Below are 72,089 nucleotides of genomic sequence, written 5' to 3'. Positions count from 1 at the left end.
TGCTATGCGGCAGAAGAAGGTATTTCTGCACAACCTCCTGTTGAGCATAGGGCAAATTTAACAGTCCGGCACTGAGATCAGGGACGGAAGTATAAGCATAGGGGCAGTAAATTACTGCGCACTTTTACACATTTCCCACATTTGTAAGAAAGCTTTTGGTATTCAGTGTTAGATTATCCATCCATCCATCCATCCATCCATGCATCCGAGGTTCGGGTCGCGGGGGCAGCAGCCTCAGTAGGGAAGCCAGACTTCCCTCTCCCCAGCCACTTCCTCTAGCTCTTCCGAGGGGATCCCGAAGCGTTCCCAGGCAAGCTGAGAGACGTAGTCTCTCCAGCAAATCCTGGGTTGTCCCCGGGGTCTCCTCCCGGTGGGACATGCCCGGAATACCTCACCAGGGAGGCGTCCGGGAGGCATCCGAATCAGATGCCCCAGCCACCTCATCTGGCTCCTCTCGATGTGGAGGAGCAGCGACTCTACTCTGAGATCCTCCCGGATGACCGAGCTTCTCACCCTATCTCTAAGGGAGAGCCCGGACACCCTGCGGAGGAAACTCATTTCGGCCGCTTATATCCAGGATCTTGTTCTTTCAGTCACGGTCCACAGCTCGTGACCATAGGTGAGGGTAGGAACGTAGATCGACCAATAAATCGAGAGCTTCGCCTTTCGGCTTAGCTCCTTCTTCACCACAACAGACCGATACAAAGTCCACATCACTGCAGACGCTACACCGATCCGCCTGTCAATCTCCCGTTCCATTCTTCCCTCACTCGTGAACAAGACCCCAAGATATTTGAACTCCTCCACTTTGGGCAGGATCTCATCCCCGACCTGGAGAGGGCACTCCACCCTTTTCCAACCAAGGACCATGGTCTCAGATTTGGAGGTGCTGATTCTCATCCCAGCCGCTTCATACTCGGCTGCGAACTGCTGCAGTGAGAGTTGAAGATCACGGCCTGATGAAGCCAACAGAACCACATCATCTGCAAAAAACAGAGTTGCAATACTGAGGCCACCAAACCGGACCCCAAAAACATGCATTAATTGGAGACTCAAAATTGCCCGTGGGTGTGACTGTGAGTGCGAATGGTTGTTTGTTTGTGTGTGCCCTGTGTTTGGCTGGCAACCAGTTCGGGGTGTGCCCCGCCTCCTGCCCGATGGTGGCTGGGATGGGCTCCAGCACGCCCGCGACCCTAGTGAGGAGAAGCGGCTCAGAAAATGGATGGATGGATGGATAGACACTAATTGTTGAAGCTTTGGAGGTGGAATTCGTTCCCATTCTTGCTTGATGTACAGCTTCAGCTGTTCAACAGTCAGAGGTCTCCTTTGTCGTATTTTACGCTTCATAATGCACCATACATTTTCAATGGGAGACAGGTCTGGACTGCAGGCAGGCCAGTCTAGTACCCGCACTCTTTTACTACAAACCCACACTGTTGTAACACATGCAGAATGTGGTTTGGCATTGTCTTGCTGAAATAAGCAGGGTTGTCCATGAAAAAGACGTTGCTTGGATGGCAGCTGTTGTTTTTCCAAAACCTGTATGTACCTTTCAGCATTAATGGTGCCTTCACAGATGTGTAAGTTACCCATGCCATTGGCACTAACAGCCCCATACGATCACAGTTGCTGGCTTTTGAACTTTGTGTCCATCACAGTCCGGATGGTTCTTTTCCTCTTTGGCCCACAGGACACGACGTCCACAATTTCCCAAAAACTTTTTGAAATGTGGACTCGTCGGACCACAAAACACTTTTCCACTTTGCATCAGTCCATCTTAGATGAGCTCGGGCCCAGAGAAGCCGGCGGCGTTTCTGGGTGTTTTTGATAAACGGCTTTTGCTTTGCTTAGTAGAGTTTCAAGTTGCACTTACGTATGTAGCGCCGAAATGTATTTACTGACATTGGTTTTCTGAAGTGATCCTGAGCCCATGTGATGATATCCTTTACACATTGATGTCAGTTTTTGATGCAGTGCCGCCTGAGGGATCGAAGGTCAGGGTTCACTATAATAGTTCACCATTGTTAATATTAAAATGCAAATACGATAAAACAACCCCGTGTATTGTAAAGATGGACTATTATTGCTTTGTTTTATTTACGGTGTCTATTTGTTCTTTGTTCTTATGTTCCTCTTCTTATGGGAAAGAGTCACAAAAAGCCAAAGAAAAAGCAAAACACATACCCAGAGTCAGTCCTTTGATGCTTTGATGGTGAGCTCACACAGTAGGCTGACGTCTCACATGACATTGTTTATATACCCTATATGGCTGTGATTTATTGTCGAAATGTTAATACAGTAACCATTTTGTATTTTATTGTTAAATCGTAATTATAAGCCACGCTTGGACTACTGTATGTATTTGAGTAGAGCATCTCGTACAAAACAACTTATAAAATTAGCAGCTATGAAAACTGCCAGTGATGGAGGTTTCTTCTTGTTTTCCCCTGCCAGTCATTAAATCTGCAATATTAAACAAGGCAGTGAGCCTGTAAAATGTGGGCCTGGGGTTCACCACATGATTTATTTATCCTCTGACGCGTCTGTCCTCCATGCTCTTACACACCACGCACCTAACGGCATAGATGTTACGGTCTATGAAAACACCTCTCTCTCTCTCTCTCTCTCTCTCTCTCTCTATCTATCTCTCTCTCTCTCTCTCTCTCTTTCTCTGTCTCTCTCTATTTCTCTGTCTTTGACTCTGTCCCATGTACAGTGAGTATGGAAAGTTTTCAGACCCCCTTAAATTTTTCTCTCTGTTATATTGCAGCCATTTGTTAAAATCATTTAAGTTAATCTTTTTCCTCATTAATATACACACAGCACCCCATATAGAAACGTAATTGAAATTTTTGCTGATTTATTAAAAAAGAAAAACTGAAATATTACACAGCCGTAAGTATTCAGACCCTATGCTGTGACACTCATATTTAACTCGGGGGGCTGTCCATTTCTTCTGATCATCCTTGAGATGGTTCTACACCTTCATTTGAGTCCAGCTGTGTTTGATTATACTGATTGAACTTGAATAGGAAAGCCACAAACCTGTCTATATAAGACCTTACAGCTCACAGTGCATGTCAGAGCAAATGAGAATCATGAGGTCAAAGGAACTGCCTGAAGAGCTCAGAGTCAGAATTGTGGCAAGGCACAGATCTGGCCAAAGTTACAAAAAAAAATTCTGCTGCACATAAGTTTCCTAAGAGCAAAGTGGCCTCCATAATCCTGAAATGGAAGACGTTTGGGACGATCATAATCCTTACTAGAGCTGGCCGTCCGGCCAAACTGAGCAATTGGGGAAGAATAGCCTTGGTGAGAGAGGTAAAGAAGAACCCAAAGATCACTTTGGCTGAGCTCCAGAGATGCAGTCGGGAGATGGGAGAAAGTTCTAGAAAGTCAACCATCACTGCAGCCCTCCACCATTCGAGGCTTTATGGCAGAGTGGCCCAACTCTGTGGAAGCCTCTCCTCAGTGCAAGACACATGAAAGCCCGCATGGATTTTATTTAAAAAAAAAAAAAAAAAGCTGAAGGACTCCAAGATGGTGAGAAATAAGATTCTCTGGTCTGATGAGACCAAGATAGAAATAGTTGGCCTTAATTCTAAGTGGCATGTGTGGAGAAAACCAGTCACTGCTCATCACCTGTGCAATACAGTGCCAACAGTGAAGCATGGTGGTGGCAGCATCATGCTGTGGGGGTGTTTTTCAGCTGCAAGGACAGGATGACTGGTTGCAATTGAAGAAAAGATGAATGCGGCCAAGTACAGGGATATCCTGGGCGAAAACCTTCTCCAGAGTGCTCAGAACCTCAGACTGGGCCGAAGGTTCACCTTCCAAAAAGACAATGACCCTAAGCACACAGCTAAAATAACGAAGGAGTGGCTTCAGGACAACGTCATGATTGTTCTTGAATGACTCAGCCAGAACCTTGACTTAAACCCAACTGAGCATCCCTGAAAATGGCTGCCCACCAACGTTCATCATCCAACCTGACAGAACTGGAGAGGAGCTGCAAGGAGGAATGGGAGATGATCCCCAAATCCAGGTGTGAAAAACTTGTTAAATCATTCCCAAAAAGACTCATGGCTGTATTTGCTCAAAAGGGTGCTTCTACTAAATACTGAGCAAAGGGTCTGAATACTTATGGCTGGGTGATATTTCAGTTTTTCTTTTTTTAATAAATCTGCAAAAGTTTAAACAATGAAGTTTTTTTCTATCAATATAAGGTGCTGTGTGTACATTATTGTAGAAAAAAAATAACTTCAAGGATTTTAGCAAATGGCTGAAATATAAAAAAGAGTGACAAATTTAAGGGGGTCTGAATACTTTCCGTACCCATTGTATATGCACTGCCATGGCCCTCCTGAGCAAGGTCACTTCACGCAACGCTAATGACACCAATCAAATATATGGGGCAACATGAAACAAGAACCTCCCACATCTGATGCCTCCAAGCTTTTCACTGGCTTATTGAGGTCACCTGATTGGAACGACAATAGAACAAAACATGCAGCATGATAATGAAATCTACAGGTGGAATTAATTTCTTTAATATTATGATTGCAAGTTGTAATTTTTAACCTGTATGTATTCATCCATCCATCCATTTTCCATACTGCTTATTCTCATTTGGGTTGCGGGCGTGCTGAAGCCTATCCCAGCTGACTCTGGGCGAGAGGCAGAGTACACCCTGAACTGGTCGCCAGCCAATCGCAGGGCACATATAAACAAACAACCATTCACGCACACATGCAAACTTATGGGCAATTTAGAGTCTTCAATCAACATACCATGCATGTTTTTAGGATGTGGGAGTTCCCGGAGAAAAGCCACATAGGCACGGGGAGAACATGCAAACTCCACACAGGCGGGGGCGGGATTTGAACCCCGGTCCTCAGAACTGTGAGGTAGACGTGCTAACATATTTTCCAAATTTACTTTTGGGGTACTGAAGTAATTCCCTGTCTCACATCTCAATATGTTCCTCTGTCAATGAAGAGATGCTTATTTGTTTTTGTCCGCTTGGATTGGATAACCATATACAAGAGTACCTGCACGGTGAAGTGATCACAGAGTGGAGTCTTGCTACAGTGTGAGGCTTATTGGAGCAGCTGCCACTGCAGCACAGCTTAGTGGGAGATTGCTAAATTGACATCCCGGCGATGGCCATGGAGGGGCTGTACAGTATATTCCAAACACTGGTGCCGGAGTTCTCATCATCTTCTTTTTTTGCTTTTCTCTGTCACTTTGCTGTCATGGCAACCATCTTAGATTAGCAGATCACAAAAACAATTCACTGCAATCACACTTGCTGAATCATGTTCAATGTTATTCTTCTCATGTCATGTAATAAATTAATAATCCTTTTTTGTGTCATAATTTTTTTAAATCAATTAGAATTTTTTTGTAATCATTTTAAGTAATCACTTCATTTACATTTTAGAATGCACTGGTTCACCCAAAAATATCAAGGCATCTCCATACTCTTTTTCAAATTAAAAAGACTCAACCAAAGCTCATTATTGTACGCACTTTAAGCACAGAGACAAGAATACTAGCCTTCTGGCTAATTCTGGCTTTTTTAACCATGTGTACTTCATGTGTTTTATGAAATTGCATTGCATATCCCCTTTCAAAAATAAACTGATAAACTGAATACGGTGGATTGATTTGTTGTTTTTTCAAGAAGACGGGTCAAGTTTATATGTATTTTTGGGGGTTAGTGACAGTGCTTTGGATTCCAACATGTTTGCATAATTTTGACAAAAAAAGTTGTGACATTTTTCATAGATTTGATGAAACTTGATTGCTTTGTGATAGTACTTATATAGTATAATTCATCCATCCATCCATCCATCCATTTTCTGAGCTGCTTCTCCTCACTAGGGTCGCGGGCGTGCTGGACCCTATTCCAGCTATCATCGGGCAGGAGGCGGGGTACACCCTGAACTGGCTGAGTATCATTCATAACTGGATAATTTGTTCACTTATAGCCATATGATTTTCTCAGAATTGGTGGATCAGTGGATCTTTGTGTGTGCAGAGACTGCCTTTGCCACAATCAAAAGTGACGATTCTATCGTATATTTCCATCTTCTTTTGGAGGTCTGTTTATCCCTTTTCATTCAGGGACTTTATTTAAAGTGACTGGACAGCATGAAGCAATGCATTCATCATTCCATCAGTCTTAGTGCATATTCATTTTGGGGGACGAAAGCAATAAAAGAGGAAGTGGAAGAAAACTGATTTACATTCAGGAGGAGTGAAAGGCAAGGTCAAGGAGATAAACATGACGGTTTAGTGATTGTGTCATGGAAGCAGGAGATGTATTGAAGGAAGTGTAGATTGTGATTGTCTTAGCTGACTGATTGCAGTAGGGTCTGTCACTAAGTCAGAGCTAGCACGCTCAAAAGAGAAAAAGTACTCACATGAAAAAAAAATACATGAAGATGAGCAAGAATGTGGGAAATGGGATGCCAAACTGGGAAAAACACTGCATGTGTGAGATTGACATCAATAAAGATGGAATGAGATGTAGTGAAACATGCAAAGATAGAAGAAGCAGCTCGTGGTGTGTAGAAAGACTGAGTGATTGAGAAGATGAGGAGGAAGTGTGGAAAATCAATGATGATGAGATGGATTCTGCTGGGCAAGAGATTGATGACTATGCTTCAGAGAGAAAACAAGAGACGCGCAATAGGGCAAGGGAGATAGCATAAATGGGGGTGGAATAGGAGAAAAGTCCAAATGAAAAGAAGCTTCAAGCCCCCACAAGACAAATAATTTTCCCTGATGAAATGACGAGCTGCTTTTACATCAGGACCGTCACCTTCCAAAAGCATGCTATCACATTCTTAGCACATTTCACATATCCAGTATCGCTAATAGGATCTTCATGAAGTGTTTTGTTGCTAATCACCAAATGTAGTTTTCTTTTGCGCGTCCTACAACTTCTGATCCTGTATCATGATGGTAATGAAGAAAGATTGGCTTATGTTTGGGTTTGCAGTGCACTGGCTCCAAAAGGCTTGAAACAATTTGGTCAAATCGTTAGTTTTTACTGTAGACTGAAAACATTTTGATTTAACATCAAAAGATGAATATTGGACGAGATCAAAATTTCAGCTTTTATTTGTACTTGTTTCCAATTATTTACATCTCAATCTGATACACAACTTTGAATAAAGCACCTTTTGTTTGATGCCAATTATTATTGGAACCTGTGACTAATAGTTTTCATTACCCAGGTGTGTCCTACTACTTGCTGAATGTGTACGCTCAGTTTCAGATTTGCATTGAATACTATATTTATACTAGTTAAAGGCTTAGACCAGGGGTGTCAAACTCATTTTTGTCTCGGGCCGCATTGTAGTTATGATTTCCCTCAGATGGCCAAATCATATTATTACCATTACACAACAAATTGAGGGATAATAGTTTGTTCAAATATTTTTTAAATTACTGTCGAAGAAGGGTTTGGTAACAGAAATATGCAATATCTCAACATTATTATTTATTATTATCACAATTTGGAATTTGGGTACAGATTTTAGCTAAAAACACAGAAGTTGAAGAGCAGTATTTGCTTTCGCAGGCCACATAAAATGATGTGGCGAGCCACATCTGACCCCCGAGCCTTGAGTTTGACACTTATGGCTGAGACTGTCATGTTATGTCTGTTGTTTTGTTCCTTGTTGTCAGCGTGCTCAGAGTTGTTTTTCTTGTTTCCTTTAGGGGGCGCGGTGGAGTGTGTGGAGTGAGCGGAGTGAGCAAGGAGGTGCGCACCTGGGAGCGATTGCCAATCAGCTCTCAGTCTTAGGCGCTGCAGGCACACCAGGAAGGTGCTGGATCAATCCTCTTGTTATTCTGTTTATAGCCATTGGCAACCTGTCTTCCTCCAACATTATTTTGTAGGATTTGCTCCTTGTTTTTGGTCCCTGTTCCTATGGGTTTTTGCCACCTCCTAGTGACCCTCTTTGCGCCCTCCTCAATTCACTGTTAGCTGTGTGTTTTAGTTGTTTGCTTTTTCCTTGCACCATAGTTTTTCAGTTAGTTTGTTCCTACCCGTTTGGTAGTGCCTTTTGTTCCCCAGTTTTTGCTCTTTTGTATTTAAACAGTTTCATTTGTTATTTTTACTTTTTTTGAAGACTACTGAATTATATGTATACTCTGTTGCTGCTTTGGGGTCCAACCTTTCACAAATTGTAACATAGCCAACATGATTGTTGTTCATTTTTAAATCTTTACATGGTATTGCACTTCCCTACATTACAGACTCGCTCCTGTCATACACTCCAGCTCATCCACTTTGGTCAATAGACCAAATGTTATCCTGAAGGTGCAGTACAGGCTCAGATGTGAATGTGCCTTATCAATTGTTGCTCTGAAACTGTGGAACAAACTACTGCTATACATCAGGCAGGCCCTACAGTTGATGTTTTTTAATTTTATTTTATTTTATTTTGGAGGCACGGTGGCCGACTGGTTAGAGCGTCTACCTCACAGTTCTGAGGACCGGGGTTCAAACCCGGCCCCGCCTGTGTGGAGTTTGCATGTTCTCCCCGGGTTTTCTCCAGGCACTCCAGTTTCCTCCCACATCCGAAAAACATGCGTGGTAGGTTAATTAACAACTCTAAATTGCCCGTAGGTGTGAATGTGAGTGTGAATGGTTGTTTGTTTGTATGTGCACTGCAATTGGCTGGCAACCAGTTCAGGGTGTATCGCGCCTCCTGCCTGATGATAGCTGGGATAGGCTCCAGCACGCCTGCGACCCTAGTGAGGAGAAGCGGCTCAGAAAATGGATGGATGGATTATTTTATTTTATTTATCTAGTTTAAAGACAACTTCTATTCTCTGGCTTTCAACATAGCATGAGATGTAGATTTTTATCATTATGCCTGTCCTTGTTTATTTTTTCTTAATTGTTTTGGTTGTTTCTGTTCATTTGTAATGCAAAAGAGCTTTGAGAAATTATCTGCTCATGATCTCAAGCATATAAGCTCATCTGTTAAACTGGAGAGGTAATATTATGGCTTAGGTTTGCACGGCTTCTTCTTGGGCACAAATCACACTGCCAAAAGCAGTTCATCGGGGCCATAAATGGAAACGACTACCCAGACTTAGACTTAATATAGAGCATTATATGATGCAATGTTTTGATTTTAAGAGTTGGTAAAATTAGCACAGCAGCGTTGGTCTAACTAATGAAGCGGCATCTCATTAAGGCATCTGAAGTTCATATGTTCGATCCAGTCTGAGTTTGAGGTGTAGAGGGCCTATAGTGAGCATGTGAGAGGGAACCCTCTTGGAGCAGAGGTTGGAGGTATAGATCATACCAGAAGACCAAGTGGATATTGATAATTTGCCATGTTAGACGTTTACTTTGTCTGACTCGACTCGCCAAACTGCTCGAGTGAGCTTGACTGTCATCTACGTCTGACGGGGATAAGAGGCATATGAATAGCATTTTCAAACAGACAGTGGAGCTGAGGAAAATACTACTTTGTCATGGAGTGCTTCCATTTCTTTACACCACAGAGCTCGTGATCAGAGGCAGCATAGCTTAACTGACATCAGGGTCGTGGCTGCATTGGAAGTACAGTAATCCCTCATTTCTTGAAGGGGTTATGTTCTTGACCACCCCCACAACAGAAAAAAATCTGCAAAGTAGTGACCAAATATTCTCATGTTTTACAGTACTCTAGTATCTGTGACTGAATGTGTCTGGCTCCAAAAGACGGGGCATGTTGAGTGATGTGGGACTCAGTGAATAACAGAGTTGGCTGGCTGTTAACTGGCTAAATTGTTAATTGTTTTTGGAAATTGTGGACGTCGTGTCCTCCAGGCCAGAGGAAAAGAACCATCCGGACTGTTATGGACGCAAAGTTAAAAAGCCAGCATCTGTGATGGTATGGGGCTGTGTTAGTGCCAATGGCATGGGTAACTTACAAATGTGTGAAGGCACCCTTAATGCTGAAAGGTACATACAGGTTTTGGAGAAACATATGCTGCCATCCAAGCAATGTCTTTTTCATGGACGCCCCTGCTTATTTTAGCAAGACAATGCCAAACCACATTCTGCACGTGTTACAACAGCGTGGCTTCGTAGTAAAAGAGTGTGGGTACTAGACTGGCCTGCCTGCAGTCCAGACTTGCATTATGAAGGGTAAAAATTCCACCGACAAAGCTTCAACAATTAGTGTCCTCAGTTCCCAAACGTTTATTGAATGTTGTTAAAAGAAAAGGTGATGTAACACAGTGGTAAACATGACCCTGTCCCAGCTATTTTGGAACGTGTTGCAGCCATAAAATTCTAAGTTAATGATTATTTGCTAAAAACAATAAAGTTTACCAGTTTGAACATTAAAGATCTTGTCTTTGTAGTGTATTAAATTAAAATATAGGTTGAACATGATTTGCAAATCATTGTATTCTGATTTTATTTATGTTTAATACAACATCCCAACTTCATTGGAATTGGGGTTGGGCATCGAGAATCGAGAACCGATTGGAACTGGGACTAACGTTCCGGTTCTCCCGGAATCGTTAAAATTAAAACATTGCAGTTACCAATTTCGATGCCTACAATCCGCCCACCCCGAAGAAGAAGTGGCGTAAACCAACGAAGAAGCACCGTAAACCAACGAAGAAGAGCATGCACGTAGACGTGCTTGTGCCCAATGGCGACGGCGGCGAACAAAAGTGTGTCTTTACTTTGTTAAAATGAATGACCAGTCGCCTCAGTGCAACACACCGCGCGGAGCTTCGGTGAAGTCAACTCTCAGTCAATTGGGTGAGTGAAACAATAAAATACGTCTATGCCAACATTGAGACAGCTAACAAGGTAAATGGTTAGTTGCACTTTTGCACTGATGGTTTTTAGCGTTTATTTTAGTCTTCAAACCAACGGAAGCACCGATGATAGAAGAAAAAAACGCTTAACATTGGGCTAAAACTTCACCGTAGCAACTTTACATCACAATGAATTGGGAAAAAAAATCACATAAACATCTCACAGTATCACAAACACTAACCTTGTGCCTCATAGGGGGTAGGGAAAGGAATCAGCGTTTTATAGCATTTGGTTTCATCCATTTAAAAAAAAAAAATAAAAAAATCACCGGTGCCGCGCGAAGTTACTTTTTGTGCCAGAATGCTGAATACCCTTAAAAATAAAAGGCTACAACCTTAAAACAGGAAGTCAAGTTAAAACTTGCACATATAAATGATTTGATGTGATGAAACAGTCCCAAATAACTTTTTTAACAATGCTATATTTAACTTTTAGCTGAAACATTAATCAATGAATATTAAGTCAATTGGGTTAGTTCCACACACATTGCCTTTAGTTCATAGGTTTGATATTGATTCTGGTTATAAAGAAACCTGAGCCAAATTTTCATTTTAGTCTATGCTGCGGGCTGCTAAGAAAATGGATTTAAACCATGCAAACTTTTTTTACACACACCTGTAAAAGAATCAGAATTGAGAATCGTTTGGAACTGGAATCGAAATAAGGAATCGGAACCGGAATCGCTCAAATTCAAATGATGCCCAACCCTATTTATAGATCTACTGTGATCTGTAATTTGCAACCATATATGAAAACACTGATTCATAATTTTGAATTTATGTTATGACATTTGACATCCCTCATGATTTGAAACAATAATCAATAAGTGTGAATATTTTTCCAAATGTAGTTGTAATTATGTGCACCAAAAAAAAAAAAACATTAATAAATAATAATAATAATAATGACGTCGTTATTTATAGCTCATAAGGACAATGATATACTGTACTAGTTCGGCCAACTTGAGATCAAATTGGGGTGAATGTGGCCAGCGAACTAAAATAAGTTTGACACCCCTGCTTTACAAAATGATGCCAGTTTTTAATGCACCTCAGGGATTGAAGGTCACGGGTGCTCAACGTTGGTTTTCAGCCTTGCCACTTACGTGCAGCGATTTCTGAAGATTCTCTGAATCTTTGTTCTTAAACTGTTGTATTATTTGCTCACGCAGGTGTTCACAAAGTGGTGAACCTCTCCCCTTCCTTGCTTACGAACAACTGAGCCTTTCAGGGTTGCTGCTTTTACACCCAATGATGACAGTCACCGGTTTCCAGTTAACCTGTTGACCTCTGCATTGTTCCAAACAAGTGTTTTTTTGGAGAATTCCTCAACTTTCCCAGTCTTTTGTTGCCCCTAGCTTTTTTTAAATGTGTTGCAGGCATCAAATTTACAATGAGAGAATATTTGCAACAACAACAACAAACAATAACGTTCATCAGTTTGAACATTAAATATCTTGTCTTTGTAGTGTATTCACTTGAATATAGGTTGAAAAGGATTTGCAAATTGTATTATGTTTTGATCTATGTTTGACAAAATGTCCCAACTTTATTTGAATTTGAGTTTGTATAAAAATAAATAAACCTATCCTTATAAAGATTAATATATGAGATTTAAGTATTGATGCTTAGCTTCTTCCCCTTACATAATTTGGGATTTGGTTTGTACTGACTAGTCTGTTTTGTCATCCAATTTTAGATCCTGTCGAAGACAAGCCCCATGCAGTTCTGTGAAAGACGATGGGACACAGTAAGGTGTTGACCATGAGAAGAAATATCTGTCGATTCACTTTTGAATCACAACACTAGGTAGTAAAGAAGTCCATTATTTAGGATTGATGTCCCATATGCCGGAGGCGGCCTCAAGCTGTATCGCCCAATCTAAGACGCCCCATATAAGCCTGGAAGCCTAGAGCCTAGAGTTTCCGATGCTGGTTAAGCCCACTTAGTAAACAGCGATGCCTTCTAAGGTCTCCTGTTTGTACTTGCTGACAGTGGTTTGCTGGGCCAGTGCTCTATGGTATCTGAGTGTGTCCCGCCCATCCACCTCTTATGTGGGTCAGCTGAGTATCCCGATTCGCAAGGCACCCAAGCTCAACAAAAACACCACCTTTGGCAACTACCGCTCTCGGTCTTTGAATCCGCATGACTTTGGGTACCTCATCAATGACGCCAAGAAATGTGAGGCGGAGACCCCTTTTCTTGTCATTCTAATAAGCACCACTCACAAGGAATTTGATGCACGGCAGGCCATAAGAGAGACGTGGGGTGATGAAAGTACATTTCCTGATGTGCGCGTGGTCACGCTCTTCTTGTTGGGTCGCAGCACGGATGCTGTCCTAAACCACATGGTGGAGCAGGAGAGCCAAATCTTTCATGACATTGTAGTTGAGGATTTTATTGACTCTTACCACAACCTGACGCTGAAGACGCTGATGGGGATGCGCTGGGTGGCCACCTATTGCTCTAAAGCCCAATATGTTCTCAAGACAGACAGTGATATATTTGTCAATATGGAGAACCTCATCTACAACCTCCTGAAGCCCACCACCAAGCCCAGGAGGAGATATTTCACCGGTTATGTCATCAATGGTGGGCCAATCAGAGACATGCGAAGCAAGTGGTACATGCCGAGAGACTTGTACCCAGACAGCAAGTACCCACCATTTTGCTCTGGCACTGGCTATGTGTTCTCGGCAGATGTAGCCGAGCTTATCTACCAAACCTCACTGCACACCAGGCTTCTACATCTTGAGGATGTGTATGTGGGTGTGTGTTTGCGTAAGCTGGGGATCCACCCATTCCAAAACAGTGGGTTCAACCACTGGAAAATGGCGTACAGCCTCTGCCGCTACCGCCGAGTTGTCACTGTCCACCAGATCTCCCCCGAGGAGATGCACCGCATATGGAACGACATGACCAGCAAGAAACACCTTAAATGTTAGCAGGACTCCTCCAGCCTCACTCTGTGAGTCAGGGAGCTATTGATTGACCTTCTATCACCTGCGTTTCCAACATTGGCAAACACTGTACAGCACAAAGCATTGCGCTGAAAGGAGAGAATTGACCGACTAGTCACTGCTTTGGCCAAATGCGGATTGCTTTGCCAGGAGTTTATTTAGTACAAACTCAAGCATGCCCGTTTTTGTCCACCATCTTTTGAAGTGTTTTCAAGTGCATCCAGCCTTCCGCACTCGCTTGTACGGCAGAAGGTAATGAGCATCATGCCTTCTTTTTAATCACCAAAATTATTAACTGTTATCAATGACCAGGATTGGCTCAATACCAATACAGGTCTTTGAAATCATTGCATTTGCCATTTAGGTTGATCTCAAGTTGTACTGAATGTTCCTTTATCTTCTGTTGTATTTAAGCCAAGTTTCCACCAAGTTCCATCAGTTCGTGGCAGGTTATGTTTCTCTGTCAACCAATTAATGAAAGGCAGAAGAACCTCTTGTGTAACCATATCACTGAAGTTGGTGTCTTGACAAATAGGTGCCAAAAAGTAATACTATACAGATTAGTTATTTTTGTACTTATCACAACTTTTATGACAGACTTGAACCAAAAAAACACTGCTTGGTGGAAACAGGGCAGCAGCAGGCCTTGTTGTGGGTACCACAATGACTTAACGGTGAAATTACTAAATGACTCGTCTAGGGAAAAATGATGAATAAACAACCCATTTGCCTATGTACGGTATGCTGTAAAATATTTAAGCATATTTTCTTACAATGGATCCCACTATGTTTTTATTGTGCATCAAGGACAAGAGAATCTGCTGCTTGCATTAGTAGTGAATATTATTTATTTTAATGTGTACTGTGCAGCTATTTGTCTCAGGCAGTGCAGAGGACTGTTTATGTTCGATTACTTGAATGTGAATGAAAGTAAATGGAAGTGTGTACTGAGAAAACCTTACCTACTGTTTGGGGTGTTTAGATTAAATAAAGCATTTTTATAAGATTTTCTATTTGCTTTTGTTGGATTTAATACTAAAGATATGTATTCTGATCTTCAGAATGATGCAAGGCCTAATATAATGGCAGGGTATAACACCTAATTTCCCCACACAGTAACAGGGTTGATAAAGCTGTAGTGACCGTGCCTTTTTAGTAAATCTCATGTAGGTTTTTATGAGATGGAAAACTGTCCTTGTTTTCCTTACACTGCAAGAGAAACACAATTTTTCTAGGCTGTCTTGTGGAAGCTTGTTTGTGCAATATTACGTTGGCATTCCTTCATCATAAAACTTTCTTGTCTAATGTGTAATGGGTTTGTATGCACTTAAAAAACAGTCTATTTCCAATGAGTAGTAATGATTCTATTTAGTTTATGGTCCATTTTTTTGGGTGGGTGGTGGGGGGGGGGGTGACTTGTTGGCTCAGGCCTCAGAATCCCATCAATTAATTTTATTTTTGCCAGTGTTTGTTTCTGCTTATTTTTGCATTCCTCTGATGAGTTGTATTGTTGTTGTATTCGAAGTAATAGAGAGGTGCTCAAATCACAGAGTATTCAGAGGTTTACTCTAACCTAAAATGAAAAGCAAGTGAATATTCATGGATTTCTGTAAAAAGCACCTCATAATGAGCAAAGCAGTGTGACTGACAACTGGGAACGCTCCCCTTCCTTGGATTTCAATCACAGCGTGCTTAAGGCATAGGCTAGACCTTGTTTCACATTGTACCCTAATTAGACTCTGCAAAGACTGCAGGCCATTTTTAATTCTGCATAATCTTTCTTCATCTCCTGAAAAGCACAATTTTAGAGTCCAGATTTTGATTTTCTTTTAGTCACATTCTTCCACCAAATCTTTGGTGACTTTTTGTTTTATGGCACAAAAAGAATATACTGCCACAAAAAAAAAAAAAAAGACACTAAAACTGAACATTTGGAAGCGCTTGGAATTGACAGCTACTGCTGTCACACAATCTTCTGCCTGGAAAAGCAGTCTAATATTATAGCCGAAAGTGATGGGAGATTTCAGTCCTAGATATGAGAGCCCCTATATCAGTTTTTTTTCTTCTTGTTTGAAAATACAGCACGATGCACATGAGATCCTATTCATGATCATCTCCAGCCGAAGGAGCCTTTTTATCCATGCATGGTACACATGGAGTACTGGCCACCATTTTTGGCACCCTTTAATTTTTTTAACAACGCCATGGTTGTGCATGTGCTTTTACAAGCTTTAAAAAACAAGGAAGGAGGCTTCCACCAGCCTACCTCAGAGTAGCTGCATGAATATTCATGGTAGTGACACAACAAAAGTCAGAATGGAGCCATCGCTGGAGGGAGCGATGGCAGAATGAATGGGTGAAAGTTTATCCAACACAGTGTGAAAAATGACAAGAGCCGAGCTAGGTAGCCAGCAGGCTTGGTAGTCAGCAGGCTCGCTAAAAAGGTAGCAGCTTGGTCCAACTAAGGCAGTGAGGATTTATGGCGCCATCAGTCACAAAACAGAATCGGGCTTCTACAACCCCAATTCCAATGAAGTTGGGACGTTGTGTTAAACGTAAATAAAAACGGAATACAATCAAATGCAAATCATGTTCAACCAATATTTAATTGAATACACGACAAAGACTCTCCTGGGAGTGGAGGGGGGGTGGGGTGGCAGGACGTGTGGGGTCGGTGGGTGGGTGGGGTGGGGTTGGGGTGGTTGGCTGGGTGGCTGGTTTTCGGGGCGTCTCGGTGGGCCTGGCGGACCGCCCTGGGTCCCTTGGTGTGGGACGTGTCCCGGCCGCCGGGCTGCTCTCGGGTGGACCCCTGGGCCTATCCCGCCCCTCGATTGATTGTGTGGGGTCCTCAGCCGCCGCGGTGCGGCCACAGCAATTACAGGACACTTCTGTCAGTCTTTGTGCATGGAAACCAGTATCAATTTACTTGAATGTATCCGCAGGCACACAACCCTAGGACTCTTTCACTGGGTGTGGGGCGACGCACTTACTGCAACAAATAACTCATGAATATGCAAATCGCTTGTGTATCCCCTCACTTATACTCTCGTCCTGTAGACTTTTATAATTTACATAATTATAATTTATCAATTATAATACCACAGCGGAAGCTTAAAAACTCCACTGTGACACAGTAAAACTGTTCCGGCATAAAAGGGATACAGATTTTCCATTCTGCTTGACTTAAGAGCTGAACAGGACAAAAAAAAAAAAAAGAACATTAAATATCTTGTCTTTGTAGTGTATTTAATTAAAGATAGGTTGAACATGATTTGCAAATCAATGTATTCTGTTTTTATTTATGTTTAACACAACGTCCCAACTTCATTGGAATTGGGGTTGTACCTTTGGCCATGTTACAGCGAGGGATCTGGGTTAAAGGAAGCCATTTTAACCTAAAATAAAAACCTTTCTGGAAGGAGACACGACAAATAAAACACATCAGCCAAAACATACCAGTTCATTAGATAATTTTCAAATATTTGTTTGACTATTATTTCGGAATAGTTCAAAGTTAAAAAATGATGCCGTGCTGATTCGCTGGTCATTCATTACTGTCTTTATGAACAGTGAATTAGGATTTAGAGGGCAAGTCTGAGCACTAATAGAAACGCTAACAAACCAAGGAACTACAGTAGTACTTACATTTAACAAGAACACATTTGATCAAACGGTAAGTATACGATCAACTATAGGAACTTGTGGAGAAGTAAATTAGCCATTGACGAAGTGCGAGTACAAAAAAAAAAACAACTGGTCCGGCGCCTTCCTGCAACTACAGCTGATACTCAACTACTTTAATGGAGAGGAGGTGCAGTACCGGGGACTCCACCCATCAATACACACCTTGGAAACAAACACAAACCACAGTGGTAAATTAATGCACAACATAATGCTGTAGAAACCACAGTTCCTAAATTGCTTTGCATGAAACAGGTGAAGTGGAGCAAGCAGCTCATTTTACTTTCATCTTTCCCATGACTGTGTTTCTCAGCCAAGTTTAATTGTTGTACCTTCTGCACTTTCCTCCTCTCAGCTTCTATTCATACCACTGGGCCGAAGAAATCTTCAACCAATGCATCTGAGAAAACATCAGCCGATGCTTCAGAGAGGCCGTCTGGCACCACGCTGTCAACAGAAAAAACCTTGAATTTTAGAAACTATTTCAGGAAGAACTTGCTGTAATGCATGTTTTTTTTTTTTTTTGACAGAATGTTCCTTTTTTGTTGTACTTGTTTGACATTTTTGCAAACATATGATCAAGAGCTGCTTTGTGAGAATAGCATGCAGGGAATACTCAATCACTTGTACCTGGCACAATACAGTAGGTGGAATCTTCTGGAACTGGCACTGCATCTGGACACAAAAGTATCCAGATGCATTTTAAGTGCTTATTACTTATCACCAGCAGCATGTTGGCTGTAGCACCAAATTCTATTGAATAGTTACATAGATGACTGGAAGCACCTGACTGCTGAAGTCCTATCTTTTGGATCAGATTGGGGTCGACAAGTACATCTGACTCAAAGGCAGCACAAAGTTGCATTCTTTTCTCTTTTTTTTTCGTACCTGGATTTTAACCTGCCTCCCACATAGAGCATGTTGTAATGGAATGGCTGTTCATCAAGCCTGGATCAGCTTTGTGGAATTCAGCTACAAGTGAAAATAATTCCTACCAGGGTCAAACCTTTACCATCATAGAGCCTGTTAACTGTGCAGACAGTGTTTTAATAAATAACTCAGTCACACAACTGTAAAACTATGCTAACCCCTGTTACAGTCTTGACTTATCATTGATAACAATTGACAAAGCATACTATATGGTGATGTTGGAATGTTACTGCTTACTGCTTCCATCAGTATTACTGCTGATATACTCTATATGTGGGCCTGTAACTTTGTCTTTATACAGTAGACTGTATGTTAAATATACATTAGCGGTGGGACTTTAATGCATTAATCATGATTAATTAATTTAAAAAATGATTTAAAAACAAATTAATTAGTTTAAAAAATTGCTAGGACAGATGGGAGGCTGATTTAATTGAAAAAGAACTACCCAGTGCAAGCCTTGATAACCATGGGTTTGTGCAAATTAGAAAGGAGTTTTCATATCACCGAAGCTCTTCAGCCCCTCTGACATGTAATCCAACTTTTCAACTGCCACGCAGAAAACATTTAAAGGGAATACTGTTCTAAAAACTGTCCTAAAATGGCACTTAAACTTTAGCTCGGTTTCATTTTGGGCACAGATATTTTCTATTATTTTCATTACTGTTTTGTACTGAAATGCAATTAAATGCATTTTTCGAGAGCTAACAATATTCCTGTCTGTGTCATTTATTTGTCCACGAAAATCTGTTAAAATTAAACCATGTTGCTTTTTAGAACAAAAATAATTACAAGATTAATTAATTATTTAGCCATGTGGTTTCATCACTTCAACCTCTAAATGACAACATTTCATGAAACATGATATTTAAACGTGGAATGCACTTCTTGAGCACTGAACTGATTTAGACAGTTTATATACAACCCCAATTCCAATGAAGTTGGGACGTTGTGTTAAACATAAAAACAGAATACAATGATTTGCAAATCATGTTCAACCTATATTTAATTGAATACACTACAAAGACAAGATATTTAATGTTCAAACTGATAAACTTGATTGTTTTTAGCAATAATCATGAACTTAGAATTTTATGGCTGCAACACGTTCCAAAAAGCTGGGACAGGTGGCAAAAAAGACTGAGAAAGTTGAGGAATGATCATCAAACACCTGTTTGGAACATCCCACAGGTCAACAGGCTAATTGGGAACAGGTGGGCGCCATGATTGGGTATAAAAGGAGCTTCCCTGAATTGCTCAGTCATTCACAAGCAATGATGGGGCGAGGTTCACCTCTTTGTGAACAAGTGTGTGAGAAAATAGTCGACAATGTTCCTCAACGTACAATTGCAAGGAATTTAGGGTCCATAATATCATCAAAAGGTTCAGAGAATCTGGAGAAATCACTGCATGTAAGCAGCAAGGCCGAAAACCAACATTGAATGCCTATGACCCTCGATCCCTCAGGTGGCACTGCATCAAAAACCGACATCAATGTGTAAAGGATATCATCACATGAGCTCAGGAACACTTCAGAAAACCAATGTCAGTAAATACAGTTCGGCGCTACATCCGTAAGTGCAACTTGAAACTCTACTATGCAACGCAAAAGCCATTTATCAACAACACCCAGAAACGCCGCCGGCTTCTCTGGGCCAGAGCTCATCTAAGATGGACTGATGCAAAGTGGAAAAGTGTTCTGTGGTCCGACGAGTCCACATTTCAAATTGTTTTTGGAAATTGTGGACGTTGTGTCCTCCGGGCCAAAGAGGAAAAGACCCATCCGGAGTGTTATACACGCAAAGTTCAAAAGCCAGCATCTGTGATGGTAAGTGGATGTGTTAGTGCCAATAGCATGGGTCACTTACACATCTGTGAAGGCACCATTAATGCTGAAAGGTACATACAGGTTTTGGAGAAACATATGCTGCCATCCAAGCAATGTCTTTTTCACGGACGTCCCTGCTTATTTCAGCAAGACAATGCCAAACCACATTCGGCACGTGTTACAACAGTGTCGCTTCATAGTAAAAGAGTGCGGGTACTAGACTGGCCTGCCTGCAGTCCAGACTTGTCTCCCATTGAAAATGTGTGGCGCATTATTAGTTTCAAGTTGCACTTACGGATGTAGCGCCGAACTGTATTTACTTACATTGGTTTTCTGAAGTGTTAGATTACATGTCAGAGGGGCTGAAGCGCTTCGGTGATATGAAAACTCCTTTCTAATTTGCACAAACCCATGGTTATCAAGGCTTGCACTGGGTAGTTCTTTTTCAATTAAATCTGCCTCCCATCTGTCCTAGCAATTTTTAAAACTAATTAATTTGTTTTTAAATCATTTTTTAAATTAATTAATCATGATTAATGCATTAAAGTCCCACCGCTAATGTATATTTAACATACAGTCTACTGTATAAAGACAAAGTTACAGGCCCACATATAGAGTATGTCAGCAGTAATACTGATGGAAGCAGTAAGCAGTAACATTCCAACATCACCATGTACAACCTGGAGCTGAACACGCTCAAGACTGTAGAGATGATCGTGGACTTCAGGAGGCATCCTTCGCCACAGCTGCCCCTCACGTTGTCCAGCCGCCTTGTGTCAACCGTCGAGACCTTCAAGTTCCTGGGAATTACAATCTCTCAGGACCTGAAGTGGGCGACTAACATCAACTCCGCCCTCAAAAAGGCCCAGCAGAGGATGTACTTCCTGCGGCTTCTGAGAAAGCACGGCCTGCCAGCGGAGCTGCTGAGACAGTTCTACACAGCGGTCATCGAATCAGTCCTGTGTTCTTCCATCGCAGTCTGGTTTGGTGCTGCTACAAAAAAGGACAAACTCCGACTGCAACAGACAATCAAAACTGCTGAAAGGATTGTCGGTACCCCCCTACCCACCCTTGAGGACTTGCACGCTGCCAGAACTAAGACAAGGGCGTGCAAAATCCTCTCGGACCCTCCGCACCCCGGTCACCAGCTCTTCCAGCTCCTTCCCTCAGGTAGGCACTACCGATCAATGCAAACTAGAACTAGTAGACACTCCAACAGCTTCTTCCCTCTTGCAATCAACTTCTTAAACAGCTAACCTATAATTCCATTACAACAAGGTGGCAATTTTTTGACTTGAGTTCGTTGTCACATTTCTGTGGGGCCAATTATGTATTACTCGTGCACTCGCTGTAGTTGTCTCGCCATGCTGCACTATTTGCATATACTGGCCACTCATGCCAGAGTAGCATCTGCTCCATTTGCACACTGATTGAGGAGTATCCGTAACATTTGCACAACCATTGTCCCAGATTATCGCACTACTCGTCACTTTAAACTGCATACACTCCTTGAAGTCTCAGCGCCCCTTGCACAATGGTCATTGCACCGGACTATTGCGATATTAGTCATTCGAACTGCTCTAAGTGCTAGAGGACTCTGCATCTTTTTGCACAATTGTTTTTTGTCAGTGTCTTTATGTCTCCAAAGTGTTCTGTAAATTGACTGTCTGTTGTACTAGTGCGGCTCCAACTACTGGAGACAAATTCCTTGTGTGTTTTGGACAATTGTTATCAATGATAAGTCAAGACTGTAACAGGGGTTAGCATAGTTTTACAGTTGTGTGACTGAATTATTTATTAAAACACTGTCTACACTGTTAACGGGCTTTATGATGGTAAAGGTTTGACCCTGGTAGGAATTATTTTCATTTGTAGCTGAATTCCACAAAGCTGATCCAGGCTTGATGAACAGCCATTCCATTACAACATGCCCTATGTGGCAGCAGGTTAAAATCCAGCTACGAAAAAAAAGAGAAAAGAATGCAACATTATCCTTAAACTGTTCGACTATTTTCTCACGCACTTGTTCACAAAGAGGTGAACCTCGCTCCATCTTTGTTTGTGAATGACTGAGCACTTCAGGGAGGCTCCTTTTATACCCAATCATGGCACCCACCTATTCCCAATTAGCCTGTTCACCTGTGGGATGTTCCAAACAGGTGTTTGATGATCATTCCTCAACTTTCTCTCTTTTTTGCCACCTGTCCCAGCTTTTTGGAACGTGTTGCAGCCATAAAATTCAAAGTTAATGAATATTTGAGAAAAACAATAAAGTTTATCAGTTTGAACATTAAATATCTTGTCTTTGTAGTGTATTCAATTAAATATAGGTTGAACGTGATTTGCAAATCATTGTATTCTGTTTTTATTTATGTTTAACAAACGTCCAAACTTCATTGGAATTGGGGTTGTATACATATATATATATCCATCCATTTTCTTTACAGCTCATCCTCATTAGGGTCGCGGGCTGCTGGAGCCAATCCCAGCTATCTTCGGACGGGAGGCAGGGTACACCTTGAACCAGTCGCCAGCCAATCGCAGGGCACATATAAACAAACAACCATTCGCACTCACATTCACACCTATGGGCAATTTAGAGTCTTCAATCAGCCTACCATGCATGTTTTGGGGATGTGGGAGGAAACCGGAGTGCCCAGAGAAAACCCTATATATATATATATATATATCCATCCATCCATCCATTTTCTGAGCCGCTTCTCCTCACTAGGGTCGCGGGCGTGCTGGAGCCTATCCCAGCTGTCATCGGGCAGGGGGCGGGGTACACCCTGAACTGGTTGCCAGCCAATCGCAGGACACATAGAAACAAACAACCATTCGCACTCACAGTCATCCCTACGGGCAATTTAGAGTCTCCAATTAATGCATGTTTTTGGGATGTGGGAGGAAACCAGAGTGCCCGGAGAAAACCCACGCAGGCACGGGGAAAACATGCAAACTCCACACAGGCGGGGACGGGGATTGAACCCCACACCTCAGAACTGTGAGGCTGACGCTCTAACCAGTCGGCCACCGTGCCGCCATATATATATATATATATATATATATATATATATATATATATATATATATATATATATATATATAATATATATATATATATATATATATATATATATATATATATATATATATATATATATATATATATATATATATATATATATATATATATATATTAATTACTGTATCACGTTTTGACTGCGTTAAAATGCATTTTTAATGTGTTATTTTGTACAGACAGGGTTAAATAGTTAACGATACTAAAAATTACACCACTTTAAATTGGTGTCATTTTTTTAATCGTTAAATTACTGCTGATTTTGGTGGCAATCTGGCACCCTTTGGTTAGAGTGATGTAGCCTATTAATACCACTTGCAAGCCAGACATCGTATGAATGGTAGATGGTCCACACGTTCCGTTAGCAGGAAAACGTGCTTGATTTCGTCTTTGTCCCATACTGGAATCGATTAGGCAAACAAGTGGAAATTTGGCAAATGATTCCAAGGAATCGTTAACTTTAGAACCAGTTCTGGACAGGAACCGGTTATTTTGTATTCCCATCCCTACTACTCACATTCATGTTACCAAGTGGATTGAGTTTGTTGTGTTATGTTAATTTGTTATGACACTCATCTTATAAAATCCTGTTATCTCTAGACTGAGTGTTTGCCTGTGTCGATCACTATGAGCCACATAGACTGCATACATATAGTACACAGATTGATTGCATGCATTAGACTTCAAATGGCGCATTCGAGAGGGAAAATTCATACTGATTAAATTAATTGCTGTTTATTTAATGATTCATTTTGAACACATTTCTTTGTATTTATTTTTTTATGAGATTTTCTTATGGTCAGGGAGAATCACACCTTAAAGCTTCCCTCCATCAGTATCTTTTACACAGTGCTTTGTACGATAATTGGCAGTCACATTTAATGGAGGATGTGACAGCACAGACCTGATGGAAGATAATCACGGGACACCATAAGTGCTGCCAAGAGAGTCATTCTTGGCTTCTTTATGGTCGTAATAACCCTAAACTTGTCAGTCACCGCAACGTAAGTCAAAAACGTTGAAACAAACCTTTTTTTTTGACAAGATAACTCACACACATACACTCTTGCAAACAGCACAGGTGATCTCACATATCAGGTTGCAAAACGGTTCACTGATATACGAGTCAAGCCAAATTCTTCCTCCTGGACTAATACTTAACCAACCACACACACACACTCACATGCACATGCACACACGCATGCACAATCATGATAAAACACCCTCTCTCCACTGGTGATCTCACCTTAGGGGTTTCTAACAACAGAGTCAGCTGAGATGAGGAAAGAATCACTGAATCTACTTTCCCATGTGAACCTTGCCTCTTCTCATTATGCTCTTTGAGCTTTTTGGTGTGAAGATTGCAACTAAGCAAAGTTCTCCCAGAAAAGACTTTAATCAAACATAGCTTTCATTTCACAGTTGCTGTGCATCATGGGTGGTGTGATGGATGTCAAAGCTAGTGGGAAAGCTGTTCAATAAGAGGCCATTTGCTGCAGTCTCATCCTAAATTCATTTTTATTTTTAAACCTGAATTTTTATGGTTGTTTTGTTGTAACTGTCAATTACTGCTATAAGACTACTGATTGACGATCCTTTGACAATCATGTCTCTGATTGTGGGAGGAAACCGGAGTGCCTGGAGAAAATCCACGCAGGCACGGGGAGAACATGCAAACTCCACACAGGCGGGGCCGGGGATTGAACCCTGGTCCTCAGAACTGTGAGGCTGACGCTCTAACCAGTCGGTCACCGTGCCGCCCTATATAATATAATATAATATAATATAATATAATATAATATAATATAATATAATATAATATAATATAATATAATATAATATAATATAATATAATATAATATAATATAATATAATATAATATAATATAATACGGCACGGTGGCTGACTGGTTAGAGCGTCAGCCTCACAGTTCTGAGGTGCGGGGTTCAATCCCCGTCGCCTCCTGTGTGGAGTTTGCATGTTCTCCCCGTGCCTGCGTGGGTTTTCTCCGGGCACTCCGGTTTCCTCCCACATCCCAAAAACATGCATTAATTGGAGACTCTAAATTGCCCGTAGGCATGACTGTGAGTGCGAATGGTTGTTTGTTTCTATGTGCCCTGCGATTGGCTGGCAACCAGTTCAGGGTGTACCCCGCCTCCTGCCCGATGACAGCTGGGATAGGCTCCAGCACGCCCGCGACCCTAGTGAGGAGAAGCGGCTCAGAAAATGGATGGATGGATAATATAATATAATATAATATAATATAATATAATATAATATAATATAATATAATATAATACAATATAATATAAGATAGCGTCACTGATGGTGTAGTGGTACACTCGCCTGACTTTGGTGCAGGCAGCGTGGGTTCAGTTCCCACTCAGTGACGTTGTGAATGTGAGTGTGAATGGTTGTCCGTGTCTATATGTGCCCTGCGACTGACTGGCGACCAGTTCAAGGTGTAGTCCGCCTTTCGCCCGAAGTCAGCTGGGATAGGCTCCAGTGTCCTGCGACCCTAACCAGGATAAGCGGTGTTGAAAATGGATGGATGGATAATATAATATAATATAATATTCCACGAGACATATATATATATATATATATATATATATATATAGAGAGAGAGAGAGAGAGAGAGAGAGAGAGAGGGAGAGAGAGAGACACAGAAAGAGAGAGAGAGCAAGAGTGTTTCCAGAGTTACCTTGAAAAAGTAACTTAGTTACTTTACTGATTACTTGATTTTTTGTTACGCTCAGCAGCTGCCAAGTGGCCGGAATATCACGTATCCACAAGACAAAAAATAAAAGCATTGACTAAACTGTAGCCATTACTTGGTAATGTACAATGCAGCCCTATGGGGGGCACAAGTCAGTGCAAACTGTAGGCCGGTCCCAAGCCCGGATAAATGCAGAGGGTTACGTCAGGAAGGGCATCCGGCTTAAAACCTTGCCAAACAAATATGAGCGTTCATCCAAATAATTCCATACCGGATCGGTCATGGCCCGGGTTAACAACGTCCGCCACCGGTGCCGTCAACCTGCAGGGCGCCGTTGGAAATTCAGCTACTGTGGGTCAAAGTCAAAGAAGAAGAGGTGGAAAGCGGGTTCTTCGGCAAAAAGAGAAGAGGAAAGCACAGAGCCTAGAACTGAATATGGGGACTTTGAATGTTGGGACTATGACAGGAAAATCTCGGGAGTTGGTTGACATGATGATTAGGAGAAAGGTTGATATATTGTGTGTCTAGGAGACCAGGTGGAAAGGCAGTAAGGCTAGAAGTTTAGGGGCAGGGTTTAAATTATTTTACCATGGTGGAGATGGGAAGAGAAATGGAGTCGGGGTTATTTTAAAAGAAGAGTTGGCTAAGAATGTCTTGGAGGTGAAAAGAGTATCAGATCGAGTGATGAGGCTGAAATTTGAAATTGAGGGTGTTATGTGTAATGTGATTAGTGGCTATGCTCCACAGGTAAGATGCGACCTAGAGGTGAAAGAGAAATTCTGGAAGGAGCTAGACAAAGAAGTTCTGAGCATCCCAGACAGAGAGAGAGTCGTAATTGGTGCAGATTGTAATGGACATGTTGGTGAAGGTAATAGGGGTGATGAAGAAGTGATGGGTAAGTACGGCATCCAGGAAAGGAACTTGGAGGAACAGATGGTGGTAGACTTTGCAACAAGGATGCAAATAGCTCTAGTGAACACCTTTTTCCAGAAGAGGCACGAACATAGGGTGACCTACAAGAGCGGAGGTAGAAGCACGCAGGTGGATTACATCTTGTGGAGACGATGTAATCTGAAGGAGGTTACCAATTGTAAGGTAGTGGTAGGGGAGAGTGTGGCTAGACAGCATAGGATGTTGGTGTGTAAGATGACTCTGGTGGTGGGGAGGAAAATTAGGAAGAAAAAGGCAGAGCAGAGAACCATGTGATGGAAGCTGAGACAGGATGAGTGTTGTGCAGCTTTTCGGGAAGAGGTGAGACAGGCTCTCGGTGGACGGGAGGAGCTTCCAGAAGACTGGAACACTTCAGCCAAGGTGATCAGAGAGGCAGGCAGGAGAGTACTTGGTGTATCTTCTGGCAGGAAAGGAGAGAAGGAGTCTTGGTGGTGGAACCTCACAGTACAGGAAATCATACAAGGAAAAAGGTTAGCTAAGAAGAAGTGGGACACTGAGAGGACCGAGGAGAGGCGAAAGGAATACATTGAGATGTGACACAGGGCAAAGGTAGAGGTGGCAAAGGCCAAACGAGAGGCATATGATGACATGTATGGCAAGTTGGACACTAAAGAAGGAGAAAAGGATCTATACAGGCTGGCCAGACAGAGGGATAGAGATGGGAAGGATGTGCAGCAGATTAGTGTGACTAAGGATAGAGATGGAAATATGTTGACTGGTGCCAGCTTTGTGCTAGCTAGATGGAAAGAATACTTCGAGGAGTTGATGAATGAGGAAAATGAGAGAGAAGGGAGAGTAGAAGAGGCAAGTGTGGTGGACCAGGAAGTGGCAATGATTAGTAAGGGGGAAGTTAGAAAGGCATTAAAGAGGATGAAAAATGGAAAGGCAGTTGGTCCTGATGACATTCCTGTGGAGGTATGGAAGCATCTAGGAGAGGTGGCTGTGGAGTTTTTGACCAGCTTGTTCAATAGAATTGTAGTGCGTGAGAAGACGCCTGAGGAATGGAGGAAAAGTGTACTGGTGCCCATTTTTAAGAACAAAGGTGATGTGCAGAGCTGTGGCAACTATAGAGGAATAAAGTTGATGAGCCACACAATGAAGTTATGGGAAAGAGTAGTGGAGGCTAGACTCAGGACAGAAGTGAGTATTCGCGAGCAACAGTATGGTTTCATGCCTAGAAAGAGTACCACAGATGCATTATTTGCCTTGAGGATGTTGATGGAAAAGTACAGAGAAGGTCAGAAGGAGCTACGTTGTGTCTTTGTAGATCTAGAGAAAGCCTATGACAGATCTAGAGAAAGCCTATGACAGAGTACACAGAGAGGAACTGTGGTACTGCATGCGGAAGTCTGGAGTGGCAGAGAAGTATAATGTCATTAACATGAACCATCCATCCATTTTCCTCCGCTTATCCGAGGTCGGGTCGCGGGGGCAGCAGCCTCAGCAGAGAAGCCCAGACTTTCCTCTCCCCAGCCACTTCCTCCAGCTCTTCCGGTGCCCAGAACACCTCACCAGGGAGGCGTCCGGGAGGCATCCGAATCAGATGCCGCAGCCACCTCATCTGGCTCTTCTCAATGCGGAGGAGCAAGGGCTCTACTCTGAGATCCTTCCAGATGACCGAGCTTCTCACCCTATCACTAAGTGAGAGCCCGGCCACCCTTCGGAGGAAACTAATTTCGGCCAGTTGTATCCGGGATCTTGTTGTTTTGGTCATGACGCACAGCTCGTGACCATAGGTGAGGGTAGGAAGGTAGATCGACCGGTAAATCGAGAGCTTCGCCTTTCGGGTTAGCTCCTTCTTCACCACAGCGGACCGATACAAAGTCCGCATCAGTGCAGATGCTGCACCAGTCTGCCTGTCGATCTCCTGTTCCATTCTTCCCTCACTCGTGAACGAGACCCCAAGGTATTTGAACTCCTCCACTTTGGGCAGGATCTCATACCCGACACAGAGAGGGCACTCCACCCTTTTGCGACTGAGGACCATGTTCTCAGATTTGGAGGTGCTGATTCTCATCCCAGCTACTTCATACTCGGTTGTGAATCGCTCCATTGAGAGTTGGAGATCACGGCTTGATGAAGCCAACAGAAAAAAAAGCAGAGATGCAATACTGAGGCCACCAGACTGGTCCCCCTCTACGCCTCGGCTATGCCTAGAAATTCTGTCCATAAAAGTTATGAACAGAATCGGTGACAAAGGGTAGCCTTGGTGGAGTCCAACCCTCACCGGAAACAAGTCCAACTTACTGCTGGGAATGCGGACCAAACTCTGACACTGGTCGTACAGGGACCAAACAGCCCGTATCAGGGGGTTCGGTACCCCATACTTCCGAAGCACCCCCCAGGGACACGGTCGAACGCCTTATCCAAGTCCATAAAACACATGTAGACTGGTTGGGCGAACCCCCATGCACCCTCGAGGACCCTGCCGAGGGTGTAGAGCTGGTCCACTGTTCCACGGCCAGGACGAAAACCACACTGCTCCTCCTGAATCTGAGATTCGACTTGGACCACCCTCTCCAGTACCCCTGAATAGGTGCCAGGAAGGCTGAGGAGTGTGAGCCCCCTGTAGATGGAACACACCCTACGGTACCCCTTTTTAAAAAGGGGGACCACACAATGTCCAGACGATGTTACAGAGGCGTGTCAACCAGGACAGCCCCACAAGATCGAGACCCTTTTGGAACTCATCCACCCCCGGGACCTTGCCACCGAGGAGCTTTTTAACCACCTCGGTGATCCCAACCCAAGAGACCCCAGACCCTGCTTCCTCATGGGAAGGCGTGTCAGTGGAATTGCGGAGGTCCTCGAAGTATTCTTCCCACCAACTCACAACGTCCCGAGTCGAGGTCAGCAGCGCCCCATCCCCACTATACACAGTGTTGATGGTGCACTGCTTCCCCCTCCTGAGATGCCGAATGATGGACCAGAATTTTCTCGAAGCCGTTCAGAAATCGTTCGATGTGGCCTCGCCGAACTCCTCCCACGTCCGAGTTATTGCCTCAGCGACTACCAAAGCTGCATTCCGTTTGGCCAGCTGGTACCCATCAGCTGCCTCTGGCGACGAGTTGAAGTCCCACAACGCCTTAAGAGCAGTCAGGCGTAATTAGGATGACAAGGGGCAGCTGCTAGACTCCAACACGTCAACCCTGCAAAGCACTCATGACACACACACGCACAGGCTGGACTCAGGGTGCTGAAACAGCAGCCCTGACAGTCCTGGCCCGCAGACTCTGCAGTCTCCTCCCTGATGGCATCAGACTGAAGAGGCTGTGTGATGGATGGGTGGCACCCCCCACTTTGCGGGTGAGGCAGGTGCTGTAAATGTCCTTCAGGGAGGGAAGAGTGGTTCCGATGATCTTCTCAGCTGCCCTCACTATGCGATGGAGAGTCTTGCGGCAGGATGCTGTGCAGGCTTCGTACCACACAGTGATGCAGTTGGTCAAGATGCTCTCTATGGTCCCTCTGTAGAACGAGCACATGATGGGGGTTGGGGCTCTGGCTCTTCTCAGCTGGCGCTGGAAGTAGAGATGCTGATGAGCTTTCTTGGCCAGTGATGAGGTGTTGCTGGTCCAGGAGAGGTTCTCAGTGATGTGCACTTCCAGGAACTTGGTGCTGCGCACTTTTGCCACCGCAGCACCGTTGATGTTCAGGGGAGCATGCTGGGAGTGCCCTCTCCTGAAGTCCACAATAATCTCCTTTCCCCCCCCCCCCCCCCCCCCACATTTAGGGAGAGTTTGTTGTCCGTGCGCGGCACGGTGGCCGACAGTTCTGAGGAGCGGGTTTCAATCCCCGGCCCCGCCTGTGTGGAGTTTGCATGTTCTCCCCGTGCCTGCGTGGGTTTTCTCCGGGCACTCCGGTTTCCTCCCACATTCCCAAAACATGCATGAATTGGAGACTCTAAATTGCCCGTAGGTGTGAAAGTGAGTGCGAATGGTTGTTTGTTTGTATGTGCCCTGCGATTGGCTGGCAACCAGTTCAGGGTGTACCCCGCCTCCTGCCCGATGATAGCTGGAATAGGCTCCAGCACGCCCGCGACCCTAGTGAGGAGAAGCGGCTCAGAAAATGAATGAATGAATGTTGTCCGTGCACCACCCGGCCAGGCAGCTCACTTCACTCCTTTAGTCGAAGTTGTCTCCGTTGCTGATGAGACCCTCCACAGATGTGTCGTCTGCAAACTTAATGAAGAGGTTGGAGCTCTACGCAGTCATAGGTCAGCAGGGTGAAGAGGAGGGGACCCCGTGTCCAAAGTGATGGTGCTGTATGTGTTGCTGCCGACCCATACTGCTTGCGGTCTCCCTGTCAGAAAGTCCAGCAGCCAGTTGCACATTGAAGTGTTGAGCCACAACTGGTCCAGTTTGTAGATCAGTAGTTGAGGGATGATGGTATTGAATGCTGAGCTGAAGTCTATGAACAGAAGTCTGAGATATGAGTCCTTAGAGTCCAGTGGCCTCATGTACAAAGACTTGCGTGGATTTCCTCCTAAAACATAGCGTACGCTCAAATCCAGAAAACTTTGTACGCACAAAAATATTCAGATGTATGAAACTCTGCGTACTCATGAATCCAAGCACATTTCCTTCGTACATTCCAATCAACGTGGAAATGAGTGCACATGTTGGAGTAGCCGACTCCTCCCTGTCCACGCCCACATTTGAATATGCAAATCATATTTAAATGAACCCTGCACCTGAAATTCCGATCTCTGCATGATCAGAAAAAAAGGAAAATGACCAAGGTAATGAAGAAAAATATTTTTTCTGAATGTGAAGTTGCTCGATGAAGTGGAGGCACGCAAGAAAATCCTCATTGGCACGCTGTCCTACGACGTGAACAACACGCGAAAGAGGAGTGAATGGGACAGCACGCGTGCGGTTGTCAATGCTGTGGAGACAGAATAGCCCGCACACGCTGAACTAAAAAAGAAGTGGTCAGACATTAAGGTGGATGTGAAGCAGAGGACAGCTGCCCACCGCCAAAGTGTGGCCAAAAAAAAGGCTGAAGAACCGATGCGGAGGGCCTCACCCATTCGAGGAGAGAATCGCTGCAATCATGGGTGACGGTGTTCTCTCAGGGGACACATGGCTCACCATGATCACCCCACAAGGTTAATATCATGTATTTTTATAACTCATAACAAATGTGTTCATACAGTAACCTACACTGAGCCCTGTGAGATAAAGGTTCATGCGTAAATTTTGTATGCGTGGTATTTGTAATAAATATTTTGAATTCAAATAGAAGCACATCAGCATATCAAAGAAGATATCAAAAACTTTGACTGCTTTTTGATTACTCAATTTATTATTTTAATACACAGGAGAGGACACGCACACTGACAAAAAAAATAATGTTTTCTTTTTTAGGAGAAGAGGGGTAAATTATGTCAATTTAAACACATTTTAATCATGTGCAACCGATGCACATGTTCAAATGAAGTAAATTCAAAGGACTCTTTTTTTCAGTGCATGTGCTGGAGTCACGGAGCGATTGTGAGGGTAATAGGCGGCATAAATGATCGCCTTGATCAATTAATAGGTGTCCTCACAAACATCAGTGGTTAATGAAATACACTGGTTAACAAATTAATTCTCAGTCCTTGCTTCAATTGCATTGTTGAAATAAAATGTTGCCGGGCATGAATTGTTCATCAGTGCTAATTATTCATGTGTGTCTGGTGTGCAGATTTATGAGAACAGTTTCCCAGCATCATCTCTAAGTGTCGCCAAAGCACCAAAAGCTGCAGAAACGTGCGTACGCCAGCCATGCAGTTGCGTGAGACACCGCACATTTCCATGGTCGTGTCACTCTTGAACTTTGCCGTGAAAAAGAACGGACGCCACGTTTTTGTGCGTACACACCTTTTGTACATGAGGCCCCAGGTGTGTGAGGGCAGAGTGGAGGGCGGTGGAGACTATGTCATCATTTGACCAGTTGGGCTGATATGCAAACTGGAAGGGGTCCAAGGAGGGGGAGGGTGGACGACTTGTGGTGCATAACTACCCGCTCGAAGCACTTCATCAGGATGGGAGTGAGCGCTACCGGACAGTAGTCATTGAGACAGAAGGGAGACGACTTCTTCGGGACCGGGATGATGGTGGTCGCTTTGAAGCACATGGGGACAACACCCTGACTCAAGGAGCTGTTAAAGATGTCCGTGAAGACATCTGTAAGTTCAGCTGGACAGTCCCTCAGAACACGACCAGGTATGTTATCTGGGCCCGGGTGTTTTCATGTGTTGATCCTGTCGAGAGATCTTTTCACGGTGTCCCGGGTCAGTGTCAGCACTTGGTATCCAGGAGGGGGTGGAGTGTTGTGTGCAGGGGGTGCTTTTGTGTGCCTCAAAGCGAGCAAAGAAGTCATTTAGCTCATTTAGCAGGCACCAGGCGTCACTGATGTAAACACACAGTCCGCCGCCGCAATTCTTACCTCCCACGACAGTTCTGTCCGCTCGGTAGCATGCTAGCCGGTCGAGCTGAATGGCGCTGTCTGGAACGCTGCTGTTAAGCCATGTTTCCACATCACAAAAACACAGCACTCTCCCACATTCTTACGGGTAGAGCGGAGCTGTCGAATGTAATCCAGCTTGTTGTCCAGCGAGGGTATGTTGGCTAGCACGATGGAGGGAATAGCCGGCTTGTTAGGTTTAGCTGCTAGTCTATCTCGGATACCTCCACACTTGCGCCTTATCTGCTTCGTCCGTGGTGCCTCTACTCTGGGCGCGACGCAGGATTGGGGGTCGGAGATGTTGTAGGCACCTGGAGCAGACCACAGTTCCGTAGCTTCTCAGTGAAAGTAGACTTTAACTGCGTAAAAATAGTTATGCCGATGTCAAGCAGAAGCTTACGACTGTATCTATGTCTTGGAACATCTAGACAAGACGAAGATGGACTAAAACACTCAGACGTAAAAGACGAAACACACGAAAACACCGTTTGTTTGGGACAGAGAGCAGCCGCTGCATATGCACTCGCCGCGATATTGAGTCAAAAATAACAAAGGAAAATAACAAAAATAGTGTGGCGATAGTGAAATCGTGCAATTCTTTGCACTTTTATAGTACTGCACCGTAACTGTGTATTGTAGAATCAACAATCATCTCCAAATCGCTTTCTTCCGCTTATTGAGAAATCAGCGGTCTGCGTGAACGGTTAAATGCTATTGAATGGCTGGACTGCAGTTTTTCCGAGTCATCAGCCACAAATCAGTGCTTGGTGAGAGGCATTGATGACTCAAAAGTATCGCATTATAAAGCGCAATATACGACAACGGAGACCCTGGACTCTTGAGCAACTAAAGTTGTACATCCAGCAAGAATGAAGCCTACAAAGCTTTGACAATTAGTGTCCTAAGTTCCCAAACACTTGTTGAGTGATGTTTAAAGGAAAGGTGATGTAACAGTGATAAAAATAAAAATACTTTTTGGGAATGTGTTGCAGGCATCAAATTCAAAATGAGTGAATATTTGCCAAAAATAATTAAGTTTATCAGTTTGAACATTGAATATCTTGTCTTTGTAGTGTATTCAAAAGAATATAGGTTGAAAAGTATTTGCAAATCACTGTATTCTGTTTTTATTTATATTTTACACAATGTCCCAACTTCAATGGAATTAGGGTTTGTAATTGAGCACGACTGCCACCTCTGTGTTTCAGCGCAGCGTTCCTTGTGCAGAATACTGCATGTTCCTTGTGTGTTAACTACCGGTACTTCTTAAAGGTCACCTTGACACTATTTGAGGAGGGAACATGGTCTTCTGCCAGTTTTGTATCTTTATAAAAATGTTTGAGATCATTGAAAGCTATCCACACACTTTGCTTAAAGCCTCTTCCCAAAGATAGCAAAGTGCTGCACATTTAATAGCTTTACACTGGTTTCTCAGAATTCATGATGTGTGGTGACACTCAGCACTTGGATTTACCCTTGCACCTTTAAGCTCATGGATGAGGATAAAAAGAAATGTACCTTTTGTCTGCACCCATGTTAATGGGGAAAAAAAACTTATTATATCGTTGCCTAAGTCTGGCCCTTGCACTCCCTGTGGTCACAGTTGTGATCTTATTGGTGCTACAATAATAATTAAGTTAACGAAAAGATTTAATGGAATCATAAGTAATGACAGAATTAGGCTTATGTGAAGGAGTGACTTTTTGCTTCCCCTCTGGTTAATGATTCATCAAGTATGGATTTATTTTACAGTGGCCATTGTCATTTTACTTTTATGGCTACGGTCACCTCTAAGGATGGAGTGAATCCATCAATTGCTCAGTCATTCACAAACAAAGATGGTACGAGGTTCACCTCTTTGTGAACAAGTGCGTGAGAAAATAGTCAAACAGTTTAAGGACAATGTTCCTCAACGTACAATTGCAAGGAATTTATGGATTTCATCATCTACGGTCCATAATATCATCAAAAAGGTTCAGAGAATCTGGAGAAATCACTGCATGTAAGCGGCAAGGCTGAAAACCAATATTGAATGCCCGTGACCTTCGATCCCTCAGGCGGCACTGCATCAAAATCCGATATCAATGTGTAAAGGATATCACCACATGGGCTCAGGAACACTTAAGAAAACCAATATCAGTTAATACAGTTTGGCGCTAAATCCGTAAGTGCAACTTGAAACTCTACTATGCAAAGCAAAAGCCATTTATCAACAACACCCAGAAAGCTCATCTAAGATGGATTTATGCAAAGTGGAAAAGTGTTCTGTGGTCCGACGAGTCCACAGTTCAAATTGTTTTGGGAAATTGTGGATGTCATGTCCTCTGGGCCAAAGAGGAAACGAACCATCTGGACTGTTATGGACGCAAAGTTCAAAAGCCAACATCTGTGATGGTATGGGGCTGTGTTAGTGTCAATGGCATGGGTAACTTACACATCTGTGAAGGCACCATTAATGCTGAACGGTACATACAGGTTTACAGGTTTACAGCCAAGTTTATCAGATTGAACATTAAATAGCTTGTCTTTGTAGTGTATTCAATTAAAGAAAGGCCAAACATGATTTGCAAATCATTGCATTCTGTTTTTATTTATGTTTAACACAATGTCCCAACTTCATTGGAATTGGGGTTGTATGATGCTCAGGGTCCATTCCGATTGCTCTGATGTCATCACAATTCCATGGTCTGTGATGATTGTTATGATATGCTGTTGTGTATTAACCAGCGTTAGACTCCTCACTTCATTTCAGTATTTGACATTTGAGCTCACGCAGATACAGCGTAGCTCAGTTTTCACATGCACTTTCTGATTCAACTGAAAATCCTGTTTCTCTTTATCTCTGTAAAATATGCTGAGGCACCGCTCACTCTCACATCCACCACAGATGTCACCCAGCCTCTGGCGTCACAGGGCACAAAGTCAAAAGAGTGTCCTATCACTGAAACAATTAAGAGAAGCAGTGGCAAAATGAGATTACATCTGAGGAATGCTAATCCACCCCAGAGTCCAGGTCTGCAGATGTCACGATTAAAGACTCAAATTCCTAGAGGTCAGTGTGGCGTGATCACATATTATCACTAACTGATCGAGTGTCTCTGACATCTGCACTCCTGACAGCATCAACACACAAAGCGCGGAGTCAAGAATTGGTAAGTCAAGTCTTCTCGACAGGGTTAAATATCTAACTTCTGGAGTAGCCTTGCTACACCATCCAACTGCTTATTCGTGCTTTACTTAAAATATTTAAAAGAAAATGTGGGAATATTCTTCGATTTGGAATCGTTCGGAGCTAACTGACATTTTACACAGCGCAATCTATAACATTAAAACGTTATTTTGACTGCTCCCTGCACTTCTGAAATATTGATTTGTATAAAAAAAATGATTTGTGAATCATTTATACTATAGAGACATGGAGATAGATATGTGCTTATTCTACGGGTTTTCTCGACCCAGAAAGAGTAACAGAAGCTCAAGACAAGACTGAGTTTATTCGATTAATTTCGATGTAAACACTTTTTTTTTTCTTTTACAACTACGGGCGTCAAGTTTAAGAATCCCAAGAGCTGTATTCTGACAATCATTGGCTAACATTTGTTACACATGCACTTTAGTCACATTGAATATATCAACAATTCTGATTAACAACAATATTAATGGTCACTTTGAATCAGTGCTTTCAGAGAGGTATTCATTTAAAAATATGTTAATGTTAATGTTCGACAACCCCAATTCCAATGAAGTTGGGACGCTGTGTTAAACATAAATAAAAACAGAATACAATGATTTGCAAATCATGTTCAACCTATATTTAATTGAATACACTACAAAGACAATATATTTAATGTTCAAACTGATTAACTTTATTGTTTTTAGCAAATAATCATTAAGTTAGAATTTTATGGCTGCAACACGTTCCAAAAAGCTGGGACAGGTGGCAAAAAAGACTGAGGAAGTTGAGGAATGCTCATCAAACAACTGTTTGGAACATTCCACAGGTGAACAGGCTAATTGGGAACTTGTGGGTGCCATGATTGGGTATAAAAGGAGCCTCCCTGAAGTGCTCAGTCATTCACAAGCAAAGATGGGGCGAGGTTCACCTGTTTGTGAACAAGTGCGTGAGAAAATAGTCGAACAGTTTAAGGATAATGTTCCTCAACGTACAATTGCAAGGAATTTAGGGATTTCATCATCTACGGTCCATTATATCATCAAAAGGTTCAGAGAATCTGGAGAAATCACTGCATGTAAGTGGCAAGGCCGAAAACCAACATTGAATGCCTGTGACCTTCGATCCCTCAGGCGGCACTGCATCAAAAGCCGACATCAATGTGTAAAGGATATCACCACATGGGCTCAGGAACACTTCAGAAACCCAATGTCAGTAAATACAGTTCGGCGCTACATCCGTAAGTGCAACTTGAAAGTCTACTATGCAAAGCAAAAGCCATTTATCAACAACACCCAGAAATGCCGCCCGCTTCTCTGGGCCGAGCTCATCTAAGATGGACTGATGCAAAGTGGAAAAGTGTTCTGTGGTCCGACGAGTCCACACTTCAAATTGTTTTTGGAAATTGTGGATGTCGTGTCCTCCGGGCCAAAGAGGAAACAAACCATCCGGACTGTTATGGACGCAAAGTTCAAAAGCCAGCATCTGTGATGGTATGGGGCTGTGTTAGTGCCAATGGCATGGGTAACTTACACATCTGTGAAGGCACCATTAATGCTGAAAGGTACATACAGGCTTTGGAGAAACATACGCTGCCATCCAAGCAACGTCTTTTTCATGGACGTCCCTGCTTAATTCAGCAAGACAATGCCAAACCACATTCTGCACGTGTTACAACAGTGTGTCTTCGTAGTTAAAGAATGCGGGAACAAGACTGGCCTGCCTGCAGTCCAGACCTGTCTCCCACTGAAAATGTGTGGCGCATTATGAAGCGTAAAATACGACAACGGAGACCCCGGACTGTTGAACAGCTGAAGCTGTATATCAAGCAAGAATGGGAAAGAATTCCACCTACAAAGCTTCAACAATTAGTGTCCTCAGTTCCCAAACGTTTATTGAATGTTGTTCAAAGAAAAGGTAATGTAACACAGTGGTAAACATGACCCTGTCCCAGCTTTTTTGGAATGTGTTGCAGCCATAAAATTCTAAGTTAATGATTATTTGCTAAAAATAATAAGGTTTATCAGTTTGAACATTAAATATCTTGTCTTTATAGTGTATTCAATTAAATATAGGTCGAACATGATTTGCAAATCATTGTATTCTGTTTTTATTTATGTTTAACACAACGTCCCAACTTCATTGGAATTGGGGTTGTATTATTTCCTATGCTTGTGTAGCTAAATAAGATGTTACCAAAGTAATACAATCAGTTTTCAGTATGATGCAGCACAATTTTACAGATATTAAATTATGAATACCTCTCTGACAATAGCTTTGTAAAGGCATATCTTTTACTTAATGTCGTGTCTTATCTCTACAATTTCCTTGGCTTGATACATACATTTTTAGAAATTCTATTAAACATCTGCCATTTACAATACTGACAATGTACCTTGTTGTACTTTTAGTTTCATGGGTTTTTGATGCTATTATTTTTTTGTTATGATACACAGCATTGAGGTCTTCTTTTTTTGAGCTACTTATGTGTTGCTTAACTTGTTGTTGAAACAGCATTATCTATGTCTGTTTCGTCAAGTATGAATTCTCGAAAGAGCTGATTATATTTCCCAAACAGAATTGTTTCGCTGAATGAATTATGCTGTGTTTGGGTTATTTGTATTGTAGGGGTTCACCTGGCTGACTTGCATTTCCCGGTCACAGTCACCACGTATGCTCAGTCCTGGGTGTATGTACCTATCACCTTAAATCAGATGGGATAGACTACAGCTTCCTTGTGACCCTGAATGGGATCATTGCTAACGAAAAAGGATCCTTGGCTGTCTTTCATGCCCATTGAATCCTACGGAAACTACCTTTCTAGTATAGTGCGCTGACATCTCTCCCATGGAACTAATTTGTTCGTTATATCGTGGTAAGCATTGTTTTATACCCCAAAAAAACATAACATTGATGCATAGTCTCAAAATAGCTCTGCAAACCCTCTCAGTGTAGCAGGGTTTTTCACACAAATAAATACTGTCAAAGTGAAAAAGATTCAAGTTACTTTTTGATGTTCATTTAGCATGTACTTGGCCTTGTCACCTCAGACAATAACTCTCTGCTCATCACACGTGTTTCCAATGGGTGACACTCTCAGAGAGCCGTTAGCTGATTGGTGCTCCAGTGGTGACCAGCTTGTAGTAAGCACCCTTCAGGGCCATGAGATGGTCGTGTGTTCCCTTTTCAATCACGTAGCCTCGGGACATGACAGCAATGATGTCGGAGTTCTGAATGGTGGACAGACGGTGGGCGATAACGATGCAGGTCCTGCCCTCTCGAGCTTTGTCCAGCGCCGCTTGCACCGTCTGTGGCGAGCGAGGCGAGTAAACAAAGGCACACGGGGGAGAGAAATCATCGACATGCAACCGACATCCATCCATCCATCCATTTTCTGAGCCGCTTCTCCTCACTAGGGTCACGGGCATGCTGGAGCCTATCCCAGCTATCATCGGGCAGCAGGCGGGGTACACCCTGAACGGGTTGCCAGCCAATCGCAGGGCACATACAAACAAACAACCAGTCGCACTCACATTCACACCTACGGGCAATTTAGAGTCGTCAATTAACCTACCGTGCATGTTTTTGGGATGTGGGAGGAAACCGGAGTGCCCGGAGAAAACCCACGCAGGCACGGGGAGAACATGCAAACTCCACACAGGCGGGGCCGGGTATTGTACCCCGGTCCTCAGAACTGTGAGGCAGACGCTCTAACAAGTCGCCCACCGTGCCGCTGCAACCGACATAATAATAGCAATTTCACAATCATGCTTGATTACTGACAGCCCACTGCTTCAGTGACTGCATTAGCAGATCCACAACACGTATGAATATATAGTTGGGAGGAAAAATAATGACGTTAATGATGTCGATAATGACAGCTCTTCCTGCTGCCTGCAACCAGAGAATATCAACCAGCTATGCATGACTCAATCTGCATATTGAGTCATTAATTTTGCAACTTGCCTTCTCACTCTCTGTGTCCAGTGCTGAGGTGGCTTCATCCAGGAGCAGGATCTTGGGATCGCGGATGATTGCCCTGGCAATGGCAATGCGTTGTTTCTGACCTCGAGATAACTGAGAACCCTGTGCACCCACGTTTGTGTCGTATTTCTGAGCAGGAAAAAAAAATCATACAATGAGATCAGCATATGACGCATAGTCTTCATTCTGCAGTTACAGCTGGTTCATCGAGCAGGAGCACTTAACGCTTCGCCAAGCCTTAGACCTGTCACCTGTGAAATCATGAGTCACCTAAAATGAGGAGCAGTTTCGTACATACTATATCTAAAAAAATGTAATAAGCGCCAACACGGGCACTATAAATGTATTGCTCATTCTCTACTCCTTATTCACTATGGGAATTTTACACAGTGGACTACTGTACTGTAGTTGACTCTTCAGTGGTATGAAAAATAATTTTCAATCACTACTCAGGCATGCCGTTAAGTACGTCATTGGTGATGCATATTTACCATGTATTGGATCAACATCAGCTGGTGGAACCTCTGTACTAAATATTGAACAAATAAATCAGTTATATTGTTTCAAGCTGAGTGTATTTTACACAATAAAGTTACTGTGTAAGGGCTCAAACAAAGCACTTTATGTCCCTCCGTGTTGACATGTGTTGCTCTAATTAAGATATTTTTGCAGCACAACACATGAAGTTGTCTCATGCCAAAAATTTTACAATACCACAGACGCAAAAGACAAAAACTATTCTGTACTGGCACAATGTTGCATGGGATCCATTTGATTTTCTCGTGTGCATCATTGTTCACTACTTTTCAAGATGCCTTGTGGGATATACTGAGGGCACTACAAGTATATCGGGGTTAACTTATGCTCACTACACAGCAGCATTACAAACTCATCATATGTGACACTATATAGTAGAGAGGGAGTGATTTCAAACACAGCCTTCATTCTACGGTGACTTTACTGAGATACAATGCGACCTCTGAAAACCTCTTATGTTCTTGTACAATTTTATGTTACGCTTACATTGTGTTCCAGGCAGCCTCAGCATCCCCATTTGCCCGAAAGGTAATGTGGCATGGGATTTTGGCGGTATTTTTTCTCCCTATTCAGGACTTGCTAAGTTTTCTCACAGTCTATCATGGTCATGTGATGGACCATGGGGGAAGGGGCCTTTGAGTCCTGGAGGCTCAAAAGGGGGCTAATGTTCAGCCTGCGGTCTACCACGGATGGCATTAAATTCCCTCCCAGCCAGTCACGTTCTGATGGATTCTGCCACGTTTTTCACATGCTGATCAAGTTTCGACACATTTTTCACACTCTGATCAACTAATTGTCGCCAGGCAGCTTTGAAACAAGTTTGGGACCATGGCATAGTCAAATGTAACTCCCATGGTTTTATACCACCTCCCCGACCCTATTCGCCATGTCAGACCATGGTAGAACGCAACGGCTGTATCCCCCCGGGGCTGGTAAACCGTCACACACCAGGATCAATGGCTACCATACACATGCCATGAGAAGCGTGACAAAACGCAGGATGTGACAAAATTTTAAAGGGCCGTGAGATGCCAAGGAAAGTCATATTCTTCCTGTCCCACTACCAACCACCTCCTAGTTTTCCATCCATCCATTTTCTGACAGAAACTAATGACTAGCGAATCCCAAACGGATCGTTCCATCCATCCATCCATTTTCTGTACCGCTGTATCCTCACTAGTGTCGCGGGCGTGCTGGAGCCTATCCCAGCTATCATCGGGCAGGAGGCGGGGTACACCCCGAACTGGTTGCCAGCCAATCACAGGGCACATACAAACAAACAACCATTCGCACTCACATTCACACCTATGGGCAATTTAGAGTCGTTAATTAACCTACCGTGCATGTTTTTGGGATGTGGGAGGAAACCGGAGTGCCCGGAGAAAACCCACGCAGGCACGGGGAGAACATGCCAACTCCACACAGACGGGGCCGGGTATTGTACCCCGGTCCTCAGAACTGTGAGGCAGACGCTCTAAGCAGTCGTCCACCATGCCGCCACCTCCTAGTTTTATTATGCCATATTACTACTGTCGTGTTTTGGTGCATTCACCCCATTTTACTACGGCCGACAAGGTTTCTCATCCGGACTGTAAGTCGTGTGGCATATTTCCTGACAATTTAAAAATCTGGCCAGGCATCACGTTTGCCCATCCCCCCACGTTTTCTCATGTCCATCCTGTTTTGTCCTTAATATACATATAGTATAAGCATAGCATAAAGGAATACTACACCTCTATAATTGGACAAAACAACAGAAGCAATCTTCGTCTTGCATGATTCTTTGTCTATTAGTGGAGTTTTTTTCTACACGTACAGACCCTTTCCAAAACATTAACATACATAATTTGCTCTGAGAACATTTATTCACAAATCAAACAAATCAGAGATCTGAATGTCTGAATATTTTGTTAAATTTGAATAAAATTTGACAGAGATTACATGTTTTTCTTTTGGCATTCATTATAAAAGTTTGTAATAGGTTACAATCTCATAACCATTACCTCAAGTGGTGGTACATTTTTGGATATTCTAATAATGTGTTAATGCTGTGTGAAAATATTAAACAAAAGCCTAAACACACACCTCTTTTTGTAGGTACCCAAGTTACGGTGTAAGGGCTCCCTTTCTGTCATCTGTTATTGCTGCCTTTGTTTATCCGCCTTCTGATTTGTTTGACCGATCCACCTTAACATTCAAACAAACTATTCCCTGTATTTAGCCTCTATGCTATTTGCACCAACCATCCTTATGAGTCCACAGCTCTCCTTCTGCAAACAGGAACCTACCTCAGGTAGAGACATGACAAAGTCGTGTAGCTGCGATTTCTTGGCAGCAGAGATGACCTCGTCCATGCTGATGTCCCGCGAGTTGTCACCATACTTGATGTTTTCCAAGATACTGCAGTCAAACAAGATTGGCTCCTGGGACACGATGCCAATTTTGGATCGCAGGAAAGGCACGTTGACGAGAGTCGAGTCGCGACCATCGATCAGCTGCAAGAGGCAATTGAGTTTACCATTAGTAGGAGACAGTGTTATAATCAAAGAGTAGTCATACAATCGACTTAATGAGCTTTTAGGTAATGTGCCTTCTAACTGTGTAATTTCTCTTTTTAAATCTCCCAGAATCAGGACTATGAGTTCCCAAGGCACTTCCAGCTCCATTAAGACCTATTACATCTTGGCAGTGATTTCGCTCTGGCACGAGAGTCAACCTCCAATATAGATAAGTGCTCCCAGGACACACACTGCAAATTGTCTGACTTAAATGCAAGCAAGAATTGGAGATTTAGAACTACTTTAAATGTCCAGTATGTTCAATGTCCAGGAGTCATTGTTTGACAAGTTTCTCAGTGATACCTTAAGATTTATTCCAAAGCAACATATTTCCCATTTTATAAAAGGTCATTATCTGCCTCGACTATTTAATGCTGAAAGCTATATATTTCGACCTCGGTTTTGTCGGACAAACTAGACATTACCAGGAACAACATTTGACCAACAAAAAGTGAAAAATTGAGCACAATGGATAAAAGAAAATAATTGTTCAAATATTTGCTGAACTTAGACATAAATAGCTGTCACGTTTATAACAATGTAAGTGTAAAAAAATGGTGTTGTTATGTATGTTGTGTGTACTGTATAGCTGACCTATCAACTAACTGTATCCATATGTGGGAACCCAGGTGTTACATTGGAAGATGTGTTTGTAATAGTACTTGAAAACAATCTTCAATTTTGCTGAATGGAATGTAGAAAAGTACAATATTGTGAAAGCAGTGATCATGCATAGCATTTAGCTGAGTCCACCTCACCACTCTGCCCTTGTCGGGGTCATAAAACCTTTCCAGAAGCTGCACGCTGGTGCTCTTCCCACAGCCGCTGCTACCTACAAAGGCCAACGTCTGGCCAGTCTTCACTGCCACATTCAGTCCATTGAGGACCTGGATGTCGGGTCGGGTGGGGTAAGTGAACTTGCAGTCAATGAACTCAATGTTCCCTTGGAAGCTTTCCTGGTAATAAAAAAAAGGGTGGGGGTGGGGCAAACAAAAGGAGTGCAAAGGTTTAGTTTCATTTTGTTTTGAGAATACAGTGTTCCCTGCCATATTGCGGTTCAGCCTTCGCGCCCTCACTATATTGTGGATTTGTAATACAGCACTACTTACGGACATTCACATAATGGACATAGGTACTCTTAGTTAAAACATTTTTTGAAATACTTCAGAGACTCCGAAATAAGAGTTGCGTTTCTGCAGTGTAGTACCACGTTTATTATTTATTGTTAAGAATTTTAAAAAGTAATAATGATGTAAATTTATTTTCCTTTTTAGTTCTCTGGTCTGTGCTTTATCTTGATTTTCATTTTATGTATTTCAATAAACGCCTCAATTAATATTAATGTAATTTTTGGGGGACAAACATTGAGTAATTTAATGGGTAAAATGTGACAAACTAAGTTTACTTTTTTGCAGTTTTCGTTCACAAAGTCAAGTTAAAATTATAAATGGGGATTCTTTTTTTTTCCATACCCAGCCGCGCTTGACATTAACTTTTTAGCTCACCAGCCACTGTGACCACTGGTATCCCAGTAACTAGCCACTCAACATTTTAACTAGCCACAAAAAAATGCATTCATCACTGGGGGGATGGGTGGTGGGTGTCGGTCTGTGTTTTGGTTTGGGTTGTGTTTAGTTTTGTTCCATGTTTTCCTGTGTTCCATGTTTGTCGTGTGCTCATTAGGTTGTTGTGTACACCTGTTCTCGTCTACCTTGTGTCGACCAATCAGCTATCTCCAGCCACTCGTGTCTTGTCCAGGTGTTCGTCGTTGTCTCGTGAATCTGTTTGTATTTAGTTCCCTGGTTTCTTTCAGTCCTTGTCAGTTCATTGTCGTTGTTACATGTCTTTGCCATGTCATAGTCGCCAGTTGTTGTCACTTGGAACTGAAGCAGTTATTTCACCAGTCATGTCTTGTTTCTTGTTTTGGGTTCACTCAAGTGTTTCTTTGTTACTTTGTGTTTAGATTTTGGACTTTGTTAATTTAGAATTTAGACTTTTTCATGATCTTTGTTTTCCTTTGTTTTTGGAATTAAATATAATTTTTTATATACGCCTGAACTACTGCGTTGCCTCCCTGCTTCCCTGCACTTGGGTCCTCCAAGTTCTTGCCTTGCGTTCCTCGCCTTCGACCAAACACCAACCGTGACAGTGGGTGTTGATCCGAGGTGGGTAGAAACATACTACATTTACTCCGTTACATTTACTCAAGTAACATTTTCGATAAACTGCACTTTTCAGAGTACTTATTATGCAATGTACTTTTTACTTTTACTTGAGTATTTATGTGAAGGAGGATGGATACTTTTACTCCATTACAATGATCGACATGCCGTTCGCTACTTTTATTTATCCATTCTTGTGTGTGCGCGTCTATTTTTAGACACCATCTTCGACTTCCGCAAAGGGCGCCTTTGCGCCAATCCAACATTACCACAGTGATGTTTGACTGAAGTCCACCAATCAAGCGACATAAGGGAGTCACATGACCACGCACGTAGCCTTCGCGAGCCAATCAAAATGGAAATTTTTTTGGGGAAAAAAAACAGCCGTGCGAGTGTGTTTACTTTCCAGACTCTAAAAAAGAACAGCTTTGTCATGCATCTCTTAAATTGTGACTGCCCAAACTTTGACATTTCAGCCCACTTCTAACTTGAGAAAACACCTTGTGGAAAGTTGCAGATGTTTCTATTGTTGTTTTGGCAGTGGATATGGCAACATTAGCCCTATCTTATGGTGTCGTACACGCACACACAATCACTAAGTCTGTTCAGCAAACAGCTTCTTCATGAAGTAATTTAAGTGAATAAAGCAAATAATATTTCTGTAGGGCCCAATGCATGTGTTGTTGGTTTTTGGGCAGCTAAAAATTGAAATCATGGCAGGTGTGTGTCGACTCCCATATATTATTTTTTTAAATTATTTTATTTGATGTTCATGCTCTGATTTTTTTTTTTTAATTAATCAGAAGTTACTCAAGTTACTCTTGAGTAGTTTTTTCATTGAGAACTTTCTTACTCAAGTAAATATTGGATGACTACTTTTTACTTTCACCTGAGTCATTTTATTCTAAAGTAACAGTACTCTTACTTACAATATTTGGCTAGTCTACCCACCTGTTGTTGATTTAACCTTTTCCTGATTACTTGACTAATTGTATCATATGTACATTGCATTTTATTGCACCAGCAAGCAGCTCCCCTTATTTATTAGCTTCTAGCTTGAAGTGTTTAAGGGATGTGCAAACTGAAAATAAAGACAATTAAGATAAGAGTACATTTAACTTCTAATAAACTTTGCAGCTCTTACCAGCATCCCTGACAATTTTCATGATGTTTATACTGTATACGATAGTGCAAATTAAAATGAGGGTGATACTCCTGCCTTTAATATTTTTAGCTGTAAATGTTTAGTAGAATTTAAATACAATCAGAATGGAACTCAGAATAACCTTTCATAGGTCAGAATATTTTTAGGCTCTTTTTCCAATGTTCTGTATTAGCACATGCTTTAACACTGACACAAAAAAAAGTAAACCTCATAAAAATCGATTGCGAAATGAGCAAGTTCTGATTTATTTTCAGTGTACATGCGTTCCCTTTAATGGGGAGGTTGCCCTCACCAACATGGCCTCCATGTAGACACGTAGACTGTTTGCTATAGCACGCTATCATATCATGTAGGCCAAAGTGGCTAGTGGGATTGGCTGTGCTACCTGCCACGGTGAAAAGTGACCCGAATTTGGCAGGTTGGTGGGCATTGTTTATTATTAATTATTTGGTACAAGCAACATGACATCATAGCACATAACACACATCTGAATATGAGACCACATACCCATTGATCTCCTTTGTCACTGTAGACACTAATCTTGGGCACTCGGTCCAGCAGCTGGAAGAAACGTGCAGCTGAAATCTTGGCCTTGGCATAGTCAGGGGTGTAGGAGGAGGCTCTTCCCAGGGCTGTGCCGCTGGTGACAATGGCAGAAATGACCCTGCACAAGATAAAATAAGTGCTCATTTGCCACGAAAAAAAGGAGAACATAAAACTACTCTTATCATGGGAACTAGAAAGCGATCAATTCAACAAAGCTGAACTTAGTTTTGCTGGTTGAAATAGATGTATTCTTTTTTCAGTATTTTTTAAGCTACTGCACCTGCCCTGAAGTCCTCTGCTGCTCCTCAGTTAACTTGAGAAGCAGCTCACACTTCGAATCACAAACATCTGGGACATTTTATCCGTCATTTTGTATTTTGTCAGAGGTAACTCTCTGTGTCTCATACCTGAACACCAAACTGAAATGGAGCCCTTCTTGGCTAACCAAGTAGCCCCCAAACCGATAGGAGGCGGAGTTGGTCAGGAAGACGACACATTGGGCGAAACCGTAACAACCCCCGTAGACGTTAGCCTTCTTCAGGGCTGCCTGGTATGGAACATCCAGCTGTGCATTATACGTGTCCACAAAATTTCTCTCTTTTCCAAGACCAGCAATGGTGCGAATGTTATTGAGGGCTTCACCAGAAATCTGCAAAGTGCATAAAAGGGGTTAAGGTGTGATGTGGGGTGAAAATCCACAACTACTGTAGATATTGTTCTATATTTGATTTTCAGAAAAACCCACATTGTGTTTGCTTAACTTTCATTATATAAGTAATTATGTAAAGAAAGTTAAGAACAATTTGACTTTTGATAACTTTTTCTTTGGCAGTGAGATTGCTAGGTCTGTTTCCCTATGTGTGTGCGTCAACGGAGCTTCAAACATCATTGCCAGCCTTTCCAGTTAGTATAGTCTGGTAGGGGGCTTGTCTCACCCAGTGACAGCGCCACAGAGCCATGTGTGCAAAGGGAAGCTGAAACCAAGAGCGAAAAATAAACGCAGCTCCTCTCAGGAGGTACCCCAGCTATTGTCACTTGGAACTGAAGCAGGATTACTGTCAAAATCCGCCTTTTCAATGTGAGGTCATTTCCCATTTGCCATATCAATCTAACTGGATTCTGACCTGTCCTGCAGCCTCCATAGCTTGTTTATCCTGCTTGGCAAATCCAATGAGCATCTTGGCCTGGAAACCCCCTGACAGAGCGATGAAGGGCAGGAAGCACAGGATGAGCAGTGTGAGCTTCCAGCTGAAGTAGAAGGACATGAGGATGGCCACCCCAATGTTGGTCAGAGAGTTTACTATCATGCCGATCTGGGAGCCAGTGGCCTTTGGAGAAGGAAGTTTGTGCACTCTGTAGAGTCATTTCATTTTGTATTTACTGTTTCTTTCAACTTAACCTTGATTTGATTATACACTCCACTTCAAAAGTATTGGAACAGTGAGGCTAATTCCTTTATTTTCAATGTAGACTGAAAACATTTGGAGTTGGCACCCACCAGATTAATATGATGCAATTGATGAACATTTCAGCTTTTATTTCGAGGTGTTTATATTTGTACCTGATAGCACCTTTTGTAGGAATATACCCATTTCAGTGTATTAATCGTCCACAGCGCTCCAGGGCAGAAAGAAGTGATTTTGAAGCCTTGTGTTGTGTATATTTGGCGTTTTTTTTTAACCATTCAAATTTGGCAGGGTTGGTTACAACACTCTCTGCGGTGTGTCAAATGTACAAGACATTTATTTACACTTTACAGGGACTTTAAAAGAACAATTGGAGATGGCTACACACCAGAAGTGAGTGAGGTAACTACTGTACACTCGCATTCAAAGCAGTAAGACTCCAATGTCACCATACATGTTAGCAGCATGTTATTAAAGATAGCCTGTTAGCTTGTTTTTACACGTGTGTGTGTGTGTGTGTGTGTGTGTGTGTGTGTGTGTGTGTGTGTGTGTGTGTGTGTGTGTGTGTGTGTGTGTGTGTGTGTGTGTGTGTGTGTGTGTGTGTGTGTGTGTGCGGCACGGTAGCCAAATGGTTAGAGTGTCTGCCTCACAGTTCTGAGGACCGGGGTTCAATCCCTGGCCCCGCCTGTGTGGAGTTTGCATGTTCTGCCTGTGTGGGTTTTCCCCGGGCACTCCGGTTTCCTCCCACATCCCAAAAACATGCGTGGTAGGTTAATTGACGACTCTAAGTTGCCCGTAGGTGTGAGTGCGAATGATTGTTTGTTTTTATGTGCCCTGCGATTGGCTTGTGACCGGTTCAGGGTGTACCCCGCCCAAAGATAGATGGGATAGGCTCCAGCAGCCCGTGAGGATAAGCGGTAAGGAAAAAGGATGGATGGATATATATATTTTTTATTTTTTTTCCCCCCTGTGTTGAAAACTGTTTTGAAAGCTGTACAAAAAAACAGTTTCCTGGATTGGATTGTGTTCGACCGTAGAGGTCCCACTGTACAGTATGTAAAACATTGTGCCTTTTTCCACTTTTGTAGTACAAAATTGTATGCTTGACTCTAATTTTGATACAAATATAGTAATTTATTAGGCTGCGGTGTCTCTGTCATTGTTTTTTATCCATGGCTCACCCCTTGAACTTGTGAGGCGTCAGTCGCCAGTCGTGTGGTCAGAGCTCCAGGGCTGTTTTTGTGATCATCAAACCAACCGATTTCCTGGCCAAGCATGGCGTGGAAGCCTAGGCGACGTAACCTGCGGGTGAGCAGCTCTCCAGACTTGGAGAAGGCATAACCCTTGAAGACGTACAGACAAAATAAACAAAAATGAAGACGCCAAGGGCCCTACATGAGAAAATAATGAGTTTAGACTACATTATGGAGTGTGCCTTGGCAATTTTTGTCCCTTCATCCCAAAAGAAATGTATGGGATCAGCAGTGACTAAGGTTGGAAAAGAAGACCTGGCTCACTTTCTGTGTTCAGGTTCATCCACACCAAAGTCATCCAAGTTTGCCTTTATGGACCTTGCTTTGTGCATTTGCGCAAGGTCATACTGGGACAGAAAAGTGTCTTCTCCAAACTTCCCACAAATTTAGAAACATTGAATTGTCCAACATGCCTTTATGAGATCAACAATAAAGATTGAGGGGTAACTGAGGGATCTAGTCCAACATGTGATTAATTTGAGGTCTGTCCCAAGACTAATAAATTAATAACAATAATAACAATATCAGCGACCCTCAGCATAACGGGAAATCCTGGATCACTGGTGTTAGTTTTGGTCTTTCATGACCTTCCAAGCCTTGAAGCAGGAAGGAGACTAAAGCAATCATTCTTGCTAAAGCCAACTGTTACTTTACCTGCAGCATTTGAGTGAAGAAAGAGACAACGCCGACCATGACAAAGAATAGGCAGATGCTATCAATCTCCTTTCTTTGAGCAACAGTATCTGTAACTGAGAAAGTCTGCACACACAAAGAAAAGAGACACATGAGCACTTGACTTCTGCCATCTAGAAATAGTGCCATCATAACGTAACCTCACCGCCAAGATTTGACTGAAAAGCAGCGAGTAGACAGGGTTGACTCCTCCGTTCACAGCTGCCCCCAAAGATCCAAAAAGCATGTAAGGCCACTCAGGTAAGTTGTACTTCAAGATCCTGGCAACTGGTGCTGGCTCCACTGGGTCCTCCTCATCTTCCTCTTCGATGGCATTCTGAATATTCAGCATCACAATGTGAAGACATTTAACAAAGCTTGTAGTTCTGGAGTAAAGTGAATACATTAAATGCCCATCCACCCACACATTTATCAGAGGGCATCACACCCCCTCACGTACCCACCTTGGATTTGTCTGCTTGAGACACTGCGTAGGCTCTGGGGCCCAGCTCTCCGACAATGGGAACGGAAGATTCCGGAATCAGATTGGATAGCTGGGATCGGGCTCTCTGGCGGATGGAGGCTCTTTCAAACAAGCGTGTACAGGCCCCACAGAATGAAGACTTTTTATTTTGAATCAACAGCCATACACAAAAGACACGGATCTCTGATTAACTCAAAAGTCAACAGGAAATCTTGTCATTAAAACACAGTCAACTAGCCTCGTGAAAGAGCAAAAAGAGAAACTTAATTCCCCAAACAAATGTTTTAAAAAAAAAAAAAAAAAACTCATGCAGTGCTGTATTTTTATCAATTAGCAGGCTACTTTTTGGTTCATGAAGAATGATCCAAAACATTATGATTCGATGACTCCATTGTTTGTATTCTTGGGCAGAGGCAAACAGATCTACTGGGAACTGACACATTGAAAAGAAAATAATTTACCTCATCTGCATGTTTATTTGTATCTTGAACATAATTTTATGCGTTCTCGCATGCACGTGCAACCATTCCACAAATCTTCCTGCAAATGTAGTGTATGTGTAATTCTGTTAACTAACAATGGGTTTCACACTTAGAGGAGGTAATTAGCCAATCTAGATACACAGTTAGGACTGTGCAGTTGGATGAGACACATGGGTTAATGAGCACAACTGCCTTTCAACAAAAATATTGGGTTTGGATGTGTGTTAAAATGTGAAATCTTGAGTGTTAACGGTGGTCTATGTGTCAGTCCTGTGATTGGTCAAGGGTGTATCACATCTGTCACCCGAAGTCGGCTGGGATCGACTCTGGCTTGCCTGTGTACCTGAACAGCCTAAGTGGTATACAAATTGGAAAGGTGGTTGTGCTGTGATACCTCATGCTGGCCCGGTAGCTGCCGGCTCTGGACAGGCTGAGCTTCTCTGGTGCGTCCTCCTTATTTTCGGCCACTGAGAACGGTAAGGATTGTGAGTGGAGGTAAAACATGTTTGTGGGAATCAGTAAGTCGAGAACCAACTTTGCCGAGCCTTCTCGTTGAGGGCCTTGTCTCCTTGGCTCTGCAAGGTGACAAGGGTGAAGTAGACACCCTTCCTGTCCAGTAGCTCACTATGCTTGCCCCTCTCGACTGCCTTGCCATGCTCAAAGCCCACAATCACATCAGCGTTCTTTATAGTGGACAGCCGGTGGGCGATGGAGATGGTGGTCCGTCCCAGGCGCACCTTCAGCATCAACGATTAAATGAAAAATGCAGTTTGGGAATAATAGCTGTTGTGCTGAAGAAAACAGCCTCAATTACCAGAAACACAAGCTAAAATTGTTACACTCGACTGCATTACTTGTCAATATTGTGTTGACTGTAGAGCAATTAATGAGTTTCAATGTACTGTAGTCCTTTTTAATTATGCAACATCTCCTAAATAAACTCTCCAGATTAAAAATGTAGAATAAGCATGTTCCGCACATTTATTCTCTGAGCTAAACTGAGTTGCAGCCAACAAAACTGATGGCTTTATCATGCTTATTTGTAGTAATACAGTAATAGTAATAGTAGCGGCACTCCCATTGACAGTAGAGTGAGATTACTATTAAAGTTTTAGATGATTAAATATCAGGATTTCCATCTTGTGACTATCAAGGATGGACAGTTGACTAAAGATCCTCGATTGATGATGAAAAAAATTAATTGAAGTTTCCCCTGAATGTTCTGAACTCCTGTTTTGAATAATACTGCCCGAATAGTGGAGGTCTGTGTGGCTGTAGCTCAGTTTCCTACAACTGACATCACGTGTTGGTCGTTAACTGGTGGTTAAAACATGCTTAGCTATCCAAGTACCACTATAATCACCAACATTAAAATAGTAGTGTCGTAGGTCTAAGTGTTCATCATAAATACAGTTGTATTGAACATTAACACTGTGCTTCAATATGGGGAAATTGAAAAAATGGACTTAAATAATCATTCAATTAAAATGTATTTCCAAAAAGGTTTTTTACCTAAAATTAATATTAATATATATACAGCGGAACCTCGGAATTCGAACAACTCGCGACTCGTACAAATGGGACTTCGACCAAAAAATCTGAGTAAAAAATGCCTTCGAGTTGGACCAAATTCTCTGAGCCCGAGCGCACGTTGAAGGGGTAGCCGAGTCACGCCGAGCGATGCCAAGCCGAGCGATGCCAAACGCACATGGGACGCTAGCTGAGACGAGCCACTGCCCATTTCGAGTAAGGCAGTCATAGTGTGAACACTCTCACATTTGCGAGTGTTTCTCAAGATTATTTTTCAGTACAATTTTCTTAGCCATGGGCCCAAAGAAAGACAGCAGCAAAGAAGAAAGGAAAGTGGTGCGAACCACAGTGGATTTAAGGAAGGAGATAATCGCTAAGTATGAAAATGGTGTGCGTGTTACGGATCTTGCTAACCAGTATCGTATGGCTAAGTCGACAATTTTGACTATCCTAAAGAATAAAGATGTAATAAAGGCTGCTAATGTTGCCAAAGGAGTGACTAGCTTTACAAAGCAAAGGCCACAGATAATAGAAGAAATGGAGAAGCTACTTTTGATATTTATCAAAGAAAAACTGTTAGCGGGGGACACTATCAGTGAGGCTATTATCAGCCTTACAAATTTACGCCGATCTCCTCCCTCCAAATCCATCCACGGATGCCATCACACCGCAACCAAAAAAGGTAAATGATACACATTTAAGTTGATTTACATTTTAGAATTATTATGTTTACAATTAATATGCATTTTTTATTGTTTAAATACAGGGTGTACATGTCTTTACATAAATAGGAATTGAAATAGGAATTTACTTTATTTGGAGGTTGGGAACGTATTTACATTATTTCTTATGGGGAAAAAAATTTCCGGAGGTTGAACAAATTGGACAAGAACGAATTATGTTGAAATTCTGAGATTCCGCCGTAATATAAAATACATGCACGCTACCACAGCCGGTCCGTGAGAAAAATGCCGATTCCTAACCGGTCCGCGGTGCAAAGAAGGTTAGGGAACACTGCTTTAGACCACAAACTAGTTGAGACTAAATTTGCTGTTTGCAGCCAAGTATCGTACTCCCTTTTGCACCTTTTGTTTCAAGATTGATTGTTAATCAACACTCAATTCCACACACTGTTGGGCTCTTTGATGTAAAAGTAGTGTGATACTATTGCTGTAAATTCACGCTATGTAAAGAAACACCCAGTGAATTGACTGGTGAGGGAGAGTTCAGACCTACTTTATCTAAGGCCTCTTGTACCATGGCCTCACTCTCGTTGTCCAAGGCAGAGGTGGCCATGTCAAGCAGCAGGATGCGAGGGTTCCTTACTAGTGCCCGGGCGATTGCAATACGTTGCTTCTGACCGCCACTCATCTGACCACCACCCTCCCCCACTAGGGTGTCAAATTTCTGTGAAATAACAGCAAATTAGGTTGTAAAAACCTCCAAGTCCTGCAAATGTTTATTGGATCTCCACCTGTGGCAGGTCCATTATGAAGTTGTATGCATTGGCCTCTTTGGTGGCGGTGACAATGTCGTCCATTGAGACGCCAGGTCGACCATAGCGTATATTCTCAGCAATGGTGGTGGCGAACAGCACAGGCTCCTGCTCCACGATACCGATGAGCGAGCGCAGCCATTGGATGTTCAGCCCGCGGATGTCATGACCGTCCAGGGTCACCTGAAATGCAGACAGCAGCTGGTCCAACTAAAATTGGTGGATAATTGTGCCAAAGTACATTGCTGCTCTAATGTTTTTTTGCCCCTTAACCCCACCCCCGCCCCCCACACCACCCTTCGAAAAAATGATAGATTCAAATAACAAGAGGCTACTTCTCTCCGCAGAAGCAGAGTGTATTATAAAAGTGAGGTCTTCAAATCAAGTAAAAGGGGGAAAAATTAGGCTATTTGGACCAATTGGCAAAAAATGGAACAGTTTATCATCCTCAGGGGAGGGTTATTTCTAAAATGACAAGAACAAAGGTGAAAGAAAAGCAATCTTCAGTCCCTGCTAGCATCAAAAGCAGATACAGATTGCAGTTGTGAATATATACTGTACGTCTCGATCCTACCATGCCCTCTTTGGGGTCGTAGAAGCGCTGAATGAGCTGGACAGCTGTGCTTTTCCCAGCCCCGCTCGGCCCAACAAAGGCTGTGGTCTCGCCTGACTTCACGAAGACACTGAGCTTGTCCAAGATCTGAGCAGAAGATGACACAGCAGCACAGTCAGCAGCATACCTTCATCAATATATTGCAATGACAAAAAATAGTCAAATACCTTAACTTCAGGTCGGGAAGGGTAGTGGAAGGTCACATTATGAAATTCAAGGTCACCGTTGACTCTATCAAGTTTATATCCTGCCTCAGATAAACAGTCAATCTCAGGCTCCTGACAAAGTAAAAAAATAAATAAATAATAAAAAAAAAAAAATGACTTGATAATGCCCGATAGAACAACTTTGCTGGATGACAATATCAATGTTAGCCCACCAAACATTTCATACCCTTTCAATGGTTTCAAAAATGATGGTGGCTGCTCCACGGCCTGCGGCGAATGCCTCCAGACATGGCGAGGCCTGTCCCAAATTCATGGCTGCTATCAGAACACCAAAGAATACCTAGAAAAACAAAAAGGCCCAAAAAGGTTTGCGAAAGATTCATGTAATAGGTAGCACTGTAAAGTGAGAATTTATAGACCCAAAGGACTAAATGAATTTTGTTTTTGAAGTGTCCTCGATTCAAAATGTCTCAAATGTCTGAGTAAAATAAGGACTTTAATGGTATATATCTCAGCTACAGTTTTGCCAAGTAAAAAGAAAACCTCATCATAGTACTGTAGCAGATATTAAATTTTAACAAGACCTTAGGGGAAATATAATGACCCATTAAAGGGATGGGCAACTGTGATGAATGCTACAGGGCCACAAATGTTTTTTTCCATTCCCCTCGAGGGCCAGCAATAGCAGAGGTTGTTTTTTTTAATGAGCAGCAAAATGTAGGTTGAAACCTATTAATAATTATTACTTGAAATGTATTATAAGCGTACATGCATTATATTAAATTCCTTTGCAAATAAATGCATAATGTTTTCTATTCACAAATTAACTTGAATGAACACACCAAATGTTATGTAATTAATATGTGATCAACTTTTTTTTTTACATTAAATGTAGCAAGGACACCAATTTTCATTTACTCATCATGTTCTTCAAATGAAGTTTCAATAGCTCTAGTAAATATAAGGAACAGCCTATCTTATTATTATTATATTGTTTTGTTGTTTTGTTGTTTTGTTCCGACAGTAACGTCTGCCAGGTGTTGGCTATTAGATCATTTTATCTTTGTACGTGGTACTGTAGTGGCGACTCGACTCAAAACATGAGTAGCTAATTCTGACACCAGGCAACGTGACACTTTCTGTGAAAAGAAAACCAGCTTCTTTTGCTCATATGTTCTTCATTCTATGCCAGACCCATTAGCTTGAGGGCCAAGATGACCAATACAAATGTCTACAAGCTGCATATTCTCAAATATTGGCAGGATGGGGAGGTGTTACCTGCAGAAGTGTCCCTGCTGAGTATTCGTCTGTGTCTATCACAAGACTGGATCCATACCAGAAAGCCAGGCCGTAGCACAGGAAGATAATCAGCCACATGTATCCAGTGAAAAAGCCCATGATTAAACCCTTTCTGATGCCCCAGCGCTGTGCTGAGATTAGGTTCTTGTCATAACTGGAGGGAACAAGAGCAGTTTACTCGTTAACAACTTAACTCATAATGCAACATCCATCCAGAAATGTTCTATAGCGCTTGTCGTCCTTAGGGACGCAGGTGAGCCTAGCCTTGCTGACTTGGGCGAGGGGCGGGGAACACCCGGAACTGGTCGCCAACCCATCGCAGTGCACATACAGACAAACAACCATTCACAATGACACCTATGGACAATTTACAGTCTTCAATGAACCTAACTATTTTTGGAATGTGAAGTACCACAACAAAACTGATGCAAAAACTTGCAAACAATACACAGGAAGGCCAGAGCTCAGATGCAAACTTTTTATCTGTGAGGCAGACTTCCCTACCACTGGACTACCATACTACACTCTTAATTCAATATTTTTAATAAATATCAGAATCAGAATCATCTTTATTTGCCAAGTATGTCCAAAAAACACACCAGGAATTTGTCTCCTGTAGTTGGAGCTGCTCTAGTACAACAACAGACAGTAAATTGACAGAGAACACTTTTGAGACATAAAGACATTGACAGAAAACAGTCACTGAGCAATAAAGGGTTGCTAATTATCTGGTAATGCCGGTACTTTTTTTTTTTTTTTTGACAATTCTGCAAAAAGATGCAGAGTCCTCTAGCAATTAGAGCAGTTCAAAAGACTAATATTGCAATATTTGTTTGTAAAAAAAAAAAAAAAAATGCAACACTTGTTTTTGGTCCCATTTTTCATGAGCTGAACCTAGAGATCTAAGACCGTTTCTACGTACACAAAAGGCCTATTTCTCTCAAATTGTATTTACAAATCTGTCTAAATCTAAATTGCCAAAATAATCCATCCACCTCACAGGTGAGGCATATCGGTATACTGATGTAGACAGCATAATTATTGCATATGTGTGTCTTGCTTTGAACCCAATTAAAAGGCCACTCTAAAATGTGCAGCTGTATCACGCAGCACAATGCCACAGATGGCGCAAGTTTTGAAGGCGCTTGCAATTGGCATGTTGACTACAGGAATGTCCACCAGAGCTGTTGCCTGGGAATTAAATGTTCATTTCTCAACCGTAAGCTGTTTCCAAAGCCATTTCAGAGAATTTGGCAGACCACACAACCACAGACCACGTGTAACTACAGCAGCCCAGGACCTCCACATCTAGCATATTTACCTCCAAGATAAACTGAGACCAGCCAGCTAGATAGCTTCTGCAACAATCGGTCATCGTAAGTGACTTGAGTGGGGAAATGCTCACAAATTTCAATGGCATCTGCCACTTTGGGGAGGCGTTCTCTTCGCAGATGAATTCCAGTTTTCACTGTACAGAGCAGATGGCAAACAAGTGTGTGTGCCATCGTGTGGGTGAGTGGTTTGCTAATGTCAACGCTATGCATAAAGTGACCCATGGTGGTGGTGGGGTTATGGTATGGCCAGGCAGAGTGTTATGGACAATGAACACAGGTGCATTTTACTGATGGCCTTTTGGATGCACAGAAATACCGTGACGAGATCCTGAGGCCCATTGTTGTGCCATTCATCCAGGACCACCAACACATGTTGCATCATGATAATGCACGCCCCCATGTTGCAAGAATCTGTACACAATTCCTGGAAACTGAAAACATTCCAGTTCTTGAATGGCCAGCATAATCACTGGACATCTCACCAATTGACCATGTTTGGGATGCTCTGGATCAGCGTATACAGAATGTTCCAGTTCCTTCCAATTGCCACTAACTTTGTACATTGATAAGTAGTGGACCAACATTCCACAGGCCACAATTAACAACCTGATCAACTCTATGTGAAGATGTGTTGCACTGTGTGAGGCAAATGGTGGTCACAACAGATACAACAGATGACTGGTTGCCCGCCACACACACACACACACACAAAAGCAGTACAACACATCTTAGAGTGGCTTTTTATTGTGGGCAGCCTAAGGCACACCTGTACAATAACTATGCTGTCTAATCACCATCTTAATATGCCACACCTGTGGGGTGGGTAGATTATCTCAGCAAAGGGTAAATGCTCACTAACAGATTTAGACAGATTGGTGAACAAAATTTAAGAGAAATAATCCTTCTGTGTGCATAGAAAAGAAAATATATTTTTTTAATTCAGCTCATAGAAAATTGAACCAAAAACAAAAGTTGCATATATATATATATATATATATATATATATATATATATATCATACCGTTGCACTTCTTTTTTCTCCCCACCAAAAGCAGCCACTGTTCTGATCGAGGAGAGGACTTCATCTGCAATGGCTCCCGCTTTAGCATAGGCCTGCAGCTCCATGCCTGTCAGCTTAGCCACAAACTGGACACAAAGTTTAAGCAAAGAAGTTAAGTCATGTCGAGCCAAATGCTCCTGAAGAATCCACATTTCCACCAAGTGCTGCAGTACAGTTCATTTCACTAAAGTACGGTTTGGAAAGGTAAATCCAAATCTTCTTTGTGTTCCCATTGCAGGGTGTGCATGCAGGATGGTGATAACAGTGTCAGCGATGCAAATACTGTGACAAGTTTAATTCAGTAACTCACCAATGAATTCCTTAAGGAGTAACCAGCACACTACAGATGACATGATATTCAGTAAAAAGAAATGTCTTCATTTATATTTTTTGGGATCGTTTTGGGTTTTTCACTTTCCATTCCTATTCTAGCACAGAAGTGATGATTCTTTACCAGAGAATCAATAAGAGTCTTATTCTACCATCTCAATATTCAAATGTAAGGATCCCGAAAAGTGCTATGGTACTTGCAATGGACAAGCAAACATCACACATATTCATTTCAAACTGAACGTCAAAGCATAACGAAGGAAGAGCCGTTGAAGGCGGAGAGTCTCACCAAAGCCATAAGGCCTGCTCCAATGCCAATTAGTGGACTTGCTGCCACAATCACCAGCGTTAACTTCCATCCTTTCACAAAGCCGATGCAGAAGCCGCACACAAAGGTGGTGAAACGCTGCATAAAAATGGCGACTTGGTCCGCAATGGCGTCATTGATCTTGTTGATGTCACTGGATCGTCACAAACATGTCATGATGCAGTCAGCAGACATTAGATGCCCCGATATACCTCACATAGTGAGATAGCGACCAACTCACTCAGACATGCGCGTATTGAGCTCTCCCACCGAGGTGCAGTCGAACCAGCCAATCTCCATCCTCATCACTTTGCTGAAATAGATTTTCCTTATGAGCTGGATCTGCTTGGCGGCAGCAGTCACCCACAGAGAGATCTGTCAGACATAAGGTCGTCAAATGTAAGACAGGAGAGCACACAGAGCAAAAAAGCCTAAACCCCTGACTGATGTACCGGTAATTCAAGGTAGCTTCCACACTTTTTTTCTTCTGAATAAGTCAACGGGTTTGTAAACCTGGTCAATTTCCCTGTTGTTTCAGGTTTTTTTTTCACACAATACAAAAAAATCAAAGCGTACCAAATGAATCACGCGAAACTACCTGTATGTGGGATCATGCTCTTGTGTTCATACTTGACCAGTGGTGGGAGATAGAGCTAGTAGTTGATAAAATAAAACAAAAGGTGCTGGTGTGAAAGCACCCCGAGATGGTACTGACATTAGGTTAAGTTACTAACCTGAAAGTATCCCAAAATGAATACAGCTGCTCCAATTCCAACATAATAGAAGGCAAATTTGGTCATTTCGTATTCGATGTCGAGTACCCTGAAAGTCAGCATGCAGACATGAAATGTATTGTGGACACGTGTTTGACAAAAAAAAACAACAAAAAAAACGTATTATTCAAACTACCAACGTACCCACATGACATAGAGCCCAAGTGTGACTGGTTCATGGTGTCAGTGTAGTTCTCCTTCCAATGGATGGTGTTGTTCACACACTCCTTCCGCTCATCACTCAGCTCATTCAGCTCAATGTCGTACTCGATGAACGTGTCAGTAAGCAGGCCGAACACCAGCAGCATAAGGGGCTGGGCCGAGCCGTGCAGCACGGCGCATATGCTCCCCAGCACCATCATCAGCACTTCATTGCATGTGGAAAAACGGAACTGGATACATGCATGAAAGAGATCGTTTGCATTAACGACTGCTGCATCAACAGACACTGAGAAGTCAAAACATGAAAGCCAACATCTGTGATTTTACCAGCTGGAAGAAGCCGACTCTTATTGCAGGCTGCTCTTTGTCACATTGTCCTCTGTTTGAAAAAAAATACTACCGTATTATTTCTTTTTATGACTGAGTTGACTGAGTCCTGAGTTAAACTGCTCTACTCACGTGTCCTCCTTGGAAGTTGTCATAGTCCTGCATGGAAACAAAACACATGTAAGGCAAATAATCTGATCAGCAACAACATGCATAATTTAGGCAATTCTATTCAGTTTTAGGCGGCACGGTGACGACTGGTTAGCACATCTGCCTCACAGTTCTGAGGACTCAGGTTCAAATCCAGCCTCGCCTGCGTGGGTTTTCTCTGGGTAATCTGGTTTCCTCCCACATCCCAAAAACATGCATGGTAGGTTGATTGAAGACTCTAAATTGCCCGTAGGTGTGAATGTGAGTGCGAATGGTTGTTTGTTTATATGTGCCCTGCGATTGGCTGGCGACTTGTTCAGGGTGTACCCGGCCTCTCGCCCAAAGATAGCTGGGATAGGCTCCAGCACGCCCACAACCCTAGTGAGGATAAGCGGTATGGAAAATGAATGAATGAATGTATTCAGTTTTAAGTAAGCCATTGAAAATGTATTAATGTATTAATGTAAAGTGCAGACACTTTACATTAATGTGATGGCAGCAGACACATTCAATTCATCCATCCATCCATCCATCCATCTTCTTCCGCTTATCTGAGATCAGGTCACGGGGGCAATAGCTTTAGCAGGGACGCCCAGACTTCCCTCTCCACAGCCACTTCCTCCAGCTCTTCCGCGGGGATCCCGAGGCATTGCCAGGCAAGCCGAGAGACATAGTCTCTCCAGCGTGTCCTGGGTCATCCCCGGGCTCTCCTCCCATTGGGACGTGCCAGGAACACCTCACCAGGGAAGCGTCCTGGAGGCATCCTAAACAGATGCCCGAGCCACCTCATCTGGCTCCTCTCGATGCAGAGGTGCAGTGGCTAGACTATGAGCCCCTCCCGGATAACCGACCTAACCCTATCTCTAGGGGAGACCCCTGACACCCTGCGCAGGAAACTCATTTCGGCCGCTTGTATCTGTGATCTTGTTCTTTCGGTCACGACCCACAGCTCGTGACCACAGGTGAGGGTAGGAACGTAGATCGACCGGCAAATAGAGAGCTTCGCCTTTCGACTTAGCTCCTTCTTCACTACAATGGACCGATACAAAGTCTGCATCACTGCAGACGCTGCACCGATCCGCCTGTCGATCTCTCGTTCCATTCTTCCTTTACTCGTGAACAAGACCCCAAGATATTTGAACTCCTCCACTTGGGGAAGGATCTCATCCCCGACCTGGAGAGGGCACTCCACCTTTTTCCGACTGAGGACCATGGTCTCGTATTTAGAGGAGCTGATTCTTATCCCAGTCGCTTCACACTCGGCTGCAAACTACTCCAGTGAGAGTTGGAGATCACGGCTTGATGAAGCCAACAGAACCACATCACCATAAAAGTTATGAACAGAATCGGTGACAAAGGGCAGCCTTGGCGGAGTCCAGCCCTCACCGGAAACGACTCTGACTTACTGCCGGCAATGCAGACCAAACTCTGACACCAGTCATACAGGGACCGAACAGCCGTATCACGGGGTTCGGTACCCCATTCTCCCGAAGCACTCACCACAGGACTCCACGACGGACACGGTCGAACGCCTTCTCCAAGTCCACACAACACATTTAAACTGGTGGGGCGAACTCCCATGGACCCTTGAGTACCCTGGCGAGGGTGAAGAGCTGGTCCACTGTTCCACGGCCAGGACGAAAACCACACTGCTCCTCCTGAATCTGAGATTCGACTTCCCGATGGACGCTCCTCTCCAGCACCCCTGAATAGACCTTACTAGGGAGGCTGAGGAGTGTGATCCCCTGAAGTTGGAACACACCCTCCTGGTGGTCCCCCTTTCCTAAAGAGGGGGACCACCACCCCAGTCTGCCAATCCAGAGGCACTGTCCCCAATATCCATGCGATGTTGCAGAGGCGTGTCAACCAGGATAGCCCTACAACATAGAGTGTTGATGGTGCACTGCTTCCCCCTCCTGAGACGACGGATGGTGGACCAGAATTCCCTCGAAGCCGTTCGGAAGTCGTTCCCCCTGGCCTCACCGAACTCCTCCCACATCCGGGTTTTTGCCTCAGCAACTACCAAAGTTGCATTTCGCTTGGTCAGCCTGTACCCATCAGCTAGCTCAGGAGTCCCACAGGTCAAAAAGCCCCAATAGGACTCCTTCTTCAGCTTGACAGCATCCCTCACCGCTGGTGTCCACCAACGGGTTCAGGGATTGCCGCCATGACAGGCACTACCTTACGGCCACAGCTCCAGTCGACCGCCTCGGCAATGGAGGCGCGGAACATAGACCACTCGGACTCAATGTCTCCCGCCTTCCCCGAGACATGAGTGAAGTTCTGCCGGAGGTGGGAGTTGAAACTCCTTCTGACAAGGGATTCTGCCAGACGTTCCCAGCAGACCCTCACAATACCTTTGGGCCTGCCAGGTCGGACTGGGATCTTCCCCCACCATCGGAGCCAAGTCACCACCAGGTGGTGATCACTTGACAGCTCCGCCCCTCTCTTCACCCGAGTGTCCAAGACATGCGGCCGCAAGTCCGATGACACGACCACAAAGTCAATCATCGAACGGCGACCTAGGGTGTCCTGGTGCCAAGTGCACGTGTGGACACCCTTATGCTTGAACATGGTGTTTGTTATGGACAATCCATGGTGAGCACAGAATTCCAATAACAGAACACCACTCGGGTTCTGATTGGCGGGGAGTGTTCCTCCCAATCACGCCCTTCCAGGTCTCACTGTCATTGCCCACGTGAGCATTGAAGTCCCCCAGCAGAACTATAAAGTCCCCAGCGGGATTACTCTCCAGCACCCCTTCCAAGGACTCCAAAAAGGGTGGGTAGTCTGAACTGCTGTTTGGTGCATAGGCACAAACAACAGTCAGGACCCGTCCCCCCACCCAAAGGTGGAGGGAGGCTACCCTCTCGTCCACCGGGGTGAACCCCAACGTACATGCGCGGAGCCGGGGGGCAATAAGTATACCTACACCTGCTCGGCGCCTCTCACCGTGGGCAACTCCAGAGTGGAAAAGAGTCCAACCCCTCTCAATAGGACTGGTACCAGAGCCCAAGCAGTGTGTGGAGGTGAGCCCGACTATATCTAGTCGGAACTTCTCAACCTCACACACCAGCTCGGGCTCCTTCCCTGCCAGAGAGGTGACATTCCACGTCCCTAGAGCCAGTTTCTGTAGCCGGGGATCGGATCGCCAAAATCCCCGCCTTCGGCCACCACCCAGCTCACACTGTACCCGACCCCTATGCCCCCTCCCACAGGTGGTGAGCTCATGGGAAGGGGGACCCACGTTACCCTTTCGGGCTTTCGGGCTGTGCAAGCGCCTGGTGAGCGGGCCTGCACCCATGGGGCTCGGCCACCAGGCGCTCTGGACAAGGGAAACCTAGATCCATTTGATTCTTTCTTCATAGGGGTTTTTAGAGCCGTGCTTTGTCTGGTCCCTCACCTAGGTCCTGTTTGCCATGGGTGACCCTGCCAGGGGCGTGAAGCCCCAGACAACTTAGCTTCTAGGATCATTGGGACACACAAACCCCTCCACCACGATAAGGTGACGGCTCAAGGAGACAAGGACATTCAAGTCATACGGAATATTATTCTCTACCAAGTCATTAGGTAAACTTGCATTAGAATACAAGATCTGTGTTTAAAAAAAATACAAACATTGACACTATCCGAGGGGTATTAATTGCAACAATAGACTCAGCATTGTGATTGGAATTGGCAGTGGTTTACTACAGCCATGCATCATATTAAGTGGTCTTTATAATATTCAGCTACATGAAGGGGCCGCAAAATATTGGAAACTCAGCACACCATAGAATCACATTATTTTATCCATAATGTTGTGGCTACTGAGTGTATGTTCAAATAAAACTGCATTTGCAGTAGCAGCAAAAAGTACCCAAATAATGGCCCATACAAAATAATACTAATAATAATCACACTATAAAATCAAATATAATACATACATGTAAGGACCAGCTGGTTCTGCGAAACATAGAAAATATGTTACAATTTAATTGAGATTCGACTGCGATTCTCTTTGATGACTGGAGATGTTTTACCTTCATCCGTAATCTCATAGCTGTGATTCTCCTGTCCAAGCTTTTTAATACTTTGCAATTTCACTGATCCGGATGGCATATTGACTAATCTCAAAAAAGCAAAGCAAAAGTAAAATGCATGAAGAATCCCCAAAACCAGAATTACAACTATGAGACAATCATACAAGTGGTGCAGAAGAAGAAGAGACATTTACCAACGCGTGTTCTTTCACGAGGAAATGTTTTTTGTCCTTTTTGGAACTTATCATGAGTCCCTAGAACAGTAGCCAGGTCAAATGATCCTTGAGCAATTCTTTGGAGCTTAAGTCCGTTATAGTGACATGCCGCTTATACACCCACCCAGTACTATAGTGCCAGTTGTGGCTGCATGCCACTTGTATATAAGAGGAGGACACGCTGTGTACCTTGGAAGGGATTCACGTTCTCTTATTGAGGAGGGCTGGGCTTGTTTGGAATTCAGGGGTCATGGTGTTTTTCTTTGAGGGTAAATGTCCGGTCGTTTTTTGTCCTAATGCTGTAAAGGTCAGTGACCGCATGTGTAAACATTCTACCTGCCCAGGCTGTTGGACTTATCATTACTGGATTCTTCTGGTCTTCTGTGTAGGCACATAGGTGAATATGATACAATATAACTGGTTTGCAAGTCTATTATTTCATTCTTGTAGACAGTATACTGTAGATCTTTTACTGCACAGAAGAAAAATCTGGTGTAAGGCCAAAAATGTGCAAACACTCAGTGAATTGTTTGTTTACTGAGGGCAAATAAATCAATACTGTAACTTTTAAGCTTTATGGAGGATTACTACTATCCTACTGAGAGGATAATGCTCGTACTTGTGAGCCCACAATCACGAAAGCGCGGGCTCAAAAATATTTGGACACAGTGACATAACTACAAAGCCAAATTTCTTCCTGAAGATGCTTCGCCAGGCTTTTGCGTGCTGCTTGTGTGCTGTGGCGTTCAGTTTTGTCTTCAGTAAGTGAAAAGGAATGGGTAGACAATAGGTTAGTGACTTGGCTGGTCAAGATTAAATCTATAGTGGTGCCTGATTTATGAGTTTAATTTGTTCTGTGACTATGCTACTAACTTAAAACAATCAACTTTCCCCATTGAAATAAATGGAAATGCTATAGTATTTATCTTTTCTGGGCCCCATAAAACACCAACAAAAGAATTTAGAACCTTTTTTTTAACAGGAAAAATAACAATGTGAAATATTGTACTTCATAAAAATGTACAGTAATAATATACTAATACTAATAATAATAATAATAATAACATAATAAAAAATAGTATTATTAAATTATTAGAATTAAATGTAAAGACGAATGTAAAGAATTAAACTGTTTGCGCATCATGATTTCATGCATTAATTCAATGGCCGTGTCTAATGTGCATGCCTTGGCCACCAGGGGGCAATATAATAATAGCGACATACTATACGTAGATTAGATGATGACTCATAGAAGAAGACCATCAAATGCTGCAGTAATATTTGTCGTTTTTAACAGAGGATAAAGAATATATGCCTGTGAGTATTGTTTTATTGTCTGTCTGCGTGCATTGTGTTAGTGTTTTTTTAAGTACCCCAATATCAATGCTAGATTCATTAGGCCGTCCATGGCATTTCCCATTATGTGTTAGCATTAAGCTAGCAGACTTTTAGTAAGGCAAACATAAGTCGAATACACATACAATTATCTTTGTTGTATGTTCAGTTTGGCAGTCAACTTCAACTGGGAGTGTCAATAAATAGCTTAAAGCAAGCACTTGGCCTCTATTTAGAAAAATCTGCCAAACTGCTGCTTGTTGTGAAGTCCGCTGCCACTATCTAAGTGCTCATATTTGCCCATTTTTGCTCGCATGTCAAAGCAAAAGAAATCTACCGAGCAACTCGAAAAAAGAAAATTGGGTCACTTGTAATTCAAGATACCACTGTATATACGTTTATTTTTCTTCCAAAAGTCAAGTCGCTTTCATGGTACATGGAGGTCATTCATCTGAACTGTGAAGTGGCATCCTATTTGTTTTGTACTATTTGGCTAAATGTGAGCAAAATATAAAGCCCTATTAAGTTCAAAATGACTCGTGTTTCTTCTGTCAGAAATCATATCATCATTATCATCATCATCATAATCATTTCCCACCAGCAGGTTTACTGTTTGTCCATGATGTGATTTGGTATGCTATAGATCATGAGCCATTTTTGCCTTTCCTGTACTTAAATGTTCCCAGTGGTTTGTTGAACTGTTGTTGGACTTCACATTGGTAGTTCCGCTAAAACAGCTGCCAGATGTCAACTCAATGCCGTATGTCAACTGCAGACTTTTATCTGCTTCCTGCTTCTGCTTGAAGTGGGTGGATCCATCTGGCCAATTCGCCTCTTGTGCGTCAATTGTCAAAATATGGGACCCCATAGTTCAAAGGTTTTTTGTTTCCCCCCCCCCCCCCAAATGGGGTTTTGAATGTTTCCTTGCCTGATTGGGGGGGTTTAGATTAGGGGATGTCGTCAATCATTGCCAACTGTGGGCCCGTGAGGCCCTTTGAGACTCTTTTGTGATTAAGGGTTATATAAATAAACTAAATAAACTTGACTTAAGGTACTGTTTATAAAATGGCTGTATTACCTGAATGGTAAAACCCACATTCTAGAGAAATCTTTTGTTAAATCAAAACTGAAAGTCTACACTTGCATTTTTTATCCCATTAAAATACATTGTGGTGGTGTGTGTGTAATATGAAAATACAGTGGGCAAAATCATTAACACTCTGTCATTGTCCAAATATTATGGACCGAACTGTAAAGGTAAGAGTTGATTAAGAGGGCCCATGAAAGTATTACTTTCAATTTGCGGAGTTGAAGTGGTCAGGCTCCAAATCCCTGCCAGCGTCCTTGCATGAGTTTCTACTTTCATTACTGCAAAAACAACAAACATTGTTTTGTCATTAATAGGAAACACACACTTTTTCCACATCCTAATTAGCGACACATTTAACATATTTCGATGGTAACACTATCATTTTCATAGAAGTGACTGCTTTCTTCTCTTCCAACAACGGATTGCCGGAGACAATGCTCTGGAGGTCACTCATCTCATGTAGTCCTGCTGCCTTCACAGGCATTGGTAAAGTACACGGCCACCGTGAGCTCTGAAACTCGAATCCAGACTTCATTTGCATGTTCCTACAAAAATAACACTTATTATTGTTTATAGAATTTAACCTTTATTGAACCAGCTTGGTCTCACTGAGATTAAAAACCTCTTTTTCAAGAGAGACCTGGCCAAGACAGGCAGCAGCAAAAACACAAGTTACAGACATACAAGGAAAGGCACAGTACAAATTAAGGATACATTTTGGATTTAACCGTCTATGAGTAATAACTACCAATCCATTGGTTCAAATAGCTGAGCTAAAATAGATGGACAAACATTCAGCAACAAATTATAGGCTGTAGGTACAGAGTACCCAAAAGCCCTTCTCCCAATTTCTGTTCTAGCTTTTAGAACAGAGAGCACGAAGAGATCGCAACAAATACCATCCGGTATTTTTCCGCCTGACAAAAACACACAGATAGGTGGGAAGCAGAACAAGAATTGCCTTATAAATAAAGGTGTACTAGTGAGTAAGCCTGCAGATCCCCAACGTAGGCCATCCAACCCGAGAGTACAACTCACAACTGAATCTGAACTGGAACCATCATGTGATATCTCATAAATGCAAGTTTTTCCATGTATATGCAGCATTTTTAAATAAATGTAAAGACGGTCAAAAAATCAGGGGCAATTTAAAGTGGCCTAAAATAAAGCACATGATGATGAAGGTTAGACGCACATTGTAGATTATTCACATTTGTTTAAATCATACTGCAATTTAGTCAAAGGAAGGAGGCGCTTCGAGGATACTTGAAGGCAGCACAGGTCAAAATAAGACGCAACTATTTAAAGTACACTGCTGCCACCACATGGTAATAATGTAAACTCCCCCCAGGTGCCCAGAAACCTTCCTTCAGGCTGAACAGTTAAGGGCGTATGTACTCTTGGATTCTTGTGAGGAAACAAAGGTTAATTGAAATATTTGTTCAGTCTTTTGCGCAAAAGCACCCGGAATGTGTCAGATTGTGAGGACATCTCTATCGCTTGTGCTCACACAGTTTTGGAATTGGATTTACAGTAGGTCTCGGTTCTGGCTGGGCCATTCCAAAACTTGCATCTTCATTGTGCTTTGGGTTATTGTAATGCTGAAAGGTAAAGTTCCTCTTTTACATTAGCAATAGTCCTGTCATATCTGTTTCATCAATTTAGCCCTTTTTGCTTTATTATTGGTTAATTAAAACGTTGCTGATTCATTTTGTATTCATTTATATCATAAAATAATTGGTTAAGCAGCTCTATAAGTCACAAGATTGAACGTACTTCAAAACTTCGCTTGGAACGACTGCAACAAGACCTGCAAATCTCAGATTGGGTTTTATAGACACCAAAGACATTGCAAGCCAGCATGACCGGTGCATAAATCCATTGTCTCTCGAGGCAGAAGGATGCCAATAATAATTTGTTATTAGATATCCATCCATCCATCCATTTTCTGAGCCGCTTCTCCTCACTAGGGTCGCGGGGGTGCTGGAGCCTATCCCAGCTGTCATCGGGCAGGAGGCGGGGTACACCCTGAACTTGTTGCCAGCCAATCGGAGGGCACATACAAACAAACAACCATTCGCGCTCACAGTCACACCTACGGGCAATTTAGAGTAGTCAATTAACCTACCATGCATGTTTTTGGGATGTGGGAGGAAACCGGAGTGCCCGGAGAAAACCCACGCAGGCACGGGGAGAACATACAAACTCCACACAGGCGGGGCCGGGTTTTGAACCCGGGCCCTCAGAACTGTGAGGCTGACGCTCTGACCAGTCGTCCACCGTGCCATTTTTGTATTTTATTAAATAATTGGTCTGTTAATTAAATGTATGAATAATAACATTAAAGATGAGAATTAATTTGATCATTTTTATTGTTTGTGTAACATTATTATTTTGACTTTTTAATTTATCTTTATTCATTTATTTCATGAAATAATTGGTGGATAGATTAATTCTAAATAATGGATGACTGGTTACAGCGTGCGGCACGGTGGCCGACTGGTTAGAGCGTCAGCCTCACAGTTCTGAGGACCGGGGTTCAATCCCCTGCCCTGCCTGTGGCGAGTTTGCATGTTCTCCCCGTGCCTGCGTGGGTTTTCTCCGGGCACTCCGGTTTCCTCCCACATCCCAAAAACATGCATTAATTGGAGACTCTAAATTGCCCGTAGGCATGACTGTGAGTGCGAATGGTTGTTTGTTTGTATGTGCCCTGCGATTGGCTGGCAACCACTTCAGGGTGTGCCCCGCCTCCTGCCCGATGACAGCTGGGATAGGCTCCAGCATGCCCACGACCCTAGTGAGGAGAAGCGGCTAAGAAAATGCATGGATGGATGGATGGAAAATAATATATTTTACATACATATCTGACATGAATGTTAAACATCCATCCATCCATCCATTTTCTGAGCCGCTTATCCTCACTAGGGTCACGGGGGTTCTGGAGCCTATCCCAGCTATCTTCGGGCGAGAGCAGGGGTACACCCTGAACAGGTCGCCAGCCAATCGAAGGGATGTTTAATAGTTGAATTTAAAATAAATATTTAATTATAAAAAAAATGTTTAGCTCCTCTACGAATGACCTGGCTCATCTATCCATTTTATAAATAAAATGTGGGCCTTGAGCACAAACGTTTGTTCACCCCTGGTCTACGCTCATGTTGACATTTTGGATTTGCCTGTGAAGACTACATTTATACACTGGGGAAAAAATCATTTGAAGTTACTTAATTTGAACATATACATTGGTTGCACATGATTTCAATCTGTTAAACTAACATAACCAAATCGAGGAAAAAAGAGGGGAAAATTACATCACTTTACCACATTTTAATGAGGTGTAACCGAAAATGAATTTTTTTATTTTCATTGTATTAGTTAGGTGTAACCAATGTGAAAAACAGAGAGCTGTCTGGTTATGCTTTGGGTGGGAAAAAAAACAAGCTATTGCAAAACTGTGAAAATATAGGAAATAATTTCAAGTCATTACACAAACATCTTTTACAGCCATTTAGAATGCCCTAAAGAAGACAGAAACCACTAAGTTACTAACTAACAGACAGGAAGGCAACAACCAATGATGACATAAACATCTTGAAAGCTGCCAGGAAACTGTTGACAACTGACATTAGCAACAACCTCCAGGTGGTAGGAGTTCGGGTCATGAACATGAACAAGATGTGCAGATGTTACACGAGAAGAAAACACTATTAAGAAGAATGGGAATGCCAGGTTGGAATTTGCAGATAATTTACAGAGACAAGTATTAAAGGTTCTGGGACAAAGTTTTATGGACTGGTGAGACAAAGATTAACCATAAATTGATGTATAAGCTAAAGCTTTGCGGGGAAACAACACAGTTGAGCTTGCATGGTTTGTCCGGGGATGGGATGTCCATCTTCACTGATGTGACACATGATGACAGCAGCAAAATGATTTCAGAAGTCAACAGAAACATTTTCTGTGCCAATTTGCAACAGAGCTGTTTGGGAGATCCTTTGTCATGCGGCAAG

General features: G+C 42.8%; 2 protein-coding genes across 6 annotated transcripts in view; one reads left to right on the top strand and one right to left on the bottom strand.

Moving 5' to 3' along the window:
- Nucleotides 1-14,815, top strand: part of LOC133488661 (beta-1,3-galactosyltransferase 1-like) — a 108,049-nt gene extending 93,234 nt beyond the window's left edge. The window contains exons 3-4 of one of the 2 annotated variants that reach the window (XM_061796803.1): nucleotides 7,735-7,841; nucleotides 12,551-14,815. In XM_061796803.1, coding sequence (XP_061652787.1) covers nucleotides 12,810-13,796 — 987 coding nt within the window. In that variant the 5' untranslated portion in view covers nucleotides 7,735-7,841; nucleotides 12,551-12,809 and the 3' untranslated portion in view covers nucleotides 13,797-14,815. Of the gene's footprint in view, nucleotides 1-7,734; nucleotides 8,615-12,550 lie in introns of both variants that reach the window. The other variant, XM_061796812.1, reaches the window with a different exon arrangement.
- A 22,109-nt stretch (nucleotides 14,816-36,924) lies between these two features.
- LOC133488642 (bile salt export pump-like) lies at nucleotides 36,925-65,845 on the bottom strand. Of its 4 annotated transcripts, none has more exons than XM_061796755.1 (29): nucleotides 65,634-65,839; nucleotides 65,440-65,528; nucleotides 65,344-65,362; nucleotides 61,400-61,426; nucleotides 61,268-61,319; nucleotides 60,923-61,170; nucleotides 60,740-60,827; nucleotides 60,247-60,380; nucleotides 59,988-60,159; nucleotides 59,330-59,454; nucleotides 56,954-57,128; nucleotides 55,902-56,015; nucleotides 55,676-55,786; nucleotides 55,470-55,595; nucleotides 54,875-55,078; nucleotides 54,637-54,807; nucleotides 52,406-52,607; nucleotides 52,265-52,337; nucleotides 51,369-51,489; nucleotides 51,071-51,241; nucleotides 50,887-50,991; nucleotides 50,161-50,322; nucleotides 48,698-48,901; nucleotides 47,981-48,222; nucleotides 47,535-47,691; nucleotides 44,459-44,656; nucleotides 43,431-43,637; nucleotides 40,588-40,734; nucleotides 36,925-39,929 (listed from the first exon to the last, which is right to left on the bottom strand). In XM_061796755.1, the coding sequence occupies exons 2-29, from the start codon at nucleotides 65,516-65,518 to the stop codon at nucleotides 39,729-39,731; spliced, it is 4,035 nt and encodes a 1,344-aa protein (XP_061652739.1). In that variant the 5' UTR covers nucleotides 65,519-65,528; nucleotides 65,634-65,839; the 3' UTR covers nucleotides 36,925-39,728. The 4 variants fall into 4 exon arrangements, with proteins under 4 accessions (XP_061652739.1, XP_061652730.1, XP_061652747.1 ...); XM_061796746.1 differs by having other exon boundaries at nucleotides 65,440-65,523; XM_061796763.1 differs by lacking the exon at nucleotides 48,698-48,901 and having other exon boundaries at nucleotides 65,440-65,523.
- Between the last annotated feature and the right edge of the window lie 6,244 nt (nucleotides 65,846-72,089).

This window comes from Phyllopteryx taeniolatus, chromosome 1 (genome assembly GCF_024500385.1).
Source record: "Phyllopteryx taeniolatus isolate TA_2022b chromosome 1, UOR_Ptae_1.2, whole genome shotgun sequence".
NCBI lineage: Eukaryota > Metazoa > Chordata > Actinopteri > Syngnathiformes > Syngnathidae > Phyllopteryx > Phyllopteryx taeniolatus.
Note: the sequence above shows the minus strand (reverse complement) of the source record. Positions and strands in the feature narration are given on the sequence as shown.

Bases quoted from the DNA above. Each gene is read 5' to 3' on its own strand.
- LOC133488642 (XM_061796755.1), bottom strand. From the start codon at position 65,518: ATGCCATCCGGATCAGTGAAATTGCAAAGTATTAAAAAGCTTGGACAG. The intron at 55,596-55,675 runs GTATTTGACTAT...TCTTCTGCTCAG, and splicing joins CTTCCCGACCTGAAGTTAAG to ATCTTGGACAAGCTCAGTGT. The intron at 44,657-47,534 runs GTATGTGGTCTC...TTTTATTACCAG, and splicing joins GTGACAAAGGAGATCAATGG to GAAAGCTTCCAAGGGAACAT.